Raw genomic sequence first — 72,089 nt, 5'->3', positions numbered from 1 at the left:
CATCATTGCTCCATTTTCATCCTTGGACCATTGCACACCACAAATTCACCCTCCTTGCTGTGCATTTCCCCACTGCCTAATCGGATTCTCTAGGGTTTTTGGGGCCTATATATACATGTTTACAACCCTTGGCAAAGGGTTGAACCTCCCATATTCATCATTCATGCAGAAAATTCGTCCATACTCACCCTAGGCAGCAAAACACCCCAAAAACACCATTCTAGTGCCCAGAAAACATAACAGCCACTCCACCTTATTCCACCATCTTTGCCGAGTTCTCTACCACCCTCCAACCATCAAACACTCCTCCACACTCACCCTAAACCTTTCCATACCATTCCCCATCCATTCTACACCCATAAACTACCCAAAACCTGTCCATAACCCAATCTGCCGCAAGCAAGGGAAAGGAGGAATCTTGGATGCACTTGCTGCCAAGTTGGAGCATTCTAGGTGTTTTCTTTCTTTGGATTTTAATGTCTAGTTCATGTAATCTTTGTTTTGCTTTAAGTATGATTGGCTAATTTCGTTTTTGGCTAAGGGTGTATTCAAAACCATGATTATATATGTGAAATGAGTTGATTACTTCCAGTTATTGTTACATAAGTCGTGAATACAATTTGCTTAACCATTTGATTTAGAACTTATTCTTGTATGTTGATTGAGAGTGCACGCTTAATTTGCATGCTTGAATTTGATGCTAGGATATAAATTTGTTTCACCTAATCGTTATGAATTTATATTCGTAAGTAGTGAAGGTCGCTAGTCACGATCGTGTTAAGTAGATTCCTAGCAAGAGTATCATGCTTTTCATAGTTACGAATGCCTTGTCGATGCTTATGATTTCCAAAGAACGTAATGATTCTAACTTGTGTCTTTATCATGCTATTCATATAAAGAACTTGTTAGGAATAATTTGTTTGCGATGCATATTCATCCAATTCAATGATCCTAGGGAAATCTGAAGGTTAATTTAAGCGGACCTAATTAACTTGGAGTGTTGAGGTTCATAACTTATTCAATTGATAACTAGAAATCGATTTAGGTTGCATATATTTCATGTGTGGAGAAGAACCCCTTAGCCATTCCATCATCCATTGATTCTTCATAACTTTGTATTACAATCTGTTTCTCTTACAATCTGCCATTTAAGTTTATTTTCATCCAAATCAAATCCCCAATTATTTTGAATTCCTAGATTAATTGGAAAGTGTGTTGGTTTATGTTTTTAAGTGTTTTGGTACAAGTTAAAACCCAAATTCGTCCAATTTGATGCTTTGTGTTCAAAACTGCCCAGAAAGTGGTTTTTAGGCAGTTTTGAGTGTTTGATTGCTGTTTTGATTCTTTTGGTTCGTTTTAGAGTTTAGTTTTGCATTTTTTGAGTCTAATCTAGTGCTTTAAACTTTGTTTTTACATTTCTAAGTCAGTTTTCAAGTGTTTAGCAATCCCTCCTAATCCCCGGTCTAGAACGATCCCTATTTACATACTTTGCTACAATTGATAAAAAGAGGGTTTAATTTTGTGTGTTAACTTATTTTTCACATCAATATCCAACTAACATGCTAGAGTGAGTTTAAGTATGAAACACACATATTCAGAGCATAAGTACTAAGTGCAGTCAAGTAGGACCATAACTAAATTACAACACCCGAAGGTGAGTCCTACATTTAAGTAGTCTGTCAGTACGCCCTGGGAATCCTCATGGGCCACCAACGCTGTTAACCAGAACCTAGAGGGATGCAAAACAAGATTGAGTGGGTCAGTAAAACAAAGCTTTTCGAAAATATTTCATAAAACAACACTTCTAACCCCTCACTGTAGAAAATAGTATATATATAACCATATAACAACAATTAACTCAAATCACAAGTCTTTAACACTTTTCAAGAATATGCCATGCTATGATTCAAAACATGATAAGGATGCATCAATATAACAGGTGAAATACTGAATCAACCGAAGACCCTGCAGCTGTCCTGTATGGTTAATTCTATAGCTCAATATCCAACTTAACCGGAGTCACTATTGTGACCTGTACGACACTACTCTTCACATAAATCGGAACTACCTGAAGTAGTCTGTACGATAAGAATGGTGTAAGAATATGCTCTAGTGCTTCTCTCATCAACAGCTGTATAATAATCTAAAGTCACCTACAAGTCGGAACCACCTCTAATGGTCTGTACGACATGTCGGAACCACCTCTAATGGTCTGTTCGACATGCACCTACTTGGATCCAAGATGAGTGCGTAGTGCGGGATGAATAATATAAGCACTAACACCAAGGGTGCAGGTTATGAGCTCTCAACACAATTCACATCATCAATAAACCATATGAACATAAAACTCACCTGATACTCACCTGTGCGTCCACAACACCATTTCACATATATGTATCAAATAATAACTCATATATTTCATATAATATGCATGCACGGCATTTTAAAACATACTTTCATTTATATTCAATTTCTGGGAAAAATCAGTTGTATATAGGTATAAACAGAAAATAACTGCCCACTCACTGGTATGTCGAAAGGTCGTAACCCCCGTGACGCCCTTGAACGCGCTCGTCCTCGGGATAGGTCTCACCTATATGCGAAACAACTATAAAAACGTTATTTAAAGCACATAACCAACAATACGTAATAACTTCTCATACGATGCTCAATTTGGGTATATGAATATACCACAGTGACCTACTTGACGTCACGGACGTCGAGATATTTTTAGAAAAAAATTTCAATGCCGCATGCACCCCCACGCGTCGGGAGGGGCACGGACCCACACGCCCCCACGCGCGTCATCTCCTTCCTCCAGTCGCCAGACTGGTTTCGCCGGCGTTGGAAAACTGGGGATTTTTCAAACTTCATTTTCTCCGTCAATTCTCAACCATTTTTTACGCAATTTATACCAAAATGAAGCCCTAAGCACCTAGAATCACGATGTACTAATTTAAGGCTAAAAAACACACGAAATCTCACCGGAGAAAATCCAAGAAAACTGGCCAACTTCGAACCCTACGATCCCGATATCCAAAACCTTCAAACTAAGTACTCCGAGCTTCCTTAGGACCTCACTAAGCTCCCTGTAAGCTTAGAATTCCCTGAAAATCAACAATTCATGTGTGCATGAACAGTGACATCAAACTGGGTTACGGTTTCAACGTGATTTCGAGGGTTCCCAATTCTAAAAATAGTACCATTCAATTCAGGAAGTTGCAAGGATGAAGGAACTCACATTTTTTACGTCGATCCGTGAAGATTTGAGGGTTTTTGGTTCTTGACCGTACAAGTTCGAGAGGGAGAGAGAGAAAGAGTGAACTGAGAGGGAAGAGAGAGAGGGCACGGGATAGGAGAGAGAGTGTGAGGTTTGTTTTGAGTGTGTGTGTCCTTCCCCTAACCACACAAAATGCAAACCAATTTTTTAATCCAACTCAATTTTTCCAAAAACTTAGGAATGTATGAATTATTCAAATTAAGCAAGTCACACATACCTTAGTAACCTTTAAGAGCAATTCCGTCAAATCACATCCACGATAACTAAATTTTCGGGACGAGCTATGACATGAAGGGCAAAGCTTAATGTTAATCACTATTTATTGTATTATGTGTTTAAGCAATAAGGGAATCCAAGGAATGTATTTAATCTAAGAGAGAAGTGATCTAAGTAAGTTAGATTAACAAGATCTTTTTCTTATGTTCATTCCTAAAACGTTTATAGCCATAGGATTGCCAATTGGGCATTGATAATCCGCTAAGGTTAGTATGTGTGATGTTAACTCAAGCGTGAGTATGACTAGTCTTAAGTCATTTAGTGTTGGACACTAAAAAACACATAGGTGCTCAAAAGGTAATTGAGTACACTGAACTACGATCAAAAGAGAGTTCGAACATACATGTCATGTAAGAACTCGTAAGTTACAATATGCAAAGTAGTCTTTTGACCTGAGGCATCATAGATGTCTAATGGTTAGGTCCTTGATCTTTAATTATGTCACAGGCATTTCATCGAGAGTGTCTACGACATTGTTGGGGTCAAGCTATCTAGTCATGTAGGAATATGAATGCACAATAAGGGATCTCTAACCTTCCATGGTGGAAGGAGAATACTCTGAGATATGATTCGGGAGTCTTTGGCCAAAGCATACGAATGTGACTTTGGAAGTTTGTTCCAAATCATATTCAATTGAATCATATAAAGAAGTATCACATTGGATATAGTAGACATGAAACAAACTATCACTCAAACAATGTGATTAAGAGTATTGTATTAGAGAAGGACTATATATTGTAATTATAACTGGATAGGTTCTCCAACCATTTCTACTTAGCTTAGGTAGTCATGACATACTACTAGGTGTCACTCATGATTTGTGGAAGCCCTGAAGATTAGCAAACTCTAATCTCCATCAAAGGGAGAATTGAAATGTGGTTTCAATTCACAATCGATCATTAAGAGTAACAATCGCCTATTGCCTCACTAATTGGAACCTAATGGATCGTACACCGAGTAAGGATGAACGTGAAGAAATATAAATGAGATGGATAAGCAATTCAATGGTTTAATTGAGAATGGTCATGATTAATTAATTAGTTAATTAATTATACGAAAGGTTCGTATTGGGCTTTCAATTTAGTTTCGGGTCTCGGGGCCCCAAAAGTGTTTTGGTCCACAAGGCCCATTATGTTTAGGTTGTATGACAACTAAAACAAAATGGGCAATTAGCCCAATAACAAAGTCAAGGCTGGCCATAAGGGGGAGTGGAAGCAAACTTGGATTAATTGCAAGTTTGCCACTCACATGTGAGGTAGTATAAAGTCATCTTTACAGGTTTTACTCACTAGGGTTTTCTTGAGGCAAAGAAGAGAAACATTTTCTCTTTTTTTTCTCTATAGAGGCCGGCCACTTAAGGAGACTTTTACTAGCATAAAAAATCTCTCTAAGTCATCCATCTTCTCTTCACACTAAATCCTTGGTATGGAGAATTAGAGACACTAAACCTTTGGTGTTCTTGGAGATCCTTTCCTCACATCCTCAAGGAGCAAAGGAGTATCAAAAGGAAGAACATCACAAGGAAGATCTAAGGAGCTAGGAGATGACTTGAAGGCCCTCCACTTGGGTGAATCCCTTGTGTAAACAAGGATGAGCTTCAAGGGTAATGAATCTCAAAATCCTTTCTTCTCTTTAATGTTGTTAAAAAGTCTTGTGTTTCACCATTCACTAGGCTTTGAAAGTCATGGGTTTTAGAATTGTTTTTGAATGCATGCTTACTTTAAAGTGTTATTAGTTTGCTTATGTGTTCAAATGTTCTCATATGTTCTTAGGTAGGACAAAAATTTTCCTACAGATTTGGAGGCCGGACATCTGTAAGGCCCGTACAATCATACTCATCTGCTTGCCCTGGGCCACAAACTGACCTTTTATGGTTGCCACTTCCTCTTTCAGGGCGTTAACCTGTCATGTGGCCGATCTGGAAGAGGAGGCACCCGTCTCAAAAACCCGCGCCTTCCCTATACACCGAACAATCTTGCCATGACGATGACCGAACTTCTGATCCAGGACCTTAGTTAGGATCTAAAGACCTGGATCCTCCGGTACAGTGACGTCCTCAATCGGGATCTTCGGAGGAAGCTGCGATGCTGATTCTTGGAGAATAGCAGCGCATTTTTCCACCATAGCAGCCTATAATAGTAAAGAAAAAACATATAATGTTTAATAACAATATATAATTAATATTTTAATGATTTATAAATATAAGAATAATAACAATTACATATACTTACATGAAGCTGCTTAGTGGTCTCATTGCCGGGTCGAACGTAAACGTCCTTGAACGTGTTGATCTCTGTGAACTTAGAACACTGCTAAAGAAAAAAACATTAAGACAATTTTATTAATAAAAAATAAATTGTATAAAATTTCAAAATTAATATACTTTTACCTGACGTTGCGCCTTAACCCTATACGAAAAAGGCATCGAACCAGAATGGTGGAGAAGTGTCTTTGACTCTCGAACTTTGTTGCTAGTAACAAATTTCTTTTGTTAAACTTACAATATACATGTTAGGGCGACTATTTGAAAGAAATTATTAAAAAAATCTTAAAAAATAAATAAAACCGTAATAAATTATTATTAAAATATTATGTACATACCATAAATTTTCGGTCCGTAAAATGTTTGTAGAGCCACTCCCAATCCTCCGGCTAGTCCACCAACTCAGTTAGGCAACCCTCTAGGTGAGCAATCTCCGGATCATCCCATAGCTTAAAATGCACGTGAAGATCGCTCTTCCAATGTTTATACCAGGTTGCTAAGGTCTCCTCTAAGTAGGCGATGGCCTCGGGGGATATGACCTGAAGACCAGAATTGACCTACAAATATGAAAAACAATAAAATAATAGTAAGAAATTTAATAATATTAAGATAATATACTTTGGTTTATAATATTTGTAAACAAAATTAAAAAAAAATTGATAGAGGCTAAAAATTAATTTACTAACTAACAACTTGTCTTGCACAAGTTTATTCGTCTCCTCGGGAATTTGTGCCCAAGACTCCCACTGCACATGACAACACCACCAAATAACATAACCACAACTAGTAACGACGCTGCTATGCTGCTGTGAGGTAGCCGCTCCACAATGTCTTGAGTCATACGCAATCTTGATCAAGGCGGCGTACATACATACGCTCTGTGCCGGCTTCAGCATTCAATTAGGCCCCATGGTGTTTTTTTTAGCTACCCAAAAAAACTTAAATGGTGAAAACCCTAAGCTTAAATTTCTACAGAAAATTCGGCAAAACCTCCCCTAATAGTATATCATTTACCTAAACCTTAAAACAGTAATTCACAACCCGCAACACATTTTCACAATCATAAAAATAATAGTTTTAAAATGAAAAAAAATACAACGTAGTGAGAATTAGAAAAAACTACATGGTTGGGAGCCCCCACCCTTGACTTTGGATGCCGAAGAAGTGTGATCAGAAGGCTCCGGATCGCGGCAAAGCTGGTGAGGTCACTGTGCACTGAGTGGCTGAACCGACACTGATGACGTCGATGATATGGGCACCTGGGACGCCGTAGGAGTAACCTCAACAAGGGGTTTAAGCTCCCCAATCAATGGAGCACTCATACCTGGAGCAGTAGATGTTGATAATGCGGGAGGCGCATTGGTCACACTCCGACGACGAGTGATCAACTGCGACATCTATACACTTTTTGAACCATAAAATTATAACATTAGAAACTAATCCTTTGTTGCATTTGAAACTAATCAATTAGCAACCAAAGTAATATCATATCCTTTCTTGCATTTGTTCACATATATATATATAAAGCAGTAGTGCAACGGTAGAAACAATAATAATTAAAGATGTCAACTATACTTTAAACCAATGGGATCAGATGTTCTGTTTATGTGTATCTTGATTATTTTGCTCGCAATCATGATGCGTTCTTTATGTGCAACGGAGCTCTATTTTATATTTTTATTATTAAAATAAGTGCAGCAAACAAAGTGGCCATAGAACATGGTACGCAAGTTAACATGATGAAGATCAATTTAATCTGTCGTATTTTTATTTGTCATAAAATACATGTAAGAAAACAATTCTAAGTATCTATATACTTGATGTTTATCCAAAAGCTATCTTCAAACACATTGACAATATTCTTAGTGTAGTTATTAAATTCTATACTTGCAATCTAACTAAGAAAGCTTTAATTATCATGGCCTATCTCACATGGACAAATCAATCATCAAACATAGACAGTCCTTATGCACCTAATTATACAGCATGGGAAGCATGACAATGACAGCCTTACTGAGACCCCCTTAATTCATCCTCAAAATATATAATTTTTCTATTAACTTTATATTTACTTTAATAATAATCAATTTGATTTCTTTATGATTTTTTGCATTGAAAAAAAACACAACTTTGACACTACAAGGTATCGAACTATTTCAACCAAAAACTAACATTAAAAATTTGCAAATTTCTTGAGACTTTGTTCTAGATTTAGGTATTCATTGAAGATATCATGACAGCATGTGTAAGAAGCTTGAAAGGTCTCAACCAACTTTGATTATAATATCAAATTATGCCAAGAATGTACTAATACTAGAGTTTACCACACTATAAGCTTAGACTGTGGAGAGATAGCCTAGTTCTCTGACCAAAATTAGTTCACTCTGAGACCCTGGGTCCAATTAAATGGAGCTTGACTAGACACATTGTCGAAAGAGAAGAACCAAAACCAGAAGGTTTTCTGGATGGAAGGTCAACCAATATAATTAGTCGACTTCTTCATTAGCCAGCAGTTGGCTGAAGACCCTTACAATTTAAATATCCCATGCGATTGCCAATCACACTTCAGATTGAAGATAAGACAACAAAACAAAATATCCACTAAGTTTCTTCAACCACTAGTGTTACCTTGTGTTTTCCAGACTCCACATATCTGAGAAATGGAATTTTATTAAAGAACTAAAATTGAGATGAAAAACCTAATGAACAAGAGGTCCACCCACTATACGATACAACCCTAGAATCAAATCCAAAAATACATCTTTAACATTGCAATACAACTCTAAAAACTATCCTACAACAGCTCCCCAATCTAATAAAATTACAGAAAATGAAAAATCTCTAAGGGTTGGAGAAAGCAAGAAACCATAGTACACACACTAGAAGGAAGTTAAGCTCATGTCATTACCCAAGAAAGATAGGAAAAAACAATGCAGACAATTCATTCACTACCTTACTGAGAATCCATGAAAACAATGCAGGCAACCAATGCAACAACAAGAACCCAAGTGCATAGCATAATTAGCAGTTAACCACCATCGAAAAACGTGACTGCCTATAAATAGCCTTCTCTCCACGATGTTAACCACCATCCAATGAAACTTCACTTGACAAAGATAGGAAAAAACAATGCAGACAATTCATTCACTACCTCACTGCTTGTAATAATTAGCCACTAAATGGCCTTCTCTCCACGCTGCCCTGAAAATGACATATACAAGACAAAAACTTTAGGCAACTTCTAGAGAGAAATCATCAATCCAAAGAGACACAAACTTATACAGGTGTTATAGTTTAATTCAGTTTACATCATGTTTAAGAGCAAGGGAGGGATTGCATTAAAAAAAACATAAAGAATTGATATCAATTCAAACCTGATCTGTTAGACAGGGCCAACATGGCCTCTGAAAGCTACAACAAATTAAGAGCAAGGGAGGGATTGGATGATGAAGAGAGATGAAATATTTGTATGATGAATTTAAGAGCAAGGGAGGGATTGGAGAAGGTTTTGAAGAGAGATGGGGGATGGAGGTAGCTGCTGCAACTGGGTTTATAGTTGCTGCCTTCCAAACTGATTAAGTGATGTGGAAAAAGTCGTTGACTTTGCGGAACAAAGACTGATGTATCGCAAAATTGTTTTGCGAGACAAATGCACACCTTTATCGCTCAAGGTTAGGAATAAAAGTGGTTAAAGTCTTTGTTTAGCACAAAAAACTAGCGTAATGCATTTGCGCGACGTTGAGCAAAGAGCGTTTGCGCGACGCGACCTGTGCGTCGCACAAACTTTTGGCGGTAAACCAAGACATTTACCACTTTTTTCCTAACATTGCACAACGAAGGTGTGCATTCGTCACGTGAAGCTGTTTTGCGTGACGTTTGTCTTCGTCGCGCAAAGTTATGTTGCCCAAAATGTATTTGCGTGACGTTTTTTTGTCACCGGCGTAAACATACTTTGCACGGCGCAATATGCTCCGTCGCGCAAGTATGTTTTTGTACTAGTGTTTGTCGCCTTTCCCAAATCTATGGAAGTAGTAGAAGTTATGGTGATGAGAAGGATAAATATTATGTGCCTACAAGAAACTAAGTGGGTTGGTCGTAAGGCAAAGGATCTAGAAAACTCAGGGTTTAAACTATGGTATTCAGGCACAAATAGAACGAGAAACGGTGTTGGCATCATCGTGGACAAGACCTTGACACAAGATGTTGTAGATGTCAAGAGGGTAGGAGATAGAATCATGGCAATCAAGATTGTAATAGGATAAGAACTTATCAATGTGATTAGTGCGTACGCACCTCAAGTAGGGTTGGATACGAGTTCGAAGGAGAAATTTTGGGAAGACCTTGGAGACTTGGTGCAAGGAATTGCTTAGACGGAGAAGTTATTTATAGGAGGAGATTTAAATGGACACGTGGGCAGGGAGACAGGCAACTATGGAGGTTTTCATGGTGGCCATGGTTTTGGGGAGAGAAACGAGGATGGGGAAGCTATCTTGGATTTTGCAATGGCATATGATCTCTTCTTAGCCAACACCTTCTTTAAGAAGAGAGAAGAACATGTGATCACTTACAAGAGTGGGTCGTCAAAAACATAAATAGATTTTCTTCTAATGAGGAAAGGGGATCGTATAACTTGTAAGGATTGCAAAGTTATACCAGGAGAGAGCGTGGCTAATCAACATCGCTTGTTGGTGATGGATGTACATATCAAAAGAGTGAGAAAAAAGAACAAGACTTGGAAGTGCCCAAGGACTAGATGGTGGAATCTAAAAGAAGAAAAACAAGCCATTTTCAAAGAGAAAGTAATCACCCAGTGTGTGTGGGATAGAGAGGGGGAAGCTAACCAAATGTGGGATTCCATGGCTAGTTGTATCCGAAAAGTAGCAAAAGAGGTATTAGGAGAGTCCAAGGGCTTTGCCCCACACCAAAAGGAATCTTGGTGGTGGAATGAGGAGGTACAAACAAAGGTGAAGGCTAAGAAGGAATGTTGTAAAGCCTTATACAAGGATAGGACCGATGAAAATGGTGAAAGGTATAGAAAAACGAAGCAAGAGGCGAAGAAAGCTGTGAGAGAAGCTAAGTTAGCGGCTTATGACTATATGTATAAGCGACTAGATACCAAAGAAGGAGAGTTGGATATTTATAAACTAGCTAGAGCAAGGGAAAAGAAGACAAGGGACCTAAACCAAGTGAGGTGCATCAAGGATGAGGATGGAAAGGTTCTTGCTACAGAGAACGCGGTTAAAGACAGATGGAAAGGTTATTTTCATAATCTTTTCAATGAAGGACATGAAAGGAGTGCTTCTTTAGGGGAGTTGAGTAACTCAAAAGAGTGTAGAAACTACTCTTTTTATCGTAGAATCCGGAAGGAAGAAGTGGTTGTAGCTTTGAAGAAGATGAAGCATAGAAAAGCAGTAGGCCCAGACGATATACCAATCGAAGTGTGGAAAGTTTTGGGAGAGACAGGTATAACATGGCTCACTGACCTTTTCAATAGGATTTTGAAAACGAAGAAGATGCCAAATGAGTGGCGAACGAGCACTTTGGTGCCTATCTACAAGAATAAGGGCGATGTACAAAATTGCATGAACTATAGGGGTATTAAGCTAATGAGTCATACAATGAAGCTCTGGGAGAGAGTCATTGAGCATAGATTGAGGCAAGAGACACGGGTTTCGGACAACCAATTCGGGTTCATGCCAGGGCGCTCAACCATGGAGGCAATCTATCTCTTACGAAGATTGATGGAAAGATATAGAGATGGGAAAAAGGATTTACACATGGTCTTTATAGATTTGGAAAAAGCGTATGATAGGGTCCCAAGAGACATTCTTTGGAGGATTTTAGAGAAGAATGGAGTACGAGTAGCATATATCCAAGCTATACAGGATATGTATGAAGGAGCAAAGACTGCCGTAAGAACTCATGAAGGACAAACCGAAAGCTTTCCCATAACTGTAGGATTACATCAAGGCTCATCCTTAAGTCCTTACCTTTTTGCGTTGGTAATGGATGAGTTAACAAGACATATTCAAGATGATATTCCTTGGTGTATGCTTTTCGCAGACGATATAGTGTTGAGAGATGAAACTCAGGAAGGGGTAAATGCAAAGCTTAACCTTTGGAGAGAAGTGTTGGAATCTAAAGGTCTTCGCCTAAACCGATCAAAGACAGAATATATGGAGTGCAAGTTCAGTGCAAATGGAGGCCCAAACGAGTTAGGGGTGAGGATCGGAGATCAAGAAATACCAAAGAGCGACCGTTTTCGTTACCTAGGATCTATCTTGCAAAAGAACGGAGAATTAGATGGAGATCTCAACCATAGAATACAAGCTGGATGGATGAAGTGGAAGAGTGCATCCGGCGTGTTGTGTGACCGTCGTATGCCACTGAAGCTCAAGGGAAAATTTTATAGGACGGCAATAAGGCCGGCGATGCTGTATGGCACAGAATGTTGGGCGGTGAAGCATCAACAACAACAACAACAACAACAAAGCCTTTTCCCACTAAGTGGGGTCGGCTATATGAATCCTAGAACGCCATTGCGCTCGATTTTGTGTCATGTCCTCCGTTAGATCCAAGTACTCAAGTCTTTTCTTAGGGTCTCTTCCAAAGTTTTCCTAGGTTTTCCTCTACCCCTTCGGCCCTGAACCTCTGTCCCGTAGTCACATTTTCGAACCGGAGCGTCAGTAGGCCTTCTTTGCACATGTCTAAACCACCGGAACCGATTTTCTCTCATATTTCCTTCAATTTTGGCTACTCCTACTTTACCTCGGATATCCTTATTCCCAATCTTATCATTTCTCTTGTGCCCATACATCCCACGAAGCATCCTCATCTCCGCTACACCCATTTTGTGTACGTGTTGATGCTTCACCGCCCAACATTCTGTGCCATACAACATCGCTGACCTTATTGCCGTCCTATAAAATTTTCCCTTGAGCTTCAGTGGCCTACGACGGTCACACAACACGCCGGATACACTCTTACACTTCATCCATCCAGCTTGTATTCTATGGTTGAGATCTCCATCTAATTCTCCGTTCTCTTGCAAGATAGATCCTGGGTAGCAAAAACGGTCACTTTTTGTGATCTTCGTTAGATTGCTCCGGTCATTAGTGTGGATAAGTATATAAATGGATAGAGATAGGAAAGCAAACACAAGATGTACGTGGTTCACCCAGATTGGCTACGTCCACGGAATAGAGGAGTTCTCATTAATTGTGAAGGGTTTACACAAGTACATAGGTTCAAGCTCTCCTTTAGGGAGTACAAGTGAATGATTTAGTTCAAATGACATTAGGAAATATTGTGGGAGAATGATCTCGTAACCACGAAACTTCTAAGTATCGGAGTGTGGTATCGTCTTGACTTTCCTTATCTGTCTCATAGGTAGATGTGGCATCTTCTCTGCAAGTACTCTTCCTCCATCCAGGGGTGGTATCTGTAACTGGTGGAGATGCACAAGGTAATGTATCAATGTCACTTGGAGCTTACTTGTAGTTTCAGGCTTGGTCAAGCGCGATACAAACCATGTAGTAGGAGTCCCCCAAGTCGCCGAGCTAGGGGATCTGATGAAAGAGGTAACAGACAAGGTAAGCAATCAGAGCTCCGGCTGATTGTTCACATTCTCCCTATCTTGCAGGCAGCATGAAGGATAAAGAGAAGAAAAATAAGAAGAGATGATATGGGATACTTTTGCTTTTGAAGAAGTAACTTTCCACAGGCTTATTCTTGAACTGGGCTGGAGGGTTTTCTGGTTTCCTCCAGAGTATAAGGCCGACTGAAGAATTTGAGGGTCAAAACAAGTCCATCAAATCTAGAGTACGTTCGACCATGCTGATATGGGATACTTTTGCTTTTGACAGAGTAGTGGATGTATCGGCACGTGTGCTGTTACGCTTGTCTCCACATGCTTCCTTGTATCCTTCTCACTTGCCCTATCTGTTCCTCAGGCAGATGCGGTATCTTCCTTGGAAGCATAAGATGTTGAAGATGTGTACTCGAGAGCAATGCCAGGTAAGTAATCAGGTAAGGGGTTCCAGGCAGTCAGTTCCTGGCTGGAAGCTTGATTCCAAGTGCTGACTGATTGCTCTCTTTCTCCTTGTCTTGCAGGTAAGAACAAGGCCAAAGGAAAAGACAGGGAAAAAGCATGATATGGGATACTCTTGCTTTTAACCCTGATGATATGAGATATTCTTGCTCTAGTATAGCTTGTTTACAGAGGTATTATCGGGGGGAAAGAAAGCTGAATATTTCGAAAGGCTTCGTTGGGAGTGCCCTCTCAGATAAGAGGAAGGGTTGAGCATTTTTGCAGATCTGCCTGTCCGTTGGGGATGGAGGTCGACATATATAGGAGTCTCCCTAACATCAAGTAATAATGCTATTCCTTTACCCTGCTTGGTCATAGCACGGTAGTGGGAGCTGCCAGCTTCACAAGTTTTAACTCTGTCAGAGCACTTTGAAAAAGTGGTCTGTGGTATCTGGAAAGCTGATGTTGCGTGTGAAGATTACAGACAAGCTTTATCCAAGGAGATCCGGCTCTTGAAGTTGGGAAAGTGGTGCCTCTTCGGTTTTTGAACAAGCAATCATGTCGGGGATCTGGCTCTCGAGATTCGGAGAACAATGCCTCTTCGATTTTTGAGAAAGCAATCCTGCTGGGGGGCTCTCGAGATTCGGAGAGCGGTGTCTTCAATTTTTGAGAAAGTAATCATGTTGGGAGTCTGGCTCTCGAGATTCGGAGGGCGGTGCCTCTTCGATTTTGGAGCAAGCAATCTTGTTGGGAGTGTTTTCTCGAATGTGAGTAAAGGTTGGGCATGTTTGCTAGTCTACCTTGCCACGAAGCACATAGGTTGACACACAGGGACTTTCCAATTATCCAGCAGTGGTACTGTTCCTTTACCCTCTCTTCGATTTTTGAGAAAGTAATCATGTTAGGATTCTGGCTCTCGAGATTCGGAGGGCGGTGCCTCTTCGATTTTGGAGCAAGCAATCTTGTTGGGGTGTTTTCTCGAATGTGAGTAAAGGTTGGGCATGTTTGCTAGTCTACCTTGCCACGAAGCACAGAGGTTGACACACAGGGACTTTCCAATTATCCAGCAGTGGTACTGTTCCTTTACCCTCTCTTCGATTTTTGAGAAAGTAATCATGTTGGGAGTCTGGCTCTCGAGATTCGGAGGGCAATGCCTCTTCGATTTTGGGGCAAGCAATCTTGTTGGGAGTGTTTTCTCGAATGTGAGTAAAGGTTGGGCATGTTTGCTAGTCTACCTTGCCACGAAGCACAGAGGTTGACACACCGGGACTTTCCAATTATCCAGCAGTGGTACTGTTCCTTTACCCTTGTGGGTAATAATATGGTAGCTAGGCCTTCAAAATTTATGTGTCTAAACTTTGTTAGTGTTGTTTCTTTGCTATTCTTTTACCCTTCTTGGTCAGAGCGATGTAGTGAGAGCTGCAAGCTTCACGTGTCTCAACTTTGTCAGAGAACTTTGGCAAAGTTATATGTGGTACCCATGAGCTACTGTTGCGTGTGGGAAGTGGGTGATTGAACAGTACGATTCATGTGCTTTATACTTCGCCAGAAATCTTCGACAGAATGCCCATAATTTTCGGAAAGCTGAGTGTGCGTGTGACAGGTCCTGACAAGGCTGGAAAAGTAGTCTCAACTTTGTCAGAGAACTTTGGCAAAGTTATATGTGGTACCCATGAGCTACTGTTGCGTGTGGGAAGTGGGTGATTGAACAGTACGATTCATGTGCTTTCTACTTCGCCAGAAATCTTCGACAGAATGCCCATAATTTCTGCAAAGCTGAGTGTACGTGTGACAGGTGCTGACAAGGCTGGGAAAGTAGGTGCCTCTTCGATTTCTGAGATCGGCCCTCGTGGTCTCTGAGTAGCCCAACTTTTGAGAAAGCAAACCTCTTCGATTTCTGAGATCGACCTTCGTGGTCTTTGAGCAGCCCAGCTTTTGAGAAAGCAAACGCCTCTTCGATTTCTGAGATCGACCTTCGTGGTCTCTGAGCAGCCCAGCTTTTGAGAAAGCAAACGCCTCTTCGATTTCTGAGCAGGCGCCTCTTCGATTTCTGAAGCTTCGTCGAGTGTAGATTTTTATAGGGGCTGACATTAAGTTCCAAAGCACACTTGAATATCCACCAGTAGAAGCTCCATTCTTGCACTTCTAAGATATTGATTTGTCCGACCTCTTCTCTCTTCAACACCTTTGAAAATGTCTGGCCCCTCCGACCGTCATTTTGACTTGAACCTTGTTGAAGAGGCAGCCCCGCCTTCTCCAGACAACATATGGCGTCCATCCTTCGTCTCCCCTACTGGTCCTCTTACGGTTGGGGATTCCGTGATGAAGAATGATATGACCGCTGCGGTAGTGGCCAGGAACCTTCTCACTCCCAAAGATAACAGACTACTTTCCAAACGGTCTGATGAGTTGGCTGTTAAGGATTCTCTGGCTCTTAGTGTTCAGTGTGCAGGTTCTGTGTCTAATATGGCCCAACGCCTATTTGCTCGAACCCGCCAAGTTGAATCATTAGCGGCTGAAGTGATGAGTCTCAAACAGGAGATTAAAGGGCTCAAGCATGAGAATAAACAGTTGCACCGGCTCGCACATGACTATGCTACAAACATGAAGAGGAAGCTTGACCAGATGAAAGAATCTGATGGTCAGGTTTTACTTGATCATCAGAGATTTGTGGGTTTGTTCCAAAGGCATTTATTGCCTTCGTCTTCTAGGGCTGTACCGCGTAATGAAGCTCCAAATGATCAACCTCTGATGCCTCCTCCTTCTAAGGTTCTGTCCACTACTGAGGCTCCGAATGATCCCCCTTCGGTGCCTTCTCTTTCTGGGGCTCTACCGACTGCTGAGACTTCTCCTAAGCAACCTTTGTGAAGGCTCCCTCTTGTTTGTTTATTTTGACTCAAGTATATGTACATATTTGTAACTTATCGGGGATATCAATAAATAAGCTTTCCTTCATTTCAACGTATTGTGTTAAATCACCAAAGCCTTCTTCGCTAAGTTCTTTGAATTTTCTTTTGTTGAAGCTTGTATGTTGAAGCTTTGTGAGTGAAGCATGTAGGTTGAGGTAGTGTTCCCTTAACTTCCCGAGCGAGGACAACTTCTCGGTTGGAGACTTGGAAAATCCAAGTCACTGAGTGGGATCAGATATATGAATCTTAGAACGCCATTGTGTTCTGTCCTGTGTCATGTCCTCCGTTAGATCCAAGTACTCTAAGTCTTTTCTTAGGGTCTCTCTCAAAGTTTTCCTAGGTCTTCCTCTACCCCTTCGGCCCTGAACCTCTGTCCCATAGTCGCATCTTCTAATCGGAGCGTCAGTAGGCCTTCTTTGCACATGTCCAAACCACCGTAACCGATTTTCTCTCATCTTTCCTTCAATTTCGGCTACTCCTACTTTACCCCGGATATCCTCATTCCTAATCTTATCCTTTCTCGTGTGCCCACACATCCAACGAAGCATCCTCATCTCCGCTACACCCATTTTATGTACGTGTTGATGTTTCACCGCCCAACATTCTGTGCCATACAGCATCGCCGGCCTTATTGCCGTCCTATAAAATTTTCCCTTGAGCTTCAGTGGCATACGGCGGTCACACAACACGCCGGATGCACTCTTCCACTTCATCCATCCAGCTTGTATTCTATGGTTGAGATCTCCATCTAATTCTCCGTTCTTTTGCAAGATAGATCATAGGTAACGAAAACGGTCGCTCTTTGGTATTTCTTGATCTCCGATCCTCACCCCTAACTCGTTTTGGCCTCCATTTGCACTGAACTTGCACTCCATATATTCAGTCTTTGATCGGCTTAGGCGAAGACCTTTAGATTCCAACACTTCTCTCCAAAGGTTAAGCTTTGCATTTACCCCTTCCTGAGTTTCATCTATCAACACTATATCGTCTGCGAAAAGCATACACCAAGGAATATCATCTTGAATATGTCCTGTTAACTCATCCATTACCAACGCAAAAAGGTAAGGACTTAAGGATGAGCCTTGATGTAATCCTACAGTTATGGGAAAGCTTTCGGTTTGTCCTTCATGAGTTCTTACGGCAGTCTTTGCTCCTTCATACATATCCTGTATAGCTTGGATATATGCTACTCGTACTCCTTTCTTCTCTAAAATCCTCCAAAGAATGTCTCTTGGGACCCTATCATACGCTTTTTCCAAATCTATAAAGACCATGTGTAAATCCTTTTTCCCATCTCTATATCTTTCCATCAATCTTCGTAAGACATAGATTGCCTCCATGGTTGAGCGCCCTGGCATGAACCCGAATTGGTTGTCCGAAACCCGTGTCTCTTGCCTCAATCTATGCTCAATGACTCTCTCCCAGAGCTTCATTGTATGACTCATTAGCTTAATACCCCTATAGTTCATGCAATTTTGTACATCGCCCTTATTCTTGTAGATAGGCACCAAAGTGCTCGTTCGCCACTCATTTGGCATCTTCTTCGTTTTCAAAATCCTATTGAAAAGGTCAGTGAGCCATGTTATACCTGTCTCTCCCAAAACTTTCCACACTTCGATTGGTATATCGTCTGGGCCTACTGCTTTTCTATGCTTCATCTTCTTCAAAGCTACAACCACTTCTTCCTTCCGGATTCTACGATAAAAAGAGTAGTTTCTACACTCTTCTGAGTTACTCAACTCCCCTAAAGAAGCACTCATTTCATGTCCTTCATTGAAAAGATTATGAAAATAACATTTCCATCTGTCTTTAACCGCGTTCTCTGTAGCAAGAACCTTTCCATCCTCATCCTTGATGCACCTCACTTGGTTTAGGTCCCTTGTCTTCTTTTCCCTTGCTCTAGCTAGTTTATAGATATCCAACTCTCCTTCTTTGGTATCTAGTCGCTTATACATATCGTCATAAGCCGCTAACTTAGCTTCTCTCACAGCTTTCTTCGCCTCTTGCTTCGCTTTTCTATACCTTTCACCATTTTCATCGGTCCTATCCTTGTATAAGGCTTTACAACATTCCTTCTTAGCCTTCACCTTTGTTTGTACCTCCTCATTCCACCACCAAGATTCCTTTTGGTGTGGGGCAAAGCCCTTGGACTCTCCTAATACCTCTTTTGCTACTTTTCGGATACAACTAGCCATGGAATCCCACATTTGGTTAGCTTCCCCCTCTCTATCCCACACACACTGGGTGATTATTTTCTCTTTGAAAGTGACTTGTTTTTCTTCTTTTAGATTCCACCATCTAGTCCTTGGGCACTTCCAAGTCTTGGTCTTTTTTCTCACTCTTTTGATATGTACATCCATCACCAACAAGCGATGTTGATTAGCCACGCTCTCTCCTGGTATAACTTTGCAATCCTTACAAGTTATACGATCTCCTTTCCTCATTAGAAGAAAATCTATTTGTGTTTTTGACGACCCACTCTTGTAGGTGATCACATGTTCTTCTCTCTTCTTAAAGAAGGTGTTGGCTAAGAAGAGATCATATGCCATTGCAAAATCCAAGATAGCTTCCCCATCCTTGTTTCTCTCCCCAAAACCATGGCCACCATGAAAACCTCCATAGTTGCCTGTCTCCCTGCCCACGTGTCCATTTAAATCTCCTCCTATAAATAACTTCTCCGTCTGAGCAATTCCTTGCACCAAGTCTCCAAGGTCTTCCCAAAATTTCTCCTTCGAACTCGTATCCAACCCTACTTGAGGTGCGTAGGCACTAATCACATTGATAAGTTCTTGTCCTATTACAATCTTGATTGCCATGATTCTATCTCCTACCCTCTTGACATCTACAACATCTTGTGTCAAGGTCTTGTCCACGATGATGCCAACACCGTTTCTCGTTCTATTTGTGCCCGAATACCATAGTTTAAACCCTGAGTTTTCTAGATCCTTTGCCTTACGCCCAACCCACTTAGTTTCTTGTAGGCACATAATATTTATCCTTCTCCTCACCATAACTTCTACTACTTCCATAGATTTTCCCGTCAAGGTTCCTATATTCCACGTTCCTAAACGCATTTTGCTCTCTTGAACTCTACCCTTCTGTCCTAGCTTCTTCACCCTTCCCCATCTAATAGGATCAAAGTACTTCGTTTGTGTGTCCCGTGTAAAGTTGATAGGAGCATATGCTCCCAAACAACTTTGAGTGGAGTCGTTCGAAAAGAAGTTTCTATAGCCCCCTTGCTCATTTAACACTGCATCCGGGTGCCAATGGAGATACAGCGACCCTCGCTCACTTATCACTGTGCTCGGGCCACACAGCGCGCCACTTACGGGTGACGCCCTAGCTTTAGCGCGATTTCGTTCTGGATTCATTTTCATAAGGATTCGACGTAATCATGGAGTGCCGGCTGTCGACTACCTGACGCCCTCCCCCTCCTCCTTTATCCGGGCTTGGGACCGGCAATGTAAGATAAACTTACACGGCGGAGTTGCGGTGAAGCATCAACACGTACACAAAATGGGTGTAGCAGAGATGAGGATGCTTCGTTGGATGTGTGGGCACACGAGAAAGGATAAGATTAGGAATGAGGATATCCGGGGTAAAGTAGGAGTAGCCGAAATTGAAGGAAAGATGAGAGAAAATCGGTTACGGTGGTTTGGACATGTGCAAAGAAGGCCTACTGACGCTCCGATTAGAAGATGTGACTATGGGACAGAGGTTCAGGGCCGAAGGGGTAGAGGAAGACCTAGGAAAACTTTGGAAGAGACCCTAAGAAAAGACTTAGAGTACTTGGATCTAACGGAGGACATGACACAGGACAGAACATAATGGCGTTCTAAGATCCATATAGCCGATCCCACTCAGTGACTTGGATTTTCCAAGTCTCCAACCGAGCTCACTCGGGAAACTAAGGGAACACTACCTCAACCTACATGCTCTACTCACAAAGCTTCAACATACAAGCTTCAACAAAAGAAAATTCAAAGAACTTAGCGAAGAAGGCTTTGGTGTATTTAACCCAATACGTTGAAATGAAGGAAAGTTTATTTATTGATATCCCCGATAAGTTACAAATATGTACATATACTTAAGTCAAAATAAACAAACAAGAAGGAGCTTTCACAAGGGTTTCTTAGGAGAAGTCTCAGCAGTCGGTAGAGCCCCAGAAAGAGAAGGCACCGGAGGGGGATCATTCGGAGCGTCAGTACTGGACAGAACCCAAGAAGGAGGAGGCATCAGAGGTTGATCATTTGGAGCTTCATTACGCGGTACAGCCCTAGAAGACGAAGGCAATAAATGCCTTTGGAACAAACCCACAAATCTCTGATGATCAAGTAAAACCTGACCATCAGATTCCTTTATCTGGTCAAGCTTCCTCTTCATGTTTGTAGCATAGTCATGTGCGAGCCGGTGCAACTGTTTATTCTCATGCTTGAGCCCTCTAATCTCCTGTTTGAGACTCATCACTTCATCCGCCAATGATTCAACTTGGCGGGTTCGAGCAAATAGGCGTTGGGCCATATTAGACACAGAACCTGCACACTGAACACTGAGAGCCAGAGAATCCTTAACAGCCAACTAATCAGACCGTTTGGAAAGTAGTCTGTTATCTTTGGTAGTGAGAAGGTTCATTGCCACTACCGCAGCGGTCATATCATTCTTCATCACAGAATCCTCAACGGTAAGAGGACCAGTAGGGGAGACGAAGGATGGGCGCCATATGTTGTCTGGAGAAGGCGGGGCTGCCTCTTCAACAAGGTTCAAGTCAAAATGACGGTCGGAGGGGCCAGACATTTTCAAAGGTGTTGAAGAGAGAAGAGGTCGGACAAATCAAGATCTTAGAAGTGCAAGAATGGAGCTTCTACTGGTGGATATTCAAGTGTGCTTTGGAACTTAATGTCAGCCCCTATAAAAATCTGCACTCGACGAAGCTTCAGAAATCGAAGAGACGCCTGCTCAGAAATCGAAGAGGCGTTTGCTTTCTCAAAAGCTGGGCTGCTCAGAGACCATAAGGGTTGATCTCAGAAATCGAAGAGGCTTGCTTTCTCAAAAGCTGGGCTGCTCAGAGACCACGAGGGTCGATCTCAGAAATCGAAGAGGCACCTACTTTTCCAGCCTTGTCAGCACCTGTCACACGCACACTCAGCTTTGCAGAAATTATGGGCATTCTGTCGAAGATTTCTGGCGAAGTAGAAAGCACATGAATCATACTGTTCAATCACCCACTTCCCACACGCAACAGTAGCTCATGGGTACCACATATAACTTTGCCAAAGTTCTCTGACAAAGTTGAGACACGTGAAGCTTGCAGCTCCCACTACATCGATCTGACCAAGACGGGTAAATGAATAGCAAAGATACAACACTAACAAAGTTTAGACACATAAATTTTGAAGGTCTAGCTACCATATTATTACCCACAAGGGTAAAGGAACAGTACCACTGCTGGATAATTGGAAAGTCCCGGTGTGTCAACCTCTGTGCTTCGTGGCAAGGTAGACTAGCAAACATGCCCAACCTTTACTCACATTCGAGAAAACACTCCCAACAAGATTGCTTGCTCCAAAAACGAAGAGGCAGCGCCCTCCGAATCTCGAGATCCAGACTCCCAACATGATTACTTTCTCAAAATCGAAGAGAGGGTAAAGGAACAGTACCACTGCTGGATAATTGGAAAGTCCCTGTGTGTCAACCTTTGTGCTCGTGGCAAGGTAGACTAGCAAACATGCCCAACCTTTACTCACATTTGAGAAAACACTCCCAACAAGATTGCTTGCTCCAAAATTGAAGAGGCACCGCCCTCCGAATCTCGAGAGCCAGACTCCCAACATGATTACTTTCTCAAAAATCGAAAAGAGGGTAAAGGAACATTACCACTGCTGGATAATTGGAAAGTCCCTGTGTGTCAACCTCTGTGCTTCGTGGCAAGGTAGACTAGCAAACATGCCCAACCTTTACTCACATTCGAGAAAACACTCCCAACAAGATTGCTTACTCCAAAATCGAAGAGGCACCGCCCTCCGAATCTCAAGAGCCAGACTCCCAACATGATTACTTTCTCAAAAATCGAAGAGACACCGCTCTCCGAATCTCGAGAGCCAGACCCTCAGCAGGATTGCTTTCTCAAAAATCGAAGAGGCATCGTTCTCCGAATCTCGAGAGCCAGATCCCCGACAGGATTGCTTGTTCGAAAACCGAAGAGGCACCACTTTCCCAACTTCAAGAGCTGGATCTCCTTGGATAAAGCTTGTCTGTAATCTTCACACGCAACATCAGCTTTCTAAATACCACAGACCACTTTTTCAAAGTGCTCTGACAGAGTTAAAACATGTGAAGCTGGCAGCTCCCACTACCGTACTATGACCAAGCAGGGTAAAGGAATAGCATTATTATTTGATGTTAGGGAGACTCCTATATATGTCAACCTCCACCCCCAACGGACAGGCAGACCTGCAAAAATGCTCCACAATTCCTCTTATCTGATAGGGCACTCCCAATGAAGCCTTTCGAAATATTCAGCTTTCTTTCCCCCCGATAATACCTCTGTAAACAAGCTATACTAGAGCAAGAATATCTTATATCATCAGGGTTAAAAGCAAGAGTGTCCCATATCATGCTTTTTCCCTGTCTTTTCCTTTGGCCTTGTTCTTACCTGCAAGACAAGGAGAAAGAGAGCAATCAGTCAGCACTTGGAATCAAGCTTCCAGCCAGGAACTGACTGCCTAAAACCCCTTACCTGACTACTTACCTGGCATTGCTCTCGAGTACTCATCTTCAACATCTTATGCTTCCAGGGAAGATACCGCATCAACCTGAGGAACAGATAGGGCAAGTGAGAAGGATACAAGGAAGCATGTGGAGACAAGCGTAACAGCACACGTGCCGATACATCCACTACTCTGTCAAAAGCAAAAGTATCCCATATCAGCAGGGTCGAACGTACACTAGATTTGATGGACTTGTTTTGACCCTCAAATTCTTCAGTCGGCCTTATACTCTGGAGGAAACCAGAAAACCCTCCAGCCCAGTTCAAGAATAAGCCTGTGGAAAGTTACTTCTTCAAAAGAAAAAGTATCCCATATCATCTCTTCTCATTTTTCTTCTCTTTATCCTTCATGCTGCCTGCAAGATAGGGAGAATGTGAACAATCAGCCGGAGCTCTGATTGCTTACCTTGTCTGTCACCTCTTTCAGCAGATCCCCTAGCTCGGCGACTTGGGGGACTCCTACTACATGGTTTGTATCGCGCTTGACCAAGCCTGAAACTACAAGTAAGCTTCAAGTGAAATTGATACATTACCTTATGCATCTCCACCAGTTACAGATACCACCCCTGGATGGAGGAAGAGTACTTCCAGAGAAGATGCCACATCTACCTATGAGACAGATAAGGCAAGTCAAGACGATACCACACTCCGGTACTTAGAAGTTTCGTGGTTACGAGATCATTCTCCCACAATATTTCCTAATGTCATTTGTACTAAATCATTCACTTGTACTCACTAAAGGAGAGCTTGAACATATGTACTTGTGTAAACCCTTCACAATTAATGAGAACTCCTCTATTCCGTGGACGTAGCCAATCTGGGTGAACCACGTACATCTTGTGTTTGATTTCCTATCTCTATCCATTTATATACTTATCCATACTAATGACCGGAGCAATCTAGTGAAGATCACAAAAAGTGACCGTTTTCGCTACCTAGGATCTATCTTGCAAGAGAACGGAGAATTAGATGGAGATCTCAACCATAGAATACAAGCTGGATGGATGAAGTGTAAGAGTGCATCCGGCGTGTTGTGCGACCGTTGCAGGCCACTGAAGCTCAAGGGAAAATTTTATAGGACGGCAATAAGGCCAGCGATGTTGTATGACACAGAATGTTGGGCGGTGAAGCATCAACACGTACACAAAATGGGTGTAGCGGAGATGAGGATGCTTCGTGGGATGTATGGGCACACGAGAAAGGATAAGATTGGGAATGAGGATATCCGAGGTAAAGTAGGAGTAGCCAAAATTGAAGGAAATATGAGAGAAAATCGGTTCCGGTGGTTTGGACATGTGCTAAGAAGGCCTACTGACGCTCCGGTTCGAAAATGTGACTACGGGACAGAGGTTCAGGGCCGAAGGGGTAGAGGAAGACCTAGGAAAACTTTGGAATAGACCCTAAGAAAAGACTTGAGTAATTGGATCTAACGGAGGACATGACACAAAACCGAGCGCAATGGCGTTCTAGGATTCATATAGCCGACCCCACTTAGTGGGAAAAGGCTTTGTTGTTGTTGTTGTTGTTGTTTGTCGCCTTTCCCACTTACCCTACTGCTTATCTCTCTTTTCTTTTACGTCCCACTTGCCCTCTCTCTTTCTCTCACATCTCTCTACCAAATGGCCATGATTACTGCCTCTTCTCCATTTCCGGCCAACGCGCCACCACCTTCCTCCAAATGCTTCCCTGCGCCAATGCAACCCGCAACTGCCACGTCGGAAAGTAGTAGAAGTAGGAGAACTCTCCTTTCACATTTTGTAATCAAGAACAACAAGTTCAGTTTAGACATTGTTGAAGATTACGTGGCTGACTGGCAAGAAGTGGGGAAGGCCAATGCCAATGATGAGACCCTTTTGTATTCCTTCAGTCCTTTGCCTCTGCCGCTTCTAGCTGCTCTTCTTGGAAGTACCCTTTTTTTTAACTCTTCACCAATTTTCAGTATTCTTGATTTGATGTTTATTTATGTAACAATGCAATCCTCCATCGGAAACTTGACAGAATAAAGAACAACACATGTCGGGTTGTGAAGGTGGTTAAGTTTATTTGCAATTTGGAAAGGCTTCAAGTTGAGCATTTTGTGTGGATACATGCTTTAGTAATTGAGATTGCTAATTAAGAGTTCCACTTTCAATAAGATTTTTTTTATCTTCATTTTTTAAATTTTGGCAATATTTCTGATTTTCTGTAAGTTTTTCTCAGTTGATTTATTGTCTACTAAGTTTTTTTTTCTTTTTTTTTTTAATCCTTTAACACCATTATAGTTCATCTGACTTGCTGCATTTGTTCTTGCATTGCTCTCTGTTTCTAAAGCATAAATAGTCATTTCAACACAGAAGCTGAGAAGCTAGATGTCTATCACATTCAAAAACTCGTCATATTACTGATATTATACTTATCTGAAAATTTGGATTATAGCTGGCACTGTGGCATCTTTGTTTGAGCCCTTTATTAAACTTGTCAAGTCGTTTAGGCTTCTTGGCTGGCTCGTGCATTGGGGTCACCCGGGCAGCATGGTATGTTGCTTTGTACCGTTCTGTAAAAGAATGTACTTCCCTTAATCATGTCATACTGGCCATAAAGGGTATTCATATAAGATCCCACATCGACCAACAGAGAGGGGGTGATGTGCCTTATATGTACATGCTCCCCTTCCTATAACACGAGTCCTTTTGAGAACTCACTAGCTTCGAGTTCCATCAGAACTCCAAAGTTAAGCGAGTTCGGGCTAGAGCATTCCAAGGATGGGTGACCCACTGGGAAGTTCTCGTCTGAGTTCCCAGAAACAAAACCGTTAGGGTGTGGTTGGGGCCAAAAGTGAACAATATTGTGCTACGGCGGAGTCGAGACTAGGATGTGACAATTCATCTAAAGTAGCTTGACATAATTGTCTATGGTTTCTTGTATTTTGTAGGCTGTTGTGCTTTTCGCTATGGGTGGCTATGGAACATATCTTGGTTACCAGATACGCTTTTTAGATGATGTGGTATGAACCCAACTGCAGCATATGTTTCGATAAACCAACGATGCTATAAATTTTCTGGTGTATAGTAATATGTTCTGGCTTCTGATCATTTCAGGAGGAGAAGGCCAATGCCAAAGACTTGCACCCTAAGCTTCTAGCAGGGATGTTTTCTTCTTTGCTCTTGGAGCAACTAGAGGGGTAAAATCTCTTCTCACTTCAGACAAACCCATTTTTGAAAGATAAACTTTTAGAAATTATGTTTCACTGAATTTCTTTTTCTGTATATTTTCGTACTAGTTATTTGGAAAGTGTAGACAAATACAACAAAAGGTTCACTTTTTATGCTTTGTACTGAGGCTGAATTTAATTTGTATCTATGTTTGCATCCCTCATGCTGTTACAGGGCTCATTGGTCTTAGTCTCTTGACCATACAAACAATTTTGCCTGCTTTGTTTGAGGTAATATTTATTCTAAAACTACTTGGCTCTTTGCACGTAAGGAGCCATTTCCCCATGCAGACAAATCACAGTTTAATATGCATGCAAAACCTTTTCCCTTTATGGTTTTAATGCGTTACATTCGCATATGCGTCAGACTCCTTACATCTACTTTTTATCGGTTTATTCTATTATTTATCGAGCAACTCGGTGTTTTCTTATTCCTTTTCTATTTTTGCAGGGTAAACCTAAATTAAGAACCGTTCACGGGTATTTCGTACTGGGATCATGACATTGTTTGTTGTCCATGCTGCTCTTGGACTTCAACTTGGCCTAAGCTATTAATAAGACCTTGTCCATGCTTTAGCTAGTTTTCTTGTACATTCCATGATCCATTTTAGCTTCTTATTCATATTCTTTTACATACTTGGTATAAGCTCACATCATTATCCGGAAATCAGCAAATTCAACTTTGTAGCAACACAGCAGCAAAGAGCACGGTTGCACGGACACTCCAAAATCCCGAAGTGTCGAACACTCCGACACTCCTTGGATACGTGATAAGCTCATATTTACATATATTTTACATCAAATTCACTTGTCTTTTCTTAGTTAGTTCCTTATATTCTTGAGCTATTTACTTTGTTTTTGTGTTTTGTAGGATTTGTCAAGCAAAGAAAAGAAAAATAGCACAAGTGGGATTTTAAGTAACAAATTCGTCAAAACTGCTTGTGCAGATCAGCTGACTTTGGAAGCTAGTTTCAAATAGCTCAGAATGAATTAGAGAATGATCCTTATATGCTTGGAAAGCTACTGATGTCTATTTTCTGGAGCATTTTGCGGATTGTTAATATCATTTGTCTAGAAGAAGTTATGGCCATTTTAACATTGAAAGGTTACCCAAAGGCTGAGCAGTTTGTAACTAAAATGAAAGAAATAAACCCAATAAATCTAGCAGCCAAAACTAATGCAGCCAAGTACAAGCCAGCTGACACTTATTCAAATATAAAAGGGAATGGAATTAAAGATGAGGATTAAGAGGGAGTAATTGGCATAAAGGCTACCCAAAGAGTTACAATTGTTTTACCATTTCCTCTCACTTATTGTCATCACTAAATGGTTGTTAGTGGGGTGAGTTATGGAGAAGAAACTGGGGCAGCAAGTAAGAACAAAAAGGCTGCAGGTTGCAGCGGCAAAGTGAAAAAATAAATAAAAAGAAGGCTGCAGGTTGCAGCAGAAAGGATGGAAAAAAGACAAGGCATTAGTGTTGTCGAAGGAAGGGAGGAAGGAGGAAATCTTGGCATTTTCTTTTTTTGGTTTTATCTTCTCAAACTCATGTCTTTCTTTTGGTTTAATTTAAGGATTATGTGTAGCTAATAAGGATTATGTGTAGCTAATTTTTAGAAGCTAGGGGCTGTTTTGAAGCCCCAAATATGATTACAAGTTTGTTATGACATTTCGTTTGAATTTACTTTTATGAACGGATGAAAATTGGTTCACTACTTGTCTCATTGATGAATTCTTTATGTGTTTTCTACGGATGCATACATAGTAAGCATATCTAGGATTCTAATGCTATGAATATGTGTGTGTCTGCCCTTGTCGAATGAGGACCTACATATGTTCTAGAGTAGTACTTGTTAATTGCGATTAACATGTGAACCAATTTCTAGGATAAGTAAGACAACGCTAGTACTTATGATGCCTTGTGATGACTCAAACTCTTTTCATTCTTAATGATTTCTACTTGTTAAATCTATGAACAAGTCATTCGAAATTGAATGCTAGGGACTAAGTTAAGTTGAAAATGTCATTCTCTTAACATACTACATAAGAAAAAGTAACAGGTTGAGTTCTAACATTGAGCCAACTTGAGCATCTTCATCCAGAAGTAAAAGGAATTTAAATGAAACATAACATGTTTGCATGATTATTTGGTGGTGGATAGCAATTCCCCTAACTCGTTTTTCTTAATTTGTGAACTACTTAAAATTTGTTTCTATCCTGTTTTTGTTTGATTTAATTTAAATAGCAAATCAACTCCAAAAATCCCAAACATTTGTGTGAGTGTAACTCTGTGTGTCTAGTGTGTTCATATAAAATTTCGTACACTGGTCAGTAGAGACATCAACCTAGTTTTTGTGACATTTTAAGTAGTTAGATAAAACAATATTATGTGGGAAAGACCCTTATTTTCATATGCTACAATTGACAAATCTTAGTGTTAGTAAGGAAAATCAATAGGACATTTGTGTGCTACTTTGTGGTGTGGTTTTAATCCTATCAATACGGTCAACTACTTGGACATGGCTTGGACAAGGTCAAGATGCGGCAGGGGCCTTTTTGTAAATTAAAAAAACATTTTGGGGCAGTTTTGGAAATTTTGAAACTAAAATCTAAAAGAGTCCCTGACCTCAACCTAATATGTTGCTTAATTTTATTAAGGGAAATGAGTAGTACTTTGCTATATTATGAATTCGAAGTATTGTTTTTAATATATGTAATATTTATTATATTATAATTGCCATGTCCTAGCCGTATCCGTGTCCTTATTTTTTTAGATTTGCTGTGTCACCATATCGTCGTGTCACTTGTCGTCGTATCTGTGTCCGTGTCTATGCAACATAGGCAGGGAGCATCAAAATGCAGCAAAAAGGGCATAATTCGAGGGTCCAGATGGAGAGTTCTTTTTTTTTTTTGGTCATCTTATCACATGATCATGCATGATTATATACAACTGATAATAAGACATATTTTCTCGTTTAGAGAACACAGAAACAAGAAACAAAATATCCATAATTTCCACCGTTTGCAACTCAATTTGCAAGTTGTTTAGGTTTTTATACAGCTCACAAGACTATGCAGCCGCATTACTTACCAGCAATGGCGGAGCTAAAAAATATTTTATGGGTGGGCTAGCTAAAAAAATTACCCTAAAATCAAATGTTTTTTTTTTTTACTACATACGTTTTGTATGCAAAAAATTAAGTTTAACTTATGTATTTGTATACTTAAAATTTATCTGGCGTGAACTCAATAAGAGCTTTGCAATTGCAGACTAACAAAATTACAATGAATCATTAAATTTCACATATATTTAGATTTAAACACAAGAAGAAGATAGAAAACTTGATATCTCAATTACAATCACACAACTAGCACAAAGCAAAACACTGAAAGTAGAAGTAAAGTCGATCTTTAAAAAATAATGGTTGAAACTAATATAAACCCCACTATATCAAAGTAGAATAATCTTGAACAAAATGACATCAAAATTTCCGTGGTAATTTTTATATTGTTAGTTGTGCTAAATACTCACTGGGCTAGTTTCATTAAAAATAATTTTTCTTACACATTTTTTTGTCTATTATATAGACTACACGCTAAAGTATATATACATATTTCTACAATTCTTCCCTGGACTACAGCCCACCATAGCCTTTAGTGTGGCTACGCCATTGCTTACCAGACAAGCAACTGACTAGCGATGGACGGTGAAAATTTTGCCAAACTAAGGCATGTGAGAGTTGCCTGCTTATCATTGGTTAAAGTCCAAAGATTAACCAATATTTATAGCATAATTGTTTGTCTTTTATTTACACTATAGAATATTTTCAAGGGAACTTTAACGAAAAGCTCTCGGTACTGTTCACTTTAACGAACAACCATATTTTTACACTAAAAAGTCAATCCTGGTACTATTCACTTTACTCTTTATTTTGTCCTTATCGTTAAAACTCAAAGTTTTCAAGCTCTTTTCATTAAGTTTCCTTATTTTCAATGGTATATAAGCAAGCAAGTTATGATGTAATTAACTTGATTGCCAAACTTTGTTTTCTCACATGTGTTGCAAATTCAATGCTCTAATCTGATGACATAAAACTAACAGTAGGTAATAGTCATTCCGTATATAGCAATATATCTTCAGCTTTTAGATGTGATTAGGTTTGGCATGAATTGCATAACTTGACTATGATTGATGTACAAGGGACTGGACGCGGACTAATTGTTTGGGTTAATATTTGAATATTGGGCTTAACTGAATGGATGCCCAAAGACACCAAAACAAGATGAATTTGCCCGAAGCCCAGCCACAAAGCCTGGAGCAAATTGAAGCCTTCTCAGCCAAGATATAGGCTATGTGCTTAGGACCAAAGTGACAACTGGTAGAGACAAACTCACTATCAGCCAAAAAGCATTTTCTAGTGGCATTACAAGTAAATATATGATGACTCACTGCCTCTGAGAACCCTCAGCCAAGAACAAAGCCCATGAAGGAAATTTTGTGAAAAACATGTTCATTTGAGCAACATCTATTGCATGCAATTAACATTTAAAGGCTGAATCATGCTTGTATGCACTCAAAACAAAAACAATATCCATGACATTCAAAGCCTAGTAGAAAGGTGAACCAAGACTCAACTCAAGAACAAAGTGAGTTGAGATATTTTATACCTTTGTTGATTCCTCTTTGCATAAGCAAAGGCTAATCACCCAAGGAGAGGGCCTTCATTCCTTGCTTCTTAGTTCCATCGATTTCTTGGAGGAGGATGGTTGAAAGGATTCTCCAAGTTCCCAAAATTGAGAACCTCTAATTTTTCCACACCAAGGAGGGACATGAAGAAAAGATGAGTGACCTTTGAGGATGAGAGATTGCTAGGTAATCTCCTCCAAGGGGGCCAGCCTCTTAGAGAGAAAAGGGAGAGACATGTTCTCTCCAATTTTCTCCAAAAGAAACCCCTAAGGATGAAATGGCTATAAAGTTGCCTTTATACCACCTCACAATGGAGTGGCAAACTTGCAATTAAAGCAAGTTGACTACCCTCCTTTATTTGGCCGGCCTTAAGGGTTTATTGGGCTTTCAAGCCCTTTGTTTATTCAAGTTGTCATATAAGTTGAGTTAATAGGCTTGACATTCAAATCCCATTGGGCCTTGTGGCCCAAAACTAACCCGAGGTTTTTAACGAACTTTATTCGTTTGATTAATTAACATATTAATTAATCCTTGCCATAAATAATTAAACCATTTAATTATCCTTACTCATCTTCGTTGTTTCTTCAATCTCTACCTTACACGGTGTACGATCCATTAGGTTCCTTTTAGCGAGGCAGTGGGCGATTAGAACTCTTTCAAATCGATTGTGAATTGAAATTTACTTTCAATTCTCCCTTTAGTGATTATACACGTTTAGGGCTTCCACAAACCATGAGTAACACCTAGCAGTATATCATGGTTACCTAAGCTAATCAGAAGAGGTGGAGAACCTATTTAGTTTAGGATTACAATGCAATATAGTCTTTCTCTAATACAATACTCTTGACCACATTGTTTGGTTTGATAGCTTATGCATGTTTACTATCCAATGTGATTCTCTTACTTATATGATTACCTTGAATGTGATTTGGAACAACTTCCTAAATCTCATTCATACTCTGGCCAAAGTTTCTTAATCATATCATAGAGTATTCTCCCTTAAAGGGTTTGAAGGTTAGAGGTCCCTTGTTGCGCATTCACTTACCTCCATGGCTAAGTGGCTTAACCCCAACTATGTCGTGGACACCCTCTGACATAGTGACTTTGACATAGTCAAAGATTAAGGACCTAACCACAAGACAACTATGATGCCTCAGGTCAAAGGACTACTTTGCATTATCCCAACCATGAGTTCTCATGTGACATAAGTATGAGAATTCATCGTTGATAGTGTTCAGTGGACTCATTCTCTATTGAGCACCTACATGCTTGTCTTGGTGTCAATCACACCAATGACTCCAGACTAGTCACTCTCCCTGAGAGAAGACACAGCACGTACTGATCTTAATGGTCACACCAATTGGCAATCCTATGATCAGGAACGTTTAGGATATGTATACGAAAGAGAATGGTCTCATGAATCTAATTTGTTTAAATTACATTCTCCTAATTACATATTCCTTGGACTTATCGTTTAAGCATATAACATTTATATGAGACGGCTTAAAACAATAATCTTTGCCCTTGATATTAAACTAGATTAGTTTAACATGTGAAATGTCCGTAAAGTATCATCATATGATTGGTTTTAGGGCATATTTCCAACAGCCCAGACAGTTGGGCCAGATTGCCTATAAAAGGAAAAAGAGACAACAGAGGCAAGGAAACTCAACCAATCAAATAAACAACATACAAACTCTGCTCCCAAGCTAGTTCGTACCCAGACAAGCTGAAATCAACCTAGATTCAGTCCCATTACCAACAGTTTCCTTAAAAAAGCCATCTTTTGTCTAGTGTAAAAGCTCTGTTACCTTCCCTAGTGTTGTAGTATCGATTCCCTCATGTAAAACCTATTTACCATCCATCCCTTTTTAGCATACAACCTCTATGAACTCTAAGAGAAGTGGCTGCAAGAAGTTCAACCTTGCCCGACAAGGTGAAATCTTGCCCAAATCTCTTCGTTTGTCCTTTAAATTAGTAGATCTGTCATCTGAATGTACTTTTTTGCATGTATTCAAGTTATTTCCAGTTATTTTCTACCTAAAGTCTAATTCACATCCGGACCTAGTTAACTCAATAAGCCTGTTTTCATCAAGAACAACCTGGAATCAAGTAAATGATTTAAAGGGCTCTGGACTCCCTTCATTCGAACATACAAGATCATGAACTAAAAGTCTGTGTCTACAAGGCAAGAAAAAGAACTTAAGGCAGACTTAACCCATCTGCGACAATCCTTTGATAATAAGAAGTTTAAGTAACTTGAGGCACAAGTAATCAACTTAAACCAAATTTGTTCTACATCAGTTATACTGAGATAACAGTGGCATGCCTAGCACTTTGTTAGTTTTGATTGCGAGAGTCAAGGCTTACAGCTAAGGCCTCACAAGGGCACCTTTCAAAACTAACATTATATTCTTCTTGTAGCATACCAAGCAGCAAGAAATCAGCAGATACCAACACATTCACCCAAGTGTCAACCTCCCAGGGAAGTTGTGCAAGGGCCGAAATCTCGCCCAAGCATAGATTTGGCACGCCTGGTGGGATTCTTACAAAGTATCTTGTATGCCCAGAAAGAGGAAAGAACGGACTTTCAGGTGGAATGTAGAGTATGGGTAATCACATTGTCCAAAAGGATAAAAAATGACAGATCACGCGGAAGATTTCCTATCCCTACGAAATGCTGCAATTTTGGAAAGCTCGACCTCATCAGAGAAATCAGGAGGAAAGGTGACCAATGAAAACTTGCAAACCACCATGGTGCAAGTATTGAAAAGTATGGAGAAGATTTCTCTAGAGACCCGGGGAGAAGTAAGCAGACTTTGTTCCTTAAGAGGAAGTCTGCAAAGAAGGCTAGTGTTGGAGTACTCTTCCCCAAGAAATGGTCATGCTAAGGAAATGTTAAGAAAGGCAAGTCTAGAGAGGGAGCCACTAATTCCCCTATTTCCTTTGCTGGAGGAAAAGAAGGATAAGGGAAAAAAAATGAAGAACCTGAGGCCAATCAGTCAGAAGTGGAAGAGATCTTGAACACAAATCTACCCAACCCTCTATTATTCCCATTGGATAGTAAGGGCCTGGTCGGGCAAGATAGAAAGAATTATGGGTTAAATCAATCAACTGGAAAGACCAGTGAGAGAGGTGGATCCACAACCGCGGGCAAACATCTTCCATATAGGCCATCACCATTAGCTAATAAGAGAGGATATGTCAAGTGAAGGCAGTCAAAGCCGAAGAATGAAGCTTTCTCAAGCAAAGAGAAAAGCCCGAAGTGGGGACTTCCTTACATCCCACATAACAATGCAGCTAACCAGTAACTTAGAGATGAGTTGGCTGAGTTGAGAAGAATGGTGGTCCAGAATGCCCAACCATAGACTCACCTGTTGTTCAAGATCACATTCCAGAAGCTCTACCTCAAGTATATTGGTGAGCAGAACCCTTTTCCCCTCAACTTCAAGATGCTCGCATTCCTAACCTTCAGTGGGGAGAACTGTAATGTGTCCTCTAGAGATCACATCTTCAAGTTTTCCAACTACTGTGTGGTATTTGAAGACAATCCTAACTATAAATTAAGGTTGTTTGGGAATTTGTTGGTTAGCCTAGCATCTCAGTGGTACTCTCTGTTACCCCCTAATTCCATTGCCAACTGAGGGCAAATGGAGATGGCTTTCCATGAGCTGTTTTATAGGGTGGAGCCCGAGATGACTATCAACGATCTAGTTGAGGTGAAGCAATCTGAGCATGAGTCTACAGAAGACTTTATGATGAGGTTTAGAAAGATGCGGATGAGATTAAGATTACCCTTAAGGAAGAAGTTTTATGATGTGCAATTCAATGAACTACAAGAGTTGGAAATCGCTGCCACAAAGTATGAAAAGCTGTTAATTGAGGAACAACAAGTAAAACACTCATCCAAGGTGTATTCCTTCTACAAAATCAAAGCAGCAATTCACCAGTTGGAGTTAGAAGGTTCAGAGCTTGGAGAAAGTGACAACAATGGAAGAGAGGGGATAGAGATGTGCGCAGTAGAGATGACCACTCCCTTCAAGCCTTTAATAGTAAAAGGTTTGGTCCAACCAATCCACGATCAGAAAATAGTGATGAATGATGGCAGATTCAAGCCTATGAAGCCCCCTAAATACCAGAGTTATTCTTTTGATTTAACCAAAGTTGCAGAGATCTATGAAGAGTTGGTGCTGGCAAGAATGATTGTGCCTGACAGCACCAAAAAGATGCCTTAGCCAGAAAAATTGAGAGGAAATAAGTATTGCAAACTGCACTACATTTTTAACCAGTTCATAACCAATTGTGTCATGTTCAGAGACTGGATACAAGACCTCATAGTCAAGGGAAAGTTGCCATTGGAGAAACTTCAGGCCAATATGATGATAGATACAAATCTCTTCCTAAAGGTCCTAATAAACATGATTAACCTGAACTGGGCTGAGAAAAGGAAGGTAAAAGCCACCTGGGAAGTAAAAGGAGAAAGAAAACAAGCTGCTAGGCCTACAAAATGAGTTAGAGGCTTACTCGAGAGACCCAAAGCAACCATAGTTAAAAGAGTGGTGGTGTGTAGTAAGTGCCAGTGTGAGTGTGAGTTAGAAGTGGCAATATCAGGAGTTATCATTGATCAAGAACCTCCAGAAATGTCTTCTAGAGGTTGGGAGGAGACTCTGAACCAAAGGGCTTTTCTGAGGTATTTAGAAACTATGAAACTTCTGAGGAAGTATAAGATAAAGAGGCCAACATACCAAGATGGATGGATGTAAGGCATCCCTAGCCATGTTATAATGGTAGTGATGTCAGGATAAAGGGGAGAATGATGAACCTAGTCCTTCTAGTCACTAAGAAAGACTCTACCCAACTCGGGCGAAAATGGTATGTAGTAGGGAATGACGGAAGACCAGTCAAAGAAATGGGAGCTTCTATGATCAAAAGAGTCCAGATGCAGCACAAAGTCGACATGAACTCATTAAAGGCCAATGCCCCATCAGAAGCCTCGGAGAATTTAGAGTTTGAAAAAATACCTCAAAGAGGAAGATAGCAACTTCAGTGGAGGAGTAAAAAGGAAGTGGAAATAGCTAATAGAAAAACTGGATGGGAAGGGGATCATGTGCCTCTAAACCTCCATCTAGGGAAATACAGGATCTTGAGAAGAGCACAAGAGGATGTAATGATGATGCCAACAGCCTAGAACCAATATGTTTTGGAATTATTTCACCCGAGAAGGGAATACCTTCACCTTTGTTGACTGATACCCTTTGTGAGATCCCATGACAAGTGCAGTGATAGGTGCATTATTTATCATATTTTCATGTTAATTATCCCTAAGTTTTGTTAAGGAATTGATTACAAAAGAGCCTTATAACTTTCCTTTTCTCAGTTTCAGCCATTCTGCGCACGCATGACGTTTTTGGTGATAATTTGACTTTCCGGAGGAGTTTTGATGCAAGGCCAATTGGAGAAGGAAGCTAAGAGGCTGAAGATTTTTGTATCCTAATTTCATAATTTTCCATGAAGCCATTCATTAAAGGTTTACAAATCAATCCCGCAGAAGTTGTTTTCCCGCCAGAACTGCGCAGATGTAGGAGAATGTTGATGTGAAGGCTTTCCCCATTTTTTCCTAGTGGCATGCGATATATGCTTGGAAATATAAGAGATAAAGCTATGTTTACCATATTTTTACAGAATTTTCTAGAACATAAATCAACCCCAAAACTGGCGTGCAAGATAGATGACATGTTTCCCAAGCCAAGAATGATTCTTTCCTAGTTTGTGTCATTAATTGTTTAGGAGTTTGTTTTAGTTAGGAGAGCTTCTCCCAAAACTTTTAGGGTTTTTCTAGTATAAATAAGGTGCTCTAAGCTCTCTTTAGGGGAGGTCACATAACCCATATTACATACACCACTATACCATTCACCATCTCCGCAATTTGTGAAGAAGAGCTTAGGGACGTGCTTTGCCATGGATTCCGAGTTCTATCTTTCTTTTATTCTTATTTTTATGTGTAACTAAGTTATTTTCTAAGGTTTATGATGAAGCCATAACATGAATATTCTTTGTTAATTATTATCCGATTATATGCCAATATTCTTAATCTTTGTGGGTATTTTGTTGTAGATTCGGATTTGTAACGATTGATCACCTTTAGGAATTTTACATCTAGATATTTACATAAATCTATGAGGATAACCAATCAATTAGGTTTATTGGAATTATGATTAAGAAGAGGAGACAAACTAGTGAGGATGACCAATATCAAATTAGTCCTACTTGGTTGACAAGATTCTTCTACGCTTAATGGGTTTTTATGTGTTTAATTGTATGCCTAACCAATATGATATAATTATCATGCAGAGATACAAGAGTTGATGCCTGACCACGGATTAATTCATACCTTGGAAAGAACAACCTTTAACATTGGCATGGTAATTGGATAGTAGTTGGCTCTAGGAAAAGTAAATAGGATAAACTTAGACTTCCATTGTTTCTCAATTTCTTCTTGTGTTATGTGTTTATTAATTGTCTTTTCTTTTTCTTGTTAATTTTAGTTTTAATCAATTACTCAATTATTCAATTTAATCTATCCTTTGTTTGTTTTATTAAGTTTAGCATGATTAATCGGTTAAATTGGTGTTAAAGCAATCCCTGTGGGATCAACCTCGTATTTGCATATGATACTACAATTGATTCGTGTGCTTGCCAGTTTAATTTGGTTTAAATTAATCTATTATTTAGGTTAGTTTAAATTTACATCATGCAAAACTTTGGTATAACCAGGGAGGAAGAAGTGCCTGAATTAATGTTACCGAAAGATGCACAGGCCTGGTTAGATGAGTTTGTATATTTGATTGGGGCCAAGAGGGAAGATTTACCTGGACCGAGCAACTTCCACGTAAACATGACTTATGTTCTATCTGCCATGTTTTGCGGCGAACTTGATCAGCCTACCATGATGGAAGGTGATTACATGGCAACATAACTAATGATGGCACTTGTTAGTGTTGAAGAAGTCGGGAAAGAAGAATCAAGCATGGCAGGTTTGCCCAAATCCCCAAGGAAGGAGCTCGAGAGGATATATTCAGACAAAATGGTCTTCAGCAACTCAAGCTTGGCCCTAACTAACCATCTCAAACTCATATATGTAACTGCTCACCTTAAGGGAATACCCTTAAAAAGGGTGTTGATTGATAGTTGAGCTGCGATCAACGTACTTTTATTGAAACAGATGAAGAGACTGGGAAGAAGTGAAGAATATCTTATTTCTACTGACCTAACATTCTCTAGTTTCTCTGGAGCCATTACTAGAACACATGGGATATTGCCTCTGGAAGTTGACTTGGGGTCCAAGAAAATCATGCTAGTTTTCTTTGTGGTGGATAGCAGCTCTACTTATGGAGCTTTGTTGGGCAGAGATTGGATCCATCAAAGTTTGTATGTGCCATCCACTTTACATCAACAAGTTGTTGTGTACCATGAGTCTAGAGTCGGAGAATCGAGTTTTTGGGAGATAGTGAAGGTCGAATCACAACCATTTGTCCCCACAACCAATGTTGCTGAAGCCAGTTTCTACAATCCTAATATTGGAAATTTACAATGCCTAGGAGTTAATGAGAACGGCCGCTCGACTAAGGTGACGACCTAAAAGCTTATGGAGCAAGTATTGTCTTTCACTAGGGAAGAATAGGATAAGCGCCATATCTTCCCGTCTCCCAAACACCAATGATGTCAGAATAAGGGAGGAAGAACCAAGTAGTTGCATTCAGGTCCTTAATCAATAGACTGTTGATGTATAGGAAAGAGAGAAAAGAAGTAAGATAAAGCTTAGCAAGAGAAGAAGTGGAGTGGGAAAATGAGGCTTTAAGCAGCCAGAACAGAACTAGGGCATGACGTCCATAATCACAAAATCTCACATAAGCAACATATCATATCGGGTGCTCATCGACACATGTTGACACATGAGTTCATGCAGAGATATTCTGACATGAACAGGACTAGGTGTAATAATAATATACGCTCTAGTACTACAATCACATGAAGACTAGCGTTATGTGCAGCACATACGAGTCGGAGTTTCCTATAGTAACCTGTACGACAAGACTGGCACTTACAATGAATCCAAAGTGAGCATACAGTGTGATGTGTACATACATGTGAAGGACTAGCCCTGGTCTGGGCAAGTACTAACATCAGTGCAGCAAACAATGAGCAGTTAACATCAATATAGTCATGCCACAGCCATTCAACGATTCTAATCAATATCGTACTATTCATGACCATAAATATAATCAAGGCATCTCCTTATAGTAAGCTTACATGTGCATCCTGTAGGATTATTTCATATTTTCCCAACAATAAGGTATTTCTTATAAACATTAATTTAATCATGGCAATCACATAAATAATTTATTAATGCTTGTATATATGCAAACTAACCTATATATATATATATATATATATATATATATATATATAAAGAAAAGACCCATTCATAGATCATGTCGCCGAGTCGAACCCGCCTCGTAGCATTAAGAGTCCTTGCGATACATTTCGCCTAGAAAAGAAACCATTTAGGTAAACATAACGTGCTAATGAAATTACGCGTTTTCGTACAAAGTACGGCTAATAAAGGAACTATCCTAAAATGGTCGAATTTCGGAAAACGGACGGAGGATTCGGAATCAGCGCGTCGAAATACTCGAAAGAAGGTCCCCATCAAATTTTATAAAAAGTCAACAGTTAACCCTAAAAGTCAATCGATGTATATATTATCTGGGATAACTCACTAATCAATATAGGCCCACTAAGTCCTACATAGTCTCTAGTAATACTGATTTTAATATTTAAGAACAATTCGTAGCATATTGTCCAAAAGTCAAGTCTCTATCAAAGGTGAGGTCTACAACCCTACACAAGTCAATCTGGAACATACACCCATGGATTTCTAATCTATAACTTCCCAAAGTCCACACTAGGCTTCTAGAACAACATACTAAAACTTATTTACGATCCAACGGTTGGATCTCTGCCAATTTCAAATTCAAGTGGCGGTCAACGTTGGATCTCTGCCAATTGCAAATTCAGATTCCCGATCCGTAAGTTCCTAATATCAAAAAATATTATGTAATATCACGTATTAAAGTTTGGTGTTGATCCAACGGTCGGGTCGTCCATTCATATAATAACCAAGTGACGGCCAATTAGGTGGTCCACTACAAAACTATATTAAAGCATCAGGATTTCACTAAACGAATGTCAATTATAAAATCAGGGCATCAAATTATCCTTGGATGGTCAGGTGGGGTCTCAACCCATGCTCCTCTGCCACGTAGCAGCCGGTCGCCCCGACTAGCAGGAAAATCAACTATTTCCAAATATTACCAAATTTCACATAAATGAAGATCTCAATGAATAAAGCAAGTTTTAGACCTGTGGCCAAGTCCAATTTAGCCGGGAAAATCCCCAATTCCACTCGAACTTGCCGGAAACCTTAGAAATTGGTGGCTTTGATCTGTCACCTCCGGTGCTCCGCCACACTCAAACTTGTTTGGCCTTTGTTCATGACCTCTAGAGGATTGTTTTGGTGGTGGTAATTGAATGAAATCGTTTCAGAATTGTTGGATCTTAGGCAAGGGTTGGCGCAGCACCCATGGGTTCAAACTTCATGAAATCGTAACCAATTATTGTCAATTTTGGCTAGAATGGGATGATGGGATGATGAGATGTTGTGATGAGGTTTAGTAATGATGGGAGGTTGAGGAAAGCCAGAAAATTGGATGGAAAGCTGTCGGGAAAGTCGCTGGAACTCTGGTCGGGTTGCGGGTCTTCAAAGGGATCTGATTCCTTCTTTTTTTCTCTCTCTCCTTTCCCCTCCCTTCTCTTGTTTCTCTGGAGCCTTCTAGAGTGAAGGTTAAATTTACTAGAATGCCCCCGACTTTAAACGTTAGTAACTCCTTTGTTATAGCTCCAAATTACATTCCGTTTACGCTCACGCGCTTGTATTGACAAGTACTACGCAAATATGCTAAAAGAATGAGTCATACATCTCTCTAAACAATGGTCAACAGAAGTCAAAATCTTTGCCTCTAGGGACATTTTCATCGATTCACACTTTTAAAATTTATATTATTATAAAATTATGGACGGGTTGTCACATAATTTATCATATTCCCAAATGTATAGCAATATATCATAGTCTTTAGATCCGATTAGGGCTATCAAACAAGGACAAAGCCAGAAATTTAACTAAGAGGGGGCATCTTAAAAAATTTAAGCTCCTTTTTTTGACAAATAAAGCTAGTTTTTTCACAAATGTTGAAAAAATTAGTTACAACATGCCTAATTTTATTACTCTATTGTCTAATTTTGTCTTTAATTGTTGTATTGACAATCTCAAGCTCATTCATACTAATTAACCAAATGCATGCAACTCAACAAGGTTTAGACATTAGTGTGTGAAGGTAAAAAAAAAGAAAGGAGGGGCATTTAAAAACTAAAAGAGGATTTTTCACTATTTTCATATGATTAATGGAATAATTTTTAGGGAGTTTTAACAAAACACTCCAGGTACTTTTTAATGAAAAACCACATTTTTACCTTCCTTGGTACTATTCACTACACCTTCATTTGTCATTTTTTATTAAAACAAAAGTTTTTTTTTACTTTTCGTTAGTTTTCCTTAATTTTTAATGCAAAAAAAATGAGTGAGAGGGGGCATTGTCCCCCCCCCCCCCCCCGCCGCCCCCAGGCCTTACCTCCCTCCATCCATGCTGGCAAATGAATCGCAACCTGAATTGCCTAAACAAGCTAATCAAATGTGGATTCATCTTCCACACAATTTATGAGGCGGCTCAAACATGGCTTGCATGAAATACAAATGCCAAAGTGGCAATATTAATAATTTAACCTACTAATGTTATCATTTGTTAAAACAAAATTATTTACAAGAAAGAACCGTGGTCGAATTAGGGTTTAGGATTCAATGTGTTGAACTAGTTCCCCACGACTACATACATGCAATCGGATCCGTTTACAAACCTTCATACTGCATGGGTAAACTAAACTTGTCCCACAACTATATACATGCCGAGTTGGCAAGTTCTGATTGGCTAGTGAAAGTCCACATGGCAACTAAGTAGGACCCAGTACGACCAAAGCCAAATGTTAGATAGAGAAAGAACGAGTCAGACGTAACTTTGCTTCCTATATATAAATACAACTCTCCAATCTCCGCATCCCTCTCTTTCATTTTTTTTGGCGTCCCTCTTATCCTTCCTTCTCCTCCCTCTCTCTCACTCGCACACACACAGGTTCGTTCATGTTCTACTTTCGATCTCGATCCAATATTTCGTAATTGCTTCGAACAATGTAGGACCGATCGATTTTTGGTTTTTGATTTGCATGTCATTTGTTTCTTTGGATCCAATTCCTTCATTACATTTGAGGGATTTTTTGTAACATTTAAATTTAGGACAATTAACTATAATAAACATAGTTTAACATTTTGTTGCAGATCCTATATCAACGACACAACGATGTTCATTTCCGTAAATCATATATAATCAGATCATATAGCTATATGATGAATAATTTGAGGATCTGGTGTTTATTGTTTTGTAATTGTATGGTCTGAATTTCATCGTTAGATCTCTTGGAGAATTGTGGTGTTTAATTAGATCTAGATTTGTGGTAACAATATGTATTGGTTTGCCGATATCTGTAGCTAATGCTTGTTCATCGTTGTCTAGATTTTTGTAATCGAAATTCGGATTTCATTGGTAGGGAAGATGGGAATTGTTTAGATTTGGCATAGCATGTGACAATTTATACATGCTTTCATATTTCACAGGCTTGTATATTTTTTTTCTTGAGATTTCAGTTTTCTTGTCGAAATAGAGAAGTGATTCATATTATTTTTGGTTTTTCTCAGTCTAGAGATAGAGATGGAAACGTTCCTCTTCACCTCCGAATCTGTCAACGAGGGACATCCCGACAAGCTTTGCGACCAAGTCTCAGATGCCGTTCTCGATGCTTGCTTGGAACAAGACCCGGAGAGCAAAGTTGCATGCGAGACATGTACGAAAACCAACATGGTCATGGTCTTCGGTGAGATCACAACAAAAGCGAAAGTAGATTACGAGAAAATAGTCCGAGACACTTGCAGAGGAATTGGGTTTACATCAGCTGATGTAGGCCTTGATGCTGACAACTGCAAAGTCCTCGTCAACATTGAGAAACAAAGCCCAGAAATTGCAGAGGGAGTTCATGGACACCTTACCAAGAAGCCCGAGGAAATTGGAGCTGGCGACCAAGGCCACATGTTTGGTTATGCCACTGATGAGACACCTGAGTTCATGCCACTCACCCATGTCCTTGCTACCAAGATTGGTGCCAAGCTTACGGAGGTCAGAAAGAATAAGACGGTCCCATGGCTGAGGCCCGATGGTAAGACCCAAGTGACTGTTGAGTACCAGAACGAGAACGGGGCCATGGTACCTATTCGGGTGCACACCATCCTCATCTCAACCCAACATGATGAGACTGTCACAAATGAGCAGATTGCTGCTGATTTGAAGGAACATGTGATCAAACCTGTCGTCCCAGCTCAATTCATTGATGACAAAACTATCTACCACTTGAACCCTTCAGGTCGATTCGTCATTGGAGGACCCCATGGAGATGCTGGGCTCACTGGCCGGAAGATAATTATAGACACCTATGGTGGTTGGGGTGCTCATGGTGGTGGTGCTTTCTCTGGAAAAGATCCAACCAAGGTTGACCGTAGTGGTGCATACGTTGTAAGGCAGGCAGCAAAAAGCGTTGTTGCATCCGGGCTTGCTCGCCGTTGTATTGTTCAGGTTTCTTATGCAATTGGCGTCCCAGATCCCCTGTCGGTTTTCGTGGATACCTACAGAACTGGAAAAATCCCAGACAAGGACATATTGGTTCTCATCAAGGAGAACTTTGACTATAGGCCGGGAATGATTGCCCTCAACCTTGATTTGAAAAGAGGAGGCAACTTCAGGTACCAAAAGACTGCTGCTTATGGTCATTTTGGCCGCGATGATCCAGATTTCACATGGGAGACCATCAAGATCCTCAAGCCAAAGGCTTAACACAACGAGCTAGTTTCGGAAAGGTGGTTACCATCATAGCTGTTGTTCATAACGTTAGAGAAGAATAAGAAACTTTCATCGCATGCGTCGGATGTCGAGGTCTACATTTCAAGGCTCAAGTTAGAGTTGAGAAGACGAGATGTGTGCTGTTAAGTTGAGGCAGTAGCAAAGTTAGGAGCCAGTATGTTGCGTTGTCTTTCGTTGTTTTATCATTTTTCATGTTCCCATTTTTTCCGAACCCAGATTCTTGACTGTTGAGGATTCTATGTCAAAGTAGAAGCTCATTACGAACGATTGAAATCAAATAATTGTATAATCGTAGACTGCAATATTTAAATTTCATTGCTGGAAGTGAGAAAATCCAATCTTTTGAGCTTCTGGAACATCAACTAATGTAATAGCTTGGATGACTACACCCATAGCTAAAATGTTCAAAACAATTATCCCTAACATGTCTCGATTCACGAATGCAACCACAACCGATCATGCAACCGCTCTTCTCCAGCACCAAACATCTCATCAACCCTTTCGCCATCCCGGTAGAAATGGAAGGTGGGGGTGTAGTGAATATGCTGGGTTGTTTCGTGGCATTCATCAATGTCCGCATAGATGAAGGAGAGCCTGGCGAAACTATTACTCAGATGACAGAATGCAGGAAGGATCTGGCTACACACACATGGCACCTGAAAACGAGACCGAATCGAAGCAATTGAGTCGGGGAGGCAATTCATCGAACACCTTGTGTGCAAACTTGAATTGCTTATAGTTTCGAAAATACTAGAAGAAAGAGACATACCAAGACGCACCATAATTGATAACTGCCTGCAAGAAGATGAAAAAAGACAAAGATTTAATGGGTTGCAATGGAAAATGTCCACATATATACACGCACACACATATATATAATAATTGAAAGGTGGGATTTTGGGTGCATACAGGGGATTTGCAGGACTTGATCTGAAGAACAAGGTCTTTGAGGTTTTGGTCGCTGGAAGCACTATTTAGGTTGTCATGACGATTCTCTGGTAAATCCAAGCCCGTGCCTTCTAATCCCTTCTTGCTGTCGGTGGCTCCGTCGCCTCCTCCGCCAACTCCTCCCGCCATTTCTTTCAGCTTTCAATTGTGGTGCTCTCTCTCACCCACGAAGGATTTTGTCATTCGTCGACGAGCACTAGCGTCATTTGACTCGTTTTCTCTCTACACGTAACACACCACTATCATTTACGGTGTAATTACATTATACGCCCTCCAATATTATTATTTTTCTTTCGAGTCAAGCGATAACATTAGTAAGTTAAATGTTAGATTAGTCACTGACGAGGTTTGAACTTACATCGTTATGTAAGAGCACAATATCTTTCTAGTACTATGGTAAATGGCCACTTTACGCTCTCCAATTTTTTAAAATGAGCTATGCGTTATAAAAGTTGTGGGTTTGAATACCTACATGGTTTTAGTCAAAAGTGAAAAAGTAAAGATGACTAAAATGGTGGTATTGTCAGATTTCTAAAAATTGTGATGTTGTTAGATTTTGTTATTGTTGAATGACATGGTTTTCAACTTGTATGGCATGATTTTCAACATGCCTTAATTTCTCTTGTAGACTTCCGCACTTAAATGGTTCATATAAAGAGCATGCAGTGTATGATCAAACAACACACCAAATCAAGAGTGAAAAGCAAATAATATCTATATCCCTCTCATTTTTCTACCTGCATCCTTTGTGTGATACAGTTACAAAAATAAACAGTGTGATATATTGCACTTGTTCTACTTCTATCTCTAGCAAATGTTATCTTTCTCTCAATTTTACCTATTTATAACACGTTATTAGCACGACTCTCTAACTCTAGCTAGTTTTCATTTCATTCACCAAAAAATGTTTCCCATAAAGATCTTAATGTTCCTTTTCTTTCTCTGCCTCACTTGCTTTATGTTTCCCCGCCAAGAGCTGCTAGCACCATGTCTTCTCCTAGTCCTCAATTTAATAATTACTTGTATTTTTTTATTTCTCATTTGGTGTAGCTCCGGATTACTAATCTTGCACTGCAATTTTAGGTGGTGCAATATAATCGCTCATCTTGAACTGCATATTTAATTTTACTGCAATTTTTGCTAGTGCAGTATAATCGCTCATTCTACACTATTATTTTAATAGGAGTGGTGCGGTACAATTGCCGTCCTTATTAATTTTCTTTCTAATACTCAATACTGATGGTAGAGCCTGTGTAGTGAGGATTATTAACTACCTATTATTTTATTTTATTTTACCTTCCTCATTAATTTTCTTTCTTTCTAATAATAATACTCAATACTGATGGCAGTGTCTGTGTAGTGAGTATTACTAACTACCTAATATTTTTTAATTAATGTCTAATTTATGTAAATCTTGAGCCTGAAGTTTCAAGTGCTTATCAATTTGGCCTGAAGATCAAAATGCAAAATTTGTAAGAACTAGAAGTTCTAACACTACATCCCTCCAAAATCAATATTATTACGAGTTCTTACACATCTCATTTTTTTTTTCAAAAAAATGAAAATGGCGAACTTGGGAAATCTTAATTTTGTTGCCCTTGATATCACTGAAAAAAATTACCTTACGTGGGTAATGGAAGCCAATATCCATTTGGAGGCAGAAAATATTGGAGACACCATCAAGGAGGGTAAGAATGCATCCTCTCAAGATCGAGCGAAAGCCATGATCTTGATTTGTCACCACCTCGATGAAGGATTAAGGAGCGAGTACCTAACAGTTGAAGACCCACTGGTTCTCTGGAATGCATTGAAGAATAGGTGTAATCACCAGAAAACGGTGATTCTCCCAAGAGCTTGTTATGAGTGGACACACCTAAGAATCTAGGATTATAAGACGATTGCTAAATATAACTCTACAATGTTTAGAATTGGCTCCCAAATGAAACTTTGTGGGGAGATTATCATTGAGGAAGATATGCTAAAAAAGACTTTCAATACTTTTCATGCCTCCAACGTGCTCCTACAACAGCAGTATAGAGAGCAAGACTTTACTGCAACTAGTTGATATCAGTGTTCCTGGTGGCTGAACAGAAGAATGAGCTCCTAATAAAAAATCATCAGTCTCAACCAACTGGTTCAGCGCCATTCCCAAAAGTGAATGATGCTTCTCTTGAAGCAAACACCACCTCATCTCGTGGCAATAATTACAGACGAAGACGTGACCATAAGTGAGGGCGATGAAATGTGAAAGGCAAGAACCATGGTGTCTAGTTTTACATGGGTCCAAGGCATAATCCAAGCTCGAGCTTCATAAATGTAAACCACCAAAAGGGTAAACCTCATATAAATAACGCGCCTAGAAATCATGAAGGAGTTTCCCATAGGTGTGGTGGCAATGGGCACTCAGTGCATACGTGCCATATCCCAAAACATCTAGTGGATCCTTGTCAAGCCTCCCTCAAAGAAAAAAGTGTTGAAACCAATTTCATCAACCAGGCTAAACCAATGGATATATCTGATCTAATGTTCGATTTATCAAGTCAATTGAACACAACCTATCTGGATGTTTCAGACTTTGTTGCAGAAAGAGGGAATGAAGTATATCGGTTTGTTTAGATTATTTTATGTTCAATGTATTTTTGCTTTATTATATGAACTTGTAGTTTAAATCTTGTATTTCAATTCAATAAAAAGTGGCATTGCAATTTCCTTTTTATTATAAATAATTTTTTTTAACTCTAATTGTTCTACTCATAAAGCATGGATAAATATACGATTGTCCTCAAAACAAGAACAATGGCGAAGATATTTGTCTAGTAGACAGCACAACCACGCATACAATACTTGGAGATCGAAAATATTTCTCAAGCTTGATACTTACAAAAGCAAAGGTAATAACAATACCATGCCCATTAGATGTAATTAAAGGCTTAGGAAAAGCCCATGTCATGTTACTAAATGGAACAATATTGTCTATACAAAATGCATTGCATGCTACTCGATCTACAAGAAATTTGTTGAGTTTTAAAGATATATGTTTAAATGGATAACACATAGAAACAAAAAGATAATGTAGAATATCTATGTAGTACCTCTAATGATACCCATAAGCGTAAATTGGAGAAGTTGTGTGGTCTATCGAGTGGATTGTATTATACATACATAAGGATAATTGAAGCACATACTGTCATAAACCAAAAGTTCATTGATCCAAAATTTACATGCTTTGGCATGACTATCTGAGTAATCCAGGATCCACCAAGATATGTAGGATCACTACCAACTCTAATGGGCATCCATTATTGAGCAGACATATTGCTATATTAAATGATAACGCTTGCTAGGCTTGTTCTCAAGGGAAGTTGGTAGTTAGGCCATCACAATCAAAGATTGATGCTAAAACCCCATCTTTTTTTCAAAGAATTCAACGAATATTTGTGGGCCTATCCAACCACCTTGTGGACCATTTCAATATTTTATGGTTTTGGTTGATGCATCTACCCAATGGTTACATGTTTGCCTCTTGTTTACTCAAAATGTAGCTTTTGCGAGACTTCTTACTTAGATAATTAAACTACGAGCACAGTTCCCAGACCATCTTATTAAGTCGATCCAACTTGATAATGGTGGTGAATTTACATCTCAAACTTTTGATGATTATTGCACGACACTAGGCATTGTTGTTGAACACCCTATTCCTCATGTCCATACTCAAAATGGTTTAGCAGAAGTATCTATTAAGTGGCTTCAATTAATAGATCGCTCTCTACTCATGAAAATAAAATTACCAGATTCTATATAGGGACATGTCATCCTACATATTGCATCATTAGTTCGATTGAGGCCTATTGCCAACCATCAAAACTCCTTAGTACAACTCGTATTTGGGTATCAACCAAACATTTTGCATTTCCGAATTTTTTTGGTTATGTTGTTTATGTGCCTATTGGACCGCCACAATGTACTAAAATGGGACCTCAGCGCAGACTGGGAATTTATATGGGCTTTCATTCACCATTTATCATTAAATATTTAGAACCCTTGTTGTGTGATATTTTTACCACTCGTTTTGTGAATTGTCACTTGGATGAGACAATTTTCCTACCATTAGGAGGAGAAAAAACTGTTCCAAAAGAAAGAAGAGAAATAACATGGGATGTACCCACCTTGTCTTATTTTGTTCCACGAAGCACTCAATGTGAAGATGAAGTGAAAACAATCGTTCATCTTCAAAGTATTGCTAATCAAATGCTAAATGCATTTGATGATGCAAAGAAAATGACAAATCGCACATACCAGCAGCAAATGTGCTTGCAAGAATCGATGTCCCTGTTGGACAAAACAAAGTGGCAACAAATGATTCATCCAGTGCATGCCTGAAGAGTGGTAGACCCCCAAGTTCAAAAGATTCAGCTCCTTGAAAGAGGAAGATGAAGGCACACCTAAATCCAAATGAAATCATTCATGAAAAGAAAATGAATGACGGATCCACAATTCATGATTTTGTACTTCCAAAAAAAGAAAATGTCCTTGATGAGACACACATCCCTGAAGAGACAGAAGTACATGAAAGCAAACAAATCTCCATAAATTAAGCATGTAATAATGAATTGTAGAATCGAGATGAAAAAATGATCGACGACATGTTCGCATTCCCAATAGTTGCTAAAATCATTTAAACGATGATATTGAGCACCGCTCTGTCGATGAACGAAAAACAAAGACAAGATTGGCCTAAGTGGAAAGATGCAATCCAGACAGAATTAAAGTCCTTAGAAAGGCGAAGTGTTTTTAGATCAGTAGACAAACTCTGCCTGGCGTGAACTCCGTAGGTTACAAATGGGTATTCATAAGAAAGCGCAATGAGATTACAAAATATAAAGCACGACTCGTTGCACAAGGTTTTTCGCAAAGACCTGGAATTGATTATGGGGAGACATACCCTCATGCAATGGATGAAATTACATTACATTCCATTACTAAATAAGTTTGGTGGTTTTAGAAAAAATTGATATGCAACTTATAGATGTCATCACCGCATATCTATATAGAGAATTAGATACTGATATCTATATGAAAGTCCCATAATGACCTAAGTTGCTTGAAACGACTAACAAAACAAGGTATGCTCTTAATCAAATTAAGGCGATCATTATATGGGCTAAAATAATTTGGACAACTGTGGTATAATTGTCTCAGTGAGTATTTGATCAAGGAAGAATATACCAATAATGTCACTTGCCCTTGTGTGCTTATTTAGAAATCAAACTTTGAATTTGCTATAGTAGCAGTATATGTATATGTCGATGACATGAACTTAGTTAGAACCCTTGAAAAGCTCAACAAGACTGCTGAATATTTGAAAAGTGAATTTGAAATGAAAGATCTTGGGAAAACAGAATATTGTCTAGCCTGCATATCGAGCATTGTGCTAATGGAATTTTGGTCCATCAATCAGCTTACATTGAATATGTCCTAAAGTGATTTGGCATGGACAAGGCTTATCCACTCAGCATACCAATGGTCGTTCAGTCTCTTGACATTAAGAAAGATCTATTTCGCCCAAAAGAAAATGATGAGATGGTCCTTGGCCCAGAACTACCATATTTGAGTGCAATAAGTGTTTTGTTATATTTAGCATAATGTATTAGATTAGATATAACTTTTCAGTCAACTTGTTAGTAAGGTATAGCTCTGCTCCAACAATTTGGCATTAGAAGCGAGTCAAAGATGTTTTGCAACACCTTCATGAGACAACAGTTTTGAGCCTCCTCTGCTTTGAGAAATCCGCAAATTACCAGAATCTTGTTGGATATGCAGATGTTGATTTTCTCTCAAATCCGCATAAAGCCCACTCACAAACTAGATATGTGTTCACGTATAGAAATACATCAATTTCATGGCACCCAACAAAGCAAACATTAGTTGCTACGTCTTCCAATCACTTGAAAATACTTGCTCTATAGAGTTTTTATATTCTCAGATTTGCTAAACCATGTGGGCATTCAAACCCACAGCTTTTACAACTCTCCCCCTTTGATGCCCACATATCAACATCAATTGCCCAATTAAAACCTTGCTAGGAAAACCTAGTGGGAGAAAATCGTGGCAAAGGGAAAAGAGTACAACTTTGCTTGGATTAGTGTTAAGTATGCTTATGTTGCCTTGTTAAAATCTTGATAGGAAAACCCAGTGGGAAAAATCCTAGTTGAAGGAAAAAAAAGTACAATATGCATGTGTCCTAGATGCTCCTCCTGATGTGTATCTCCCCTTGATTCCATTCTTCAATTTGACTGATTGATAAGTCGACATAATCTGATACCATGCACAAGCTTCCGAAACGTGCACTTTGGTAGAGATTTGGTGAATAGGTCTGCCAAATTTTCATTGGAATGGATTTGTCTAACTTCAATAACCTTAGCCTTTCCCCTCATGTGCACTGAAAAACTTAGAGATATGTGTTTAGTCTTATCGCCCTCGATGAATCCTTCCTTCATTTCGACAACACACGCTGCATTATCTTCATGAATGATAGTTGGAATGTCTATCTTTTAAGGTAAACCACATGAATTTCGGATGTGCTGGATCATTGATCTTAACTAAGAACATTCATGACATGCTTTTTATAGTTTTTATATTATCAGATTTGCTATTGTTGGATGACATGATTTTGAACTTGTATGGCATGGTTTTTAACATGCCTTAATTTGCCTTATAGACTTATGCACGTGAAACGCTCTATATAGAGAGCATGCAGTATATGCTCAAACAACACACTAGATCAAGAGTGAAAAGTAGTAATACCAATATCCGCCTCCTCTCTTTACTTGCATCTTTTGTGTGATACATTGCACCCGTTCCACTGTTATCTCTAGAAAAGGTTATCTCTCTCTCTCTCTCACTTTTTCCTATTTATAACATTATGAAATGTCATTTTTCTTACATTGTATGGTTTTGAGGTTGTATTAATTTATACTTTTGCCTATTAGATAATCTAATTATTCATTAAATTGATAGTGCAAATGTGGTTTTCATGTTATTCCACATTACGAGTTCTATGCGTACTATATCATCAATTTTATAAAAAAAATCAAATAGTTCATTAGACCGAAGATATAAATTGAAGAGCATGTTTATTTAACAAGATTGACAAAATGAATGAATTCGAGAACTTAAAAATAGGGAAAGTAAGGAAAAAGAATCGAATTTGATTCTTGATTTAAGGCTTGTTCGTTAACATTTTGTAACACGGATTTTTGTTTTGCATATAAAAAAAATGAGTGAAAATGTGTTCAGTTGACTGTTTTATGAAAATAAACTCAAAAAACAAAAAAATGCATAAAACAATAAGCCTAAGTTCGTAGAACTCAAATTGATGTTTTCTATGTTTTTCAAGAACAATATTCAAAATAATTGAAAATAAAAGGTAGATAGTAAACAAAGTTATAGTTTTAATAACACAATAAATAAAATCATGTATGTCACCACTACATTCACCACTGTTACCACCACTATCATAACATTCTACACCGTCTCACCATCATCACTACCACCGCCACCATCTTTGATACCACCACCTTTCACTACCATCCCCGCCACTACTATATTCTCCACCATCATCAACCTCACCTCCATGGCCACTAGCATATCCTCCACTGCCATCACCCTTGCCACCATGACCACCTCCACTGTCTAACCATCGCCACAACTGACATTACCACTACAGTCTTACCATGACCACTACCACCATACTATTCACTATTTCACCCTCATCACCACATCCACTATTACACCATTATGACCACCACCAACCCTACACCTTTCACTATCATCGCCGTCACCACATTCTCCACCCTATTACCCTCACTATGGCCACTACCACCTTCACCATGTCTGCCACCATTATCCCCACCTCTCAACCACCATTTTCACAACCATCCTTCACAACCCTTCATTAACACAACCATCACAACAGCACCTTTATCCATTCCCTCCACCATTGCCCTATTTCCACCACCTGTATCCCATATGACACACCCCGGCTAGTATAGGTTGCAAAATATCATACTACGTATAATTTGCCAAAATAAGGGTTTAATAAAACATTTGTTTCAATAAAATATTAACCACTTGCTATAAAACATGTATAGTTTGCAAAATATCATACTACATATTAGCGTAAATTACATTTTGCACCCTCAACTTGGTCATAAGAAATTCATACCTCATTTTTTGAACATTGCAATGGCATACATCAACTTACGAATTCGCTTCAATGTTAGACCCTCGATAGTCAATCTGTTAAATTGACCGTTAAGTGATGACATGGTAATGATAAGTGGCATAAATTTGATGACATGGCTATCATTTTTGTACTTTGTTGAATAAAAAAACGGAATTGGATCCTCTCTCAGGCAAATCCTCTGGATCTTCCTGACCCAATAACATGGGCTGTTGGATTTGATCTAACGGCTACAAACAGAGGGACCCCTTTAAAATTTATAATAATTGTAGCCGTTGGATCAAAATCCAACGACCCATGTTAGTCGGTCAGGAGGATTCGGAGGCTTTGCCTCGGAGAAGATCCAATTCCTAAAAAAACAAACAAGAAAGTTTAATTATTAGAAATATTACTTCAAATTAATTAATTAAAAAATAAAAAAAACAAGTGCAGACCTTCCCATTCCCAAACACCCATCTTCCCCGACTAACCTATCCCTCTCCAGCCTCCATTGCATGGGCCACGGGAATCATCCAGCCAAAAACACCACCCCTATCGAATAATCTACACTACATCACTAATGTTTGATGTGAAATAATCCAACACACAAATTAAACCCTACTAAGATAGTTGTAATATATGAAAGTAGGGATCGTTCTTGGCCGGTGATTAACTAGGGCTGCTAATCTACATAAATATGACTCAAAAACACTAATCTAGACTTAAAAACACAAGACGAGACTTTATAGACTCTAAACTGATCTAAAACACTCAAATCAGCAAAACTAAGTTAAAAATACTCAAATCTAGACCTAACAAGTGATTTGAACGAAAATAAAACTTAATTTGACTCAAAAGACTAAAAGAAAACAGATTATGACTTAACTAACTCAAAACACACTTAAAAGACTCAAAACAGCACAATACTAACAATTAGACTCAAAACAGACTCTAGGGAGTTATTTGGACAAATTTAAGACTAATTAAGACTCAAACAATGTTTATGGACTAATTCTAACTTATATTAACTCAAAACACTCTGAAGAATCTGGTTTGGATAGATTCTGACCTAAAAACACCAAATAGAAAAGGGGGTTTGGTTTTGAAGAAATTGAACTAAAACTAAACAGATTGCAAACCAAAGTGAACTGGATATGAAATTGGGTGAATTGAATGGTGAAATAGGCTAGTTAGAGGATCCTTCTCCACACATGAAACATATGCAACATAAATTGATTTCCAGTATTGTTTCTTTAAACCATGAACGACAATGCCCCAAATTAATCGTGAATGCACAAATTAACTCTCAGATTTTCCTAAATTCATTGAATTGAATGGACAACACATGGCAACCAAATTATTCTTCTCAAGTTCCCTATATGAACAACATGATAGAGATACATTCAAAGATCATTAAGTTCCACGGAAATCATAGGCATTGACAAGGCAATTATAACTATGAACTGCATGATACTCTTGCCAAGAATCTACTTAACACGATTGTGACTAACAATCTCCACTACTTGTAATTATAAGCTCCTAACGATTAGGTGAATGTCCCTTATAATTTAGCATCAGAGTCATGCATGCAAACTAAGTATGCATCGTTAATCAACACACAAGAATAAGTTATCAATCAAATAGATAAGTAAATCTCATTCATGTTTTACGAAACAATAACTGAAAGGAATCAATTCATATTAGACATACGTCCTTGGCTTTGAATTCACCTCTAACTAAGAAAAACTTAGTTACAAATGCTCACAGCAATTGAAAAGCAAATTGAAATAAACATTGAAACTAAAACGAGGGAAGAAATAACTCTTAGAACTCCGATGGTTGCAGGTGGCTTGTGCACAAGGCCCTCCTTCATCAATGGAAGGCACAGCAAGACTCCTTCTTCTCCAAAATTTCAGCAAAGGATTGTAGAATGGTGCATATGGTGCGGCAGGATGTGTTTCTGAATGGTAGGGGGTGGTTCACGAATTTGTGGCTGAAAACATCTATTTATAGGCTAGGGTTTTCACAAATTCTGATGGGAAAAGGCTAGGGTTTTGCGGCAAAGGCTTGGCCCAATCCAAGGTGGAAAAGAACTAGGGTTTGTGGCATATTTTTAGGCTTCTCTAAAGAGAATAGGCTTTGTTACAAGGTGGAAAATGCTTTAAAATGCACTTTCTTGCCAACTTTGCCAATTAAACCTACAAACAAATGAAAATAGCTTAAATCACTATAATAAACACAAACTAACTATGAAAATGCAAGAAAACAAGTTAACTAAGTCGCATAAATATGCTCCTATCAAATTCCCCCACACTTAGCTTTTGCTAGTCCTCGAGCAAAACAAACAAAACAAAACCTAACCTTCCATCGTTTGCCTCAGGGATTTCCAATGAAAAATGACATGTTAAAAATCACTACTCACAGAGCGCATACTTAATCACAGTCACCACTCACTAGCTCGCACTTAATCAATTAAAACAACATTTTGAAGGTAGTAACATGCTTTACAGAATTCCCTCAATTCCTCACCGGATATACTCTATTTTCACACAGATTTTCTAACTACACTCCCTATACTAGGTATATGTGAGAAGATTGATGTAAACATGTAGACTAGCCACTCACATATGTTTTAAGCAAAGAAAGCACTTTCTAGAATTATTAATGCATGTATATATATATGATCTCATGAACGGAATGCTACTACTTAGATGCGAGAACCAGGGATACCATATGCTCATACCAATCCCAAACTCCACATATTGAAACACATAACACCCAAGATAGAAGTCTAAGGGTATTGGGTAACAAAGAAAGGTTAAGGATAAACAAACATTCTTAAAACAATAGTAAGCAAAGTAATGAAATTAACTTAGAATTCACTCTTGAATGCAGCAAATAACTTGAAACACTAAGGGGATTTCGTACAACTTAGGGTCATATTCAAACTTTTTGGACCCTTTCTTCAACAACCAATACTTGTGAGTTCTTTCTCACTTATTTCACAACTTTTTTCTTTCTTTTTCTCGTTTTTTCTCTTTCCTTTTTTTTTTCTTTTTTTTCTTTCTACTCGTGTACATAACCTTCCCCCACACTTGATTTCTGCAATATGTTTGATCAAAAGGAACTCCCCTCTAAGTCATGCTCCACTATACTTTAAGAACAAGGGTATGGATAGTCCTATTCTAGGCTAGGTTGGAATAATGTGGCCAACAACAAAAATAGGCTAAATAAGGCTCAAAGGGGTTAAACCTACAAAACAAATGCATGGGATGAAGGCTTTTTGGCTCTGGTGGTAACTACTAAACAACTTCATCTTGTTATATGTTATGCACTCAATTTTAAGTTTTGAATGAAATGGGCATGCGTTCTAGTATTTGGAACTAAAGTGATAAAATGCATTCTAAGTAGCAACCAAGAAAAGAATAATGAGATCATGCAACGACTTTAGAAAACAAGAAATCACAGATTAATAACTCTCCAACTAAAGTTTAGGCTCAAGTCTCTCAGGGATGTAGCGTTAGTTTGAGTTCCTTCCTTCAAGCATGTTACAAAAACTAATTTTTTTTTCTTTTGTGATTACATGTGAATTCGTAAACGACAACTATAACCAAGCATAAACCAAAGAGCATATCAAACTTCCACCCATGTGTGTAACTTTCTATAATAGTCATGCAATTAAAAACCAAATCCTCATCATTGTGTTGGAAGGTACCCTAATACACAAACACACTAAAACGACGCTTTTTGGGTTTTTCAAAACTTTTTCTAATTTTTTACAAATTTTCATATTTTTCTTTCAAGTCACACTAAAATAGTTCAAAACACTCTAAAAACACTTAAAAATAGTGAGAAACAACTCTAGTTATGCTAGGTGGTAAAATCCTATGAATTTGCAATAAAAACACTTGTTTACCCCCCCCCCACACTTAAATCAAACATTGTCCTCAATGTTTCAAACATAGACTCTCACAAAAGCAACCAAACAAACAACGAACTAATCATGACGAACATGGCAAAATAAATGCAGTAAAGAGAAGGGTTTTAGGAACGCAAATCTGGTTTTAGAGTGATGTCTAGGTCTTCCTTATTTGAATGCATGGGTTGCCTCCCAAGAAGCACTTTCTTTAACGTCTTGTAGCCGGATGATACTTCCATTCAAACTCCCCTAGGTCCCACGGCATGGAATTGATCTTTGAATGGAAGGCGATACTTGAAATGATCTGGTAATGGTTTAAATTTTAGAGTGGGTGCCTGAATCATTAACAATATATTAGTATAAAACAAAATTAAAATTCGGGAAGGTGGCTTACCTGTTTGCTCCGACATGAACTCAAGAATAAACACCACTTCTTTGAAAGTTTCAGGAATGTTGGACTTGGCCAGATTTAATGTGATGGTTGTGACTTGTCATGTGTCATAAAACTCAACTTCTTTGGGCTTTGTTGTCTCACATACATCCTCTTTGATGCATTCTACATCTTCCCTGGCTACTTCTTTCTCTTGAATCCTTCTTCTTGATGTACAATTCTCTTCAAAAAATTCAACACATTCTGGAACTTGTTTTGTTGTAACAAGAATCGGGATAGTACTTGGCACCTTTGGGAGGGCTTCCACGATGTCTTTTTCACTCTCTTCTTCCTTGGAAATCATGAACCTGCGAGGAAAATGGACATTTGGTGGAATAGGTTTAGAAAGAATTGAATTTGGAACAACATTACCTGAATTGCATGGCATGAAAGCTTTAAGGACATGCGGCAAGGGTTGTTCTTCCCTTGCCGTGGGTGTGTCTTCTTCCTCCTCCTCCATCAGTAGCTTCTTGTCCTCTTCTAGGCTATGTTTGGATGTTTTTAGGTCATCTCCAATCTCCATAGCACTTCTCAAAGTGATTTCTTCAGTGATTTCAAAATCTCCCATTGAATTTACAATAGTTGAGTTGGAGAGTTCACTTTGTTCTTGCATTTGTCCCATGAATTTCGTTATCTCTCCCATTTCATTCTTCAATTCTCTCATTACTTGGTCTTGATTTTGTAATCCCTACGTCAAAAAAGTTAGTATATCAAGAATTTGAGCACAATCTATTGACGAACCTGAATTCGGTTGGAATTGTTACGGGGCATGCTGTGGTGGCTGCATAGGCGTTGTATAGAACTCCTCATATGGCTGCCAATATTCTCCTTGTTGAGCCTCCTTGGCTTGATTTTGTGAGCCCTGCGCCAAAGAAGTTAGTTCATCAAGAATTTGATCATAATCTATTGACGAACCTGAGTTTGGTTTGGCATATTGTATATGAGGTTGTGGTGGCTGCACAAGTCTTGAATAGAACTCCTCATATGGCTGCCAATATGCTTCATGTTGAACTAATTGAGGTTCCCACCACATAGTGTTTGAATGATCACTCCAATCCGAATTGTACATGTTGGAAAACAAATTGTTCCCTGATTGATTGTGATCTTGACAACCCCAGGTATTGACACTCTCCCAACTTCTTTGTGGATGTTGATCAGCTTGATATCCTTATGTATAGGACACATCGAATGTAAGGGTGCTTTGTATTATGGTCATGTTAATGTACAGTGACAATTGAGAAGTAAGATTTGCTATTTGAGCCTGAATGTTAGCAATTGTCATATCTTGCTTCTCTAGTACCTAAAATCAAAGAAAGAAAACTCAATCAACTATCAAAAGTAAAAGACACGAAAATAAACAAAAAGAAACAACGGGGGATTAGCAAAGTTGCTAATCCTTGGCAATGGCGCCAAAATTTGATGTGAAATAATCCAACACACAAATTAAACCCTATTAAGATAGTTGTAGTATATGAAAGTAGGGATCGTTCTAGGCCATTGATTAACTAGGGCTGCTAATCTACACAAATATGACTCAAAAACACTAAACTAGACTTAAAAACACAAGACTAGACTTTATAGACTCTAAACTGACCTAAAACACTCAAATCAACAAAACTAAGTTAAAAATACTCAATTCTAGACCTAACAAGTGATTTGGACGAAAATAAAACTTAATTTGACTCAAAAGACTAAAAGAAAACAGATTATGACTTAACTAAAGACTAAAAGAAAACAGATTATGACTTAACTAACTCAAAACACACTTAAAAGACTCAAAATAGCACAATACTAACAATTAGACTGAAAACAGACTCTAGGGAGTTATTTGGACAAATTTAAGACTAATTAAGACTCAAACAAAGTTTATGGACTAATTCTAACTTATATTGACTCAAAACACTTTGAAGAATCTAGTTTGGACAGATTCTGACCTAAAACACCAAATAGAAAATGGGGTTTGGTTTTGACGAAATTGAAGTAAAACTAAACAGATTGCAAACCAAAGTAAACTAGATATGAAATTGGGTGAATTGAATGGTGAAATAGGCTAGTTAGAAGGTCCTTCTCCACACATGAAACATATGCAACATAAATTGATTTCCAGTATTGTTTCTTTAAACCATGAACGACAATGCCCCAAATTAATCATGAATGCACAAATTAACTCTCAAATTTCCCTAAATTCATTTAATTGAATAGACAACGCATCGCAACCAAATTATTCTTCTCAAGTTCCCTATATGAACAACATGATAGAAATACATTCAAAGATCATTAAGTTCCAAGGAAATCATAAGCATTGACAAGGCAATTATAACTATGAACTGCATGATACTCTTGCCAAGAATCTACTTAACACGATTGTGACTAACAATCTCCACTACTTGTAATTATAAGTTCCTAACGATTAGGTGAAAGTCTCTTATAATTTAGCATCAGATTCATGCATGCAAACTAAGTATGCATCCTTAATCAACACACAAGAATAAGCTATCAAGCAAATAGATAAGTAAAACTCATTCATGTTTTACGAAACAATAACTGAAAGGAATCAATTCATATTAAACATACGTCCATAGCTTTGAATTCACATCTAACTAAGAAAAACTTAGTTACACATGTTCACAGCAATTGAAAAGCAAATTGAAATAAACATTGAAACTAAAACAAGAAAAGAAAGAACTCTTAGAACTCCAATGGTTGTAGGTGGCTTGTGCACAAGGCCCTCCTTCATCAATGGAAGGCACGGCAAGACTCCTTCTCCAAAATTGCAGTAAAAGGTTGTAGAATGGTGTATATGGTGCGGCAAGATGTGTTTCTGAATGGTAGGGGGTGGTTCACGACTTTGTGGCTGAAAACATATATTTATAGGCTAGGGTTTTCACAAATTCTGATGGGAAAAGGCTAGGGTTTTGTGGTGTGTTGTTCATATAGGGAATAGGCGCCACTTTTTTAGGCTTCTAGAAAGAACATGTTTTGTGGCAGAAATTGGGACTTCTAGAAAGGTTTGGGGTGCGACCTTTCTAGGGCTTCTAGAAAGGGTGGTGCGGCACATGTATAAGAGAAGGATAGGTCTTCTAGAAGGGTTTTAGATGCCCTTGCAGCTGATTATTCATCTTCCATGTCTTAAATTGATTTCTCCATCTCTTTAGCACGTTCCTAGCTTCACTTGATCTTCAAAAACGTCCATTCATTGTGCTCCACATGTATGCAATCCATTTCAGCCCATAATTGCTCTAAAATGCTTCAAAATACGCTTTCTTGCCAACTTTGCCAATTAGACCTACAAACAGATGAAAATAGCTTAAATCACTATACTAAACACAAACTAACTATGAAAATGCAAGAAAACAAGCTAACTAAGTCGCATAAATATGCATCTATCAATGTTCTTCCACTGCATCTTTGCACCCCAACGCCGGCATCACCATATAAAACGACGAGCTCGAGGTTTTGTTGCAGACGAGCCCCGACGAATGGGTATACAGCCAACCATTTTTTTTTATTAAAAAAAAAAAAATACCCCCCAATTGAAAAATCTGACGTCTACTTCTCCAATTTCCATTATTTCCAATTATTTTTGTGATTTGATTTGGTTTTTTGGGTTGGGTTTGTATTGATTTGGGGGAATTGCAGCTTTCGTTTAATTGGCGGAAGAAGACGACGGCGGTAGGATTGGGTTCTGTCATTTGCACCTATCCGTTGAGTCGTTGACGCACCTCTCCTCGTCGACCGGTCGACTCCCGATCCCCTTCCATCCCCCTCCCGTCGACTCTTCGTTGCCGTCGAAATATTCAGTTTTTATATTATTATTTTTATTTAGATTTTTAGAATTTTAAATTTTTTAGAAAGTAATGAGTTGTATAAATAATAACCTTTTTTTTTCATTAATTACTAATATTTAAGTAATTTTTTTTAACTCAATTGGTGTGAGAGTGGCTTCCACACCTGCCACATCATCATTTAACAGGGAAATTGACATAAAATTTAATAAAGGTTTGGCATTGCAATGAATACATAAAATGAGATATGACATTGCAATGTTTAAAACATGAGGTATGAGATTATGGTATGACCTATAGTTGAGGTGAATTTGTGTAATTTACCTACGTATTAGTATGAAAACCAATTACCGTATAATAAAACATTTTAAGATTATAGTAAATGACAATATCTCAAATATAATAACATACAATATCAAATGATCATCGCCATGTGCGGACATACAAGTTTGTGCAGAGAGATTCTAACATGAAACATGTTGGTTGTAATAATGATCTACGTTTTAGTACCACATATACGTGAAACTGGTGCTAAGTTCATCATATGTAAGAGATATAGTTGCCTAATACAGACTAGTACAGGTTGACACTTAATGAATCCAATGCAAGTGTATCGATGTGATGTGAACATACATTGCCCGAACAAGTACAAATCACTAGTATAGGAATGTATGATGAGCATATAAAATATGTATGATCATGCCATGATAGTTTCATAAAACTTAGGAATATGATAGTACTTCTAAAGATAAGTGTAATCATGACATGATGTAGAAAAATACTTTAAACAAAGCATTTTTGAAAACTATATAAATATAATGCACTTGAAAATAAAATTCAAATTATAAAGGACAAGATTACCGATAACAATTTCTCCTAGGCTTATATACGGACCCATTAGAAAAAACTCCATTAAAATAATTGAATTTGAAGAAACGAATTGCGAAAACGGAATCAGCGCGCCAAAATATCCTAAGAAGGGTTCTATAGTCAATTCCATAAAAAGTCATCAGTCAACGTTGACCGATCAATGGTTAGAGTCAACGCAAATTTGAGCCAGTCCAAGCCACGTGGAATATTTATTCAACGGACAAATACTTCTTTGTCAGAAATAGAATATTTCATCCAGTAAAAGGGAATAATTTTCATTTTCATTTCTTGTAAATAAACATGTCCTTCCTAACTTAATGTGTAAGCCCGGGCTTTTTCCGTCTAGGGCCCCTTCGTGCAGCTCTTTTGAATTTGTTGTCTTCAAGATTCCTCCCCCATTTTGTAACTCACCCAATCAAAATTCAAGTAGATTACATAATTTTATTTTCAATCTTAAAAAAGAAAACGAAAACCATTTGTTACAGGGTTGACAACACACAAGAATCACAACAAAGAACATGCAGTTCCCACACTAGCATAAATTCTTCACCACAAAAACACCCTATACAATTTCAACATTTTATTTGTATAATTAGCAGTTAAACAGGCAATAAAATTATTCATACGACACTAACATAAGTGACATCGTTAGATTCATGTCAAGTGAACCTTAATACGTTAATTTGTTAGTTGTACATTGGATTTGTGTGAATGACCAAGATAAAGCTAACAAGTGATCGAAAAGAACCGTCCGGTCGATCACCTCAAATAGAATTGTAAACTGAGTTAGATTGCATCCAGTGCGAAGTTCGTTTGTCCATAATCATTAGTTAAACATCTCCCCAATTTCATAGGGAGGGGGGGGCTTTGCCCAGCTACCAGCATCTATAATGTTGTAATGTTTTCCTTCTCGTCTTGCTCCCCTTCCAAATTCCACTTCAATGATCTCCTTCTTCCATTCAAATATACTGAGAGGGTTCTGCTTGTTCCATCATCATTTTCGTACAAGAGAGGCCGGTTCAAGTGCAGGATAACTCAGCATTTTGAAGCCTCAGAAGACCAGTTGAACAACCGCTGTTTCTATGAAAGCCCCCGGATGGAACTTCTTGCACAATGCCTCTATGGCTGATTGAATTTGATCTTGGTCCTGCAACAAAATTACTCAATCAGTTATAGTCATTCAAACAACTTATATATATATGCATAATACCTCAAGAAATGTTCTAGTACCTTGCCCTCAAAATAGATTATAAGAGGCTCCTTCCTTGATTTGCGACGACAACCTTTGTATTTTCCATGGAAGATCACTATTAGAATTCATATATGATATCATGTTGTCCTAGAGATCTAAAGTTTTCAGAAGGCACTCACCAATGTAAAGGTCTGGAAACTCCAGGCAAAGTTTTGACAGAGGTTGAGCAATTTCTACCTGCATTTTTCACCCAATAAAAAAGAGATGACTACCACACAATTAGTAAGACATCAATTTTGTTATGCATACCCAATTAATTGCATGCTTTAGAAATTCCAGAATTTCTAAGAAAATGTGACCTTCTCAATTACCCAACTCGGTACTTTCATGATTAACATTCAGAAAAATGGATACGGTATCCTTCTGATAGTGGGCTACATACACAAAGACAACAGACCACTTATATCTCCTGGCATAAGTACTATAAGCTCGTCTGGTGCCTAGGATTTAACTAGGATTTAATTACTCTCTACATTCAAATGTATGTTGAAGAAAGCGATGAAGAAATTTTGACCAAGTTGAAGGTTGAAGACGAATTAGTCATGAAGGAAAGTTATCCCTTCCAATCCCCGTTACCCCATAAATGGTAGGATATCAACACCTCTACATTCAAATGTATGTTGAAGAAAGCAATGAAGAAATTTTGACCAAGTTGAAGGTTGAAGACGAATTAGTCATGAAGGAAAGTTATCCCTTCCAATCCCCGTTACCCCATAAATGGTAGGATATCAACACCTAATAGCTTACCGTTCTAGCCACCTCTAACATTATTTTTTACTACAACATACCTTGAATTTTTTTAGTTATCCAATCTTAGGCACCAAACGAGCCTATATTCCCCCTAATGATTCATCTCATGTACCTTTATGGTAAAAAATAGGCCAAGCACAGAGTACAAGAATGATCATCCCAACTTATGCACATAGGAGTGATTCACACAAAGAGGATTATGCATAAGATGTTAGAAGTTAAAATGGAAGCTACACTAACGAAATAGCAGGGATTGCAGTATGTTGTTTGAGGGGTGGTAAAGCTTTACAAATCTTGCATGCTAATGTTGTCAGACTGTCAGTGAGGACCACCATGGCTTATTGTTTAAACGTGTGCTTCCATTTATCAGTCTAGTAATTAACAAGAGATTGTCTGGAAAAAAACAAGAAGTGTGTTGTGTACGCACACCCAAATTTTCAAGACTTAATTGAAGATACATGGAATACAGAATTACTTACATCTGTAAGGTTTGTTGTCAAGTGCCTAGATACAAATGGTTGCATCGTTGCTAGCCCACCATCGGATATCATTAGTTCAATTAGACAGTTCCACTGCTCATCCAGCTCCAAGACATTTGTTGCCGTAAAGATTATTACATTTTTACACTTGATCTGAAAGAGTCAATCATTTGAGTCTATATATAATTAGTACTTTACTGGTCGGATGTATATATGCACACAAATCACTCAAGAGGACACTTTTAGATTATTCCCAGTAACGATGTCATAAATTCTAGCTAACAGAACATACAAAAAGAAAAACTTCATATGTGACCTTTCAAACACATACCAAAGGGACAATCAGCTTTTCATGATGCAATAGTTCAGTGATACCTTCAGGCAAAAGAGCCATCTGAGAAGGCAAAAGCAAGAATACAATCAAATTCATGCTGTGAACTGTGAAGCTTCTAGCACAATAAGGTATGTAAATAACTATTTATGGGAACATAATAATAGTACACAGAAAGTGACAACCAACAGAAATGAAAAAAAAAAAAAGCACAATGAGATCATGATACATTGCATTAAGTATAAGAAACTCTTGATATCCAAGTACCTCATTCCGGTCACCAGTGCATTGATCACCTATAAGATGCCTCAGATATTCTTCAAATTCTTCATCAGGAGCCTAAACAATGAAGATTCACCAACCTCAATATTGTTAGAGGATTAGAGAAAAACTAAAAAATTTCGACAAATTAGGACATCTCAATGATATTCCTATGGACTCCATTTTACAAGTCCATGAAGGTTGAAGGGTTAATACAGATTTCCATTTTTTCCAAAAATGAAATACTAATAGATTCATTAACATATCACTCTCTATGTGCTTTAGAAAGTTCAGTCAAAATAAACATACCAGACGAACCGCGAAAGCCTTTGCAACACCTGCCAAAGTGACATCTGAGTGCAGTGGGCCAACCCCTCCATACATAAATACCTACATAGTAATGTCAAATAACATGGGCTAGAGATTAGAACAAAAAAGGGAAAAATCCCTCAATCCATTTCATAATTAAGAACCACCTAAGAACTCTCAAACAGATTGTAAAGATTTACCATATCATCAGTTGATTGGCGTTGCTCGACTTCTTCGGCCACAGCATCTATCTGTTACCAAGAGAATATCATGGAAATGAAAATGTAAGGTGATTTGAGTAAATGTTTCAGTTTCCATGCAAAACTGCACATCCATTATTGCAGTTACATAAATTGATATATAGGTAACTGAACTAGGCAAACTATGTTTAACAAATTAAACTGCAATGGTAACTCACATCATTCCGAACAACAACAGTTTGTGATACCGACCAGCCAATAGAATGGAGCTTTCTACACAGTGAAGGCCCTAATTGATCCTCAACAGTGCCAAACCTGAGCTATCAAACAGATACAGAAAAGAATAAACTTCAGTAATAACATTAGGTTAAGGTACAGAAGATACTATGACATCTAAATCATGAATTTTACCTTTCCTTCATGTTTTGAAGTTATGATATAGTTAATACTATGTCAGTTTTCTACACATGACTGTTTATGTTTTCCTTTGCACAAGTGATAATTAAAAAATATAAGAAAAATAATGATCATGAACAGGGACACGATGACTAATAAAGTTAACTCGAAGTGCTAAATCCAATTTCATTAGGGCCTAAACACAATTTTGAAAAATTTAGTAATCCTTCAGCCTTAAACTGTGAGATAATGAAAGGCTACTGAAAACAAAAGAGAATAGTTGAACAAAATGGTTTGTACTGATTCTGTTAACTACTGAAAATCCAACAAAGCGCCTGAAACTTTTTAATAAGTAATCACTGATCATCGATATCATGGCGCAACCAATGGAATACAGGATTTCATATTATCATGGCGCAACCATATTATTATGGATATTGATTGCAACAAAAGAATGTAGTACCAACAAAGGACTTACAAAATCTCATCCCCCACAGCAATGGCTGAGGCCATGAGTAGGCCACTCTTATGTAAGCCCACACCATCAAGTCCATTGATAGCAGCAGGCTTATTCCCACGAACTGAAGGAGGAAGTTTTTTAACCCTCCCGGCTCTCTCTAATCTTCCATCAGAAAGTAAATACGCAGGTCTAAATACTTCTTTGTTGTCAGATGAATTGTTAATGCTCAATAATGCATTTGGAACTGTGTCATGTATGCTTCCAATTGAAGTATAACTGTGAAAACGAAATAACACGTCAATTTCGTTGAATATGACTAAACAAGTATAACAGAAGAGTACAATCAAAGGAAACATTATGATGTCTGCATCAGGAACCAACTCAAAATATGGCGAGCATTGAAAAAAGTCAAGCATCAAAGCAACAGTTCAAGCCACATACCCTTGATCATAAAGACTGCAGTACTGCACTTTGCAAGTTAAGAGAAAGGCCCACACATCTCTGCAATGAAACACATGGAAGTCAAACCCCATGAACGTACAAGAGTTTTGAATTTGGATAAAGAGGAAGCCTCCTGTTGGTCTAATGCAACGATTAACTAAATTCTATAGCTTAGAATTTACTTCAGTTAAGAATTTTGATCAAATACACTTCTAGGTCGCACTTAATTGTCATATGAAAGCATATAATTCAGATCATATGACATTATAAAGCCTCATGTTGCATTAAATCAGTAGTTACCTGATACCTAATACTAGAATTATCTTCTTGTGGCTTATCCAGGGCTTTGTTTGTTGTTTCTCAATAAGAGGAAATTTTGTATATAGATAACTCATTTTTCTTTCTTTCAAGGAGAAAAGCACTATGGAGGCAATGTTGCTTCTAACAGAGCTTTCCATATGCAGAAAAGAAAGAAAATAGATGAGAGAGCAAAAGGTGAGAAACATACCTGTATGACCAATCCAATATAGGATTCACCCTCATGAAGGGTGGCCATCCAACTGAACTAGGAGAGAATTGATCTTGACCAACCTGCAAGTCACAAGAGTTAAGGCATCTTGGTAGGAAACATCTGCAGAATAATCTGACAACAAAAGATATATGTTCAATATGATTGTATCTTTGCAGATACAGAAAATCAATTACCGCAGTAGGATCACCAATTCGGACACCAAGGAAAATAGCTTTGATTGGTTTTGATTTAAGTAAATCCTCCAAACCAGACTTGAAATCAGAGCGGATGATATCTAGTTGCAAACCATAGCTGCTTAAAAAAGAATATGTTACTAGAAGGCTACATCTCGAACCTTTAAATCTATATGCTAAAACTAGAACTTATGATCCTCAATGACATTTTAAGACATAAGTAAACAATGAGAGTAAAACGGGAAGCATCTCTCACGTAGTGGCTGCATCATAAGTAAACGAGTTGATTTCAGGGAAAGCAGATGGGCTCTCAAAATATATCGTTCGCATAGGAAAATCTTTCACACACTCGTTGGAACAGCTTTGCTCCTCTTTATGCAAAAAGTAGCCAGCCCTGAGTAAGTGCAACAAAACCTACACAACCAAGTTACTAATACTTGTTAGGTTTTTCCATCCCATGATAAGTTGTCCTAAGTCTATAAGGAATTATAGTCTTCGACGATTAAATTGTTTTCCCAATTGGAGTTGTTTACCCAATTGGAGTTAGTTTCTCAATTGGAGTACGATTTATAACTAGATTCCAATTAGGATTAATAATCCTGAAGACCTTTATTATGTCTATATAAAGGGGCTATTGTACTAGCTTTGAATGGAAGGGAACAAAACAATATTTTGTATACCACTCAAGGGATTAGAGTGAGAGAATATTGTTAAGTGTGTGCAAGAGAAAAGAAAAGAGATAGTGTATTTCTTGTTCTTTTTCTTTCAGGTTTTTCGTCAAGTTCTAGTTCTAGAGATTTGGCAAGATTATTGGTTCTACTCATTATTGATATAATGAAAGATTGTTGTTGCTGTCCCGTGGACATAGGCGCATATTGCCGAACCACGTAAATTCTTGGTGTTATTTACCCACTCCAACTGGGTTACGTGGAAATCAAGAGGAGGACATGCTTTACTGAAGGTGCTAAGAGCAAGCTAGCAAGTATGTCTGATGCTGATTGGACCAAGATGAAGATAAGCGATGTTTTCTAGCAAAGAAGTCTATAATTGCCTTTGCCAACAATGATGGTAGTTCTGATCAGGGGGAGCCTGGTCAAGAGAAGTTTGGTCAAGTGAATTTTGGTCAAGAGATGTTCGATCACATGGAGTCTGGTCATGGGTATTGTGATCAGAGGGAGCCTAGTCAAGAGAAGTCTAATCAAGAGGGTCTTGGTAAATGAATTATTGGATAAAGGGGAGTCTGGTCATGAGTAGTTCAATCAAGGGGAGCGCAGTCATGAAAGGTTCGATCAATGGGACTTTGGTCAAGAGGAGCAATCCTATTTTTTGGTATACCTTCCTTATAGTCTGTAAGGGGGGGAGATTGTTAGGTTTTTCATCCCATGATAAGTTGTCCTAAGTCTATAAGGAATTATAGTCGTAGAGGATTAAATTTTTTTCCCAATTGGAGTTGTTTACCTAATTGGAGTTAATTTCTCAATTGGAGTTGGATTTATAACTAGATTCCAATTAGGATTAATAATCCTTATTGAAGAAGACCTTTATTATGTCTATATAAAGGGGCTATTGTACTAATTTTGAATGGAAGGGAGCAAAACAATATTTTGTATACCACTCAAGGGATTAGAGTGAGAGAATATTGTAAAGTGTGTGCTAGAGAAAAGAAAAGAGATAGTGTATTTCTTGTTCTTGTTCTTTTAGGTTTTTCGTCAAGTCCTAGTTCTAGAGATTTGGCAAGATTATTGGTTCTACTCATTATTGATATGGTGAAAGATTGTTGTTGCTGTTCCGTGGACGTAGGCACATATTGCCAAACCACGTAAATTCTTGGTGTAATTTATCTTGGTTATTTGTTTTTCGATTTCCTGAATTTGTTCTATTTTTCCCATTCTTAAACGCAATATTCTCAACAATACTATCAATGACAAAGATAGCAACTGAGAAAAATGGATAACCAGTAAAATCACTTGTAAACTTACAGTTGAATCCTTTCCCCCATTGAAGCTGAAGGCAACCTCTTCAATACTGTTGATGAAAACAATTTAGTACTTGCATATAGACTATAGAGAGTGACTGTTCAAATCTCAATGTTTCAAAAGTTGAGTTTAAGTGTGAAAATTCGAACTCTAAGGTATATGGAGAGCAGGAGCACCTCAAGTGCATATATTTATTTTATTATTTTCCAATGCTGTTTGATTCAAATGTATACATTAATTAGTGATATTCAACCCTTAATCTCCTAATAATGGTTGAACAATTTTAATCCATTTGATATGGGATTTCTTTCCAGATAAGGTTGCAAGATATTCAAAATTTCACAAAGAAATTTGCAAGCGTAGTCTGATTCATAGTGCCCAAACCGCCAGCAACACATGGTGTATACATCCAAAGGATCTTAAACGGATAGCGACAAACCAGGCAATAACCGACAAGGAAAAGCAGAGTAACGTTTACTAAGAATCAAATCCATCGCTTAGATTCGAATAATTATTTTACTAGATACTTCCGCACATCAATATCCAAGTACTTGCTTCTACCTTTAATTAAATCAAAACAGTATCAGTAATCAACTAACCAACTTATTTGTTTTCCTTTTATTATATTGCAGGTTTAGAGCACCTGACAGAAATAGCATCACATAATACGAAGTTAAACATGTCAAAAATTCAGAAACAACAGTCTGGCAACTGCATTGAGTTGAAAATCAAAGATGCACGGGGAGGAGACGAAAAGGAGCAGAAACATTGTTACAAAGTAATTGATACAGAGTTTTGAGCTCAACCCATTTAACTTCTAATCCCCATATAAAAAAAAAAAAAAAAAACCACAGCATTCAGTTCACATAAATTGCAGAAGCTCGAAAATTCACCAAAAACAAACAATGCCCAGAAGGGAACAATCAAAGAAGAACTTACGAGTAGAGCGCAAGAGCTCTCTGAATAACATAGATAGCGTTGTTGTACTTGGTCTTCAGCCTTCGATCATCACACTCTTTTATTGCCTTGTCAATCTCCATCTCCGCTCTTCAAAATATAACAAAAAACACAAAACCCAGTACAAATTCATCAAACACTCAATTAAACGAGCAAATGAGTTTCACAGATTCAACAAAATTTGACTTTTTTCCAGGAAAACCAACCAAATGGGTGCTCTCAAATCCCAGAAATTCGACCTCTTTAACAAAAATCAGCAAAAGGGTTTGCAGAAATTAACCAAAATTTGCAGTCTTTGCTGGAAGTCTTGGAGGAGGGAGCTGGCTATGGAGTTGAAGGTCGAATGGGAGTAAATTGATTGAATATCCGAAGAAGTTTGAATCAAAACGAAATTGGGTTTTGGGAGTATTACGGGTTGGATGGATGCCACAAGTTGTTTATCTGCGAAACGGGTTTTGGTTTTGGTTTTGGTTTTGGTTTTGGTTTTGGGTTGGTCTTCTTGGAATTTGCAACCGTGATGTCAACGCTATGGGCACTTCCAGTTGAAACCGAAATCGGTGAACCGGATCGGCACGTTACAGTAATTATATGTCGACAAAATTGTTTAAGGGAATATTCAGTCACGTTTTTCCGTTAAATGTTGACAACATTGTTTAAGAGACAAATTTCACTTTTGAGGTGCGTTTGGTACGCAGACGGGACGGAACGGGACGGGACAAGACGGGACGGGACGGAACGGGACGGGACGGGACGGGACGGAATGAAGGTGTAATTTTTGAAAAAGACATGGGGTATATTTGTCTTAAAATGGTAAAACATTATGTTCCACAGACGTGGAACAAACCCGTTCCAGGGGAGGCAGGTGG

The 72,089-nt window shown here is 38.7% G+C and overlaps 3 protein-coding genes, 1 long non-coding RNA gene and 2 pseudogenes across 6 annotated transcripts; 3 read left to right on the top strand and 3 right to left on the bottom strand.

Moving 5' to 3' along the window:
- The window catches only part of LOC126619493 (uncharacterized), an 8,205-nt pseudogene extending 920 nt beyond the window's left edge, over positions 1 to 7,285 (bottom strand).
- Positions 7,286 to 25,142: 17,857 nt separating this feature from the next.
- LOC126618146 (uncharacterized) lies at positions 25,143 to 27,268 on the top strand (annotated as a pseudogene).
- A 15,356-nt stretch (positions 27,269 to 42,624) lies between these two features.
- On the top strand, positions 42,625 to 44,866 carry LOC126619494 (S-adenosylmethionine synthase 3). Of its 2 annotated transcripts, none has more exons than XM_050287891.1 (2): positions 42,625 to 42,700; positions 43,321 to 44,866. In XM_050287891.1, the coding sequence occupies exon 2, from the start codon at positions 43,334 to 43,336 to the stop codon at positions 44,504 to 44,506; it is 1,173 nt and encodes a 390-aa protein (XP_050143848.1). In that variant the 5' UTR covers positions 42,625 to 42,700; positions 43,321 to 43,333; the 3' UTR covers positions 44,507 to 44,866. The 2 variants fall into 2 exon arrangements, with proteins under 2 accessions (XP_050143848.1, XP_050143849.1); XM_050287892.1 differs by having other exon boundaries at positions 42,661 to 42,758.
- On the bottom strand, positions 44,826 to 45,733 carry LOC126619504 (thioredoxin-like 3-3). The gene is made up of 3 exons (XM_050287901.1): positions 45,443 to 45,733; positions 45,303 to 45,328; positions 44,826 to 45,189 (listed from the first exon to the last, which is right to left on the bottom strand). Exons 1-3 carry the CDS (start codon positions 45,608 to 45,610, stop codon positions 45,144 to 45,146), a joined length of 240 nt encoding a protein of 79 aa, XP_050143858.1. The 5' UTR covers positions 45,611 to 45,733; the 3' UTR covers positions 44,826 to 45,143.
- A 15,726-nt stretch (positions 45,734 to 61,459) lies between these two features.
- LOC126619507 (uncharacterized) lies at positions 61,460 to 61,937 on the top strand. Its single transcript, XR_007622085.1, has 2 exons — positions 61,460 to 61,534; positions 61,691 to 61,937. It is a non-coding gene; the product is annotated as an uncharacterized LOC126619507 (long non-coding RNA).
- A 1,332-nt stretch (positions 61,938 to 63,269) lies between these two features.
- On the bottom strand, positions 63,270 to 71,790 carry LOC126619489 (uncharacterized). Of its 2 annotated transcripts, none has more exons than XM_050287887.1 (17): positions 71,430 to 71,790; positions 71,206 to 71,313; positions 70,270 to 70,315; positions 68,547 to 68,704; positions 68,291 to 68,408; positions 68,094 to 68,176; positions 67,586 to 67,645; positions 67,163 to 67,420; positions 66,507 to 66,603; positions 66,289 to 66,339; positions 66,089 to 66,169; positions 65,786 to 65,857; positions 65,519 to 65,581; positions 65,188 to 65,340; positions 64,078 to 64,135; positions 63,937 to 63,989; positions 63,270 to 63,853 (listed from the first exon to the last, which is right to left on the bottom strand). In XM_050287887.1, exons 2-17 carry the CDS (start codon positions 71,304 to 71,306, stop codon positions 63,758 to 63,760), a joined length of 1,548 nt encoding a protein of 515 aa, XP_050143844.1. In that variant the 5' UTR covers positions 71,307 to 71,313; positions 71,430 to 71,790; the 3' UTR covers positions 63,270 to 63,757. The 2 variants fall into 2 exon arrangements, with proteins under 2 accessions (XP_050143844.1, XP_050143845.1); XM_050287888.1 differs by having other exon boundaries at positions 71,504 to 71,790.
- Between the last annotated feature and the right edge of the window lie 299 nt (positions 71,791 to 72,089).

Source organism: Malus sylvestris, chromosome 4, assembly GCF_916048215.2.
Source record: "Malus sylvestris chromosome 4, drMalSylv7.2, whole genome shotgun sequence".
Lineage (NCBI taxonomy): Eukaryota > Viridiplantae > Streptophyta > Magnoliopsida > Rosales > Rosaceae > Malus > Malus sylvestris.
This window is presented reverse-complemented; position numbering and strand designations above follow the sequence as displayed.

Excerpts from the sequence above, each read along its gene's own strand:
- LOC126619494 (XM_050287891.1), top strand. The coding sequence starts at position 43,334 with ATGGAAACGTTCCTCTTCACCTCCGAATCTGTCAACGAGGGACATCCC.
- LOC126619504 (XM_050287901.1), bottom strand. The coding sequence starts at position 45,610 with ATGGCGGGAGGAGTTGGCGGAGGAGGCGACGGAGCCACCGACAGCAAG. Across the intron at positions 45,329-45,442 it reads TCAAGTCCTGCAAATCCCCT|GCAGTTATCAATTATGGTGC; the intron begins GTATGCACCCAA and ends ATCTTCTTGCAG. Across the intron at positions 45,190-45,302 it reads ATCAATTATGGTGCGTCTTG|GTGCCATGTGTGTGTAGCCA; the intron begins GTATGTCTCTTT and ends TCTCGTTTTCAG.
- LOC126619489 (XM_050287887.1), bottom strand. The coding sequence starts at position 71,306 with ATGGAGATTGACAAGGCAATAAAAGAGTGTGATGATCGAAGGCTGAAG. Across the intron at positions 68,705-70,269 it reads ATGGGGGAAAGGATTCAACT|GTTTTGTTGCACTTACTCAG; the intron begins GTAAGTTTACAA and ends TTGGTTGTGTAG. Across the intron at positions 64,136-65,187 it reads TGACAACAAACCTTACAGAT|GTAGAAATTGCTCAACCTCT; the intron begins GTAAGTAATTCT and ends TGAAAAATGCAG.